The 72,089-nt window shown below is 38.8% G+C and overlaps 1 protein-coding gene across 3 annotated transcripts; it reads left to right on the forward strand.

Moving 5' to 3' along the window:
* The first annotated feature begins 30,727 nt into the window (after positions 1–30,727).
* On the forward strand, positions 30,728–60,248 carry FAM204A (family with sequence similarity 204 member A). 3 transcript variants are annotated; one of them, XM_057736341.1, is made up of 8 exons: positions 30,728–30,768; positions 36,666–36,904; positions 37,453–37,540; positions 37,673–37,703; positions 37,889–37,988; positions 45,835–45,924; positions 59,643–59,749; positions 60,053–60,248. In XM_057736341.1, exons 2-8 carry the CDS (start codon positions 36,671–36,673, stop codon positions 60,102–60,104), a joined length of 702 nt encoding a protein of 233 aa, XP_057592324.1. In that variant the 5' UTR covers positions 30,728–30,768; positions 36,666–36,670; the 3' UTR covers positions 60,105–60,248. The 3 variants fall into 3 exon arrangements, with proteins under 3 accessions (XP_057592324.1, XP_057592323.1, XP_057592325.1); XM_057736340.1 differs by lacking the exon at positions 30,728–30,768 and adding an exon at positions 30,775–31,301; XM_057736342.1 differs by lacking the exon at positions 30,728–30,768 and adding an exon at positions 30,775–31,301 and having other exon boundaries at positions 36,666–36,853.
* Positions 60,249–72,089: the final 11,841 nt, after the last annotated feature.

A 72,089-nucleotide genomic window follows, 5' to 3' on the forward strand; every position in this document is an offset into this window, starting at 1 on the left:
GGCCATGCTGCGTAGCAAGTGGGATCTTAGTTCTCCGACCAGGGATCAAACCCGCGCCCCCTGAGGTGGAAGCACCGAGTCTTAAGCACTGGACCGCCAGGGAAGTCCCTGAAGAGTACTTTTTAAGCCAAAATACACCCCCATTTGTGATAAGATGGACCTATCTCATATTCTGATTTTAATGCTTATTCAGAGGAAGGTCATTGGCAATAATACCTGGACAGTTTTTGTGTGTTGAGCATGAGTATAAATTTTAGTATACCTAAAACTGAACGAATTTGCTGGGAGCATCATTATAAGAGCAAAATGCTAAGGAAGCTATTAATAATTTGAAAATTGTGGTTCACATAGGAAATGTTAAATCTGCCTGCTAAAGAACTGTTTCAGACTACGTTTAACTCATTGATCCTAATATTAAAATGCAAAGCAGGGTGGATATGAGTTTTCATGCTACTAGTTTATCCTCTGAGTATCTTCCTGCAGGTGGCAGGCACAGAAAGGTATAAATAGACTTTGAAGGGATTTCTGGTCCTTGTATGAAGGCCAAGAATCATAGAACTAGTTCTTCTTAGCAGTCTAAGGTCCTGGCCTTCAAGAAGTCTCAGTTCAGTGGGATAAAGAGATACACAAATAAATAATGTTAACATGTTATAGTAAGGGCTGCAGAAGAGGTACGTTCAAAAAATCCTAGACATTCACAGAAGGGAGTGAAAATCTCTTTCTAGGGCAGGTGGAAAAGTGGCATCTGGGCTCCCAAATGAAAAGCGGAAGTTACCAAGTATGAAAGGAGGGCATTCAGGGCAGAGAAAAGAACAAATGAAAAGTCATGAAGGTATGAAAAGGTGTGCTCCAGGGAAGAGGGAGATGGACAGTGTGCCTGAGGCGTGGCGTATGTGGTCGATGTGTAGAGAACAATGTGGAAAGGGCAGCTGTACAAGATGGCAAGAGGGAGATGTCGAAAGTTCTGGGGAGCTTTCCAAGGATAAAATTAAAAAGCCCTCACAATGCAAAAACCTCCAGGAAAACAGTATTGGATTTGGCACTCTCCAACTTATTCCCAATTCTGAATCTTCTAGTAGATAGTTTATTCAAGAGAAAACCAAGCTAATGATAGAAATCAGCGAGGAAAGATTTGTTTTCTAAAAATAGGCTTTAATTACTTGCTGGAACACATTTATTTCGTGTTGAACTCATGGTTGTTATTTTAATATTTTAAAATATTCACCAAAAAAATTAGAAAGGATCTGTGCCTTGAATATTAAGAATTGCTAGATTCCTACAATTCTATTGGAAAATTAAAAGACTTCAAGAATATGAGTTTAATGAGACCACAATCCACATTTACAACTGAACACTGAGAAATGAGACCAAATTTTCACCTCCTGTGTTTCCTCTGGCTATAATCTTCCCAACTCTACTAAGAAGCTGCTGGGAAGTATGCCTATCATGAAAATTGCTCAATTTTCAAAATGATCTATGAATCATAATGGGACTCTTGGTAGTTAAGTGTCTACAATAACATAAAAATGCCTCCCAGCCCTTTAACAGGTGGTAGAAAGAAGTCAGAAATGATTCTCACAATGGTCTTTTTTACTCCATTTAAATCCCAGTATATCAGACAACATTAGAAGGAAAAAAAATACCTAGAGCATGGGTATAATAAGATATATAAGCTTATAGGATAGTAACATGATATGAGAGATCGGTCTGGTGCAGTGGAGCCAGACTGCCTGGGTTAAAATCCTGGATCCATCATTTACCAGCTGTACAATCTCAGGCAAGTTATCTAACCTTCTTTCTTGTGTGTCAGTTGCTGTAAAAATGCATGCGCCAATATCATCTATGAAATAGGGTTATTGTAAATGCTCTATCTTGCCTCTCGCCCATAGATTCTCCTCCAATCTTTCTCCATCCTGCTCTGTACCCTGGAAGCTGGCCCATAAAAGTGGCAACAATGAGCTCTTCACCCTCTGGCTTTCAGTCCTGTTTGGCTGATGGGAGGCACAGGCAAGAGAGCTGGAGACAGGAGGAAGAGTGATGTCGGGGTGTTTATTCTCCTTGTTCCTCCCTGCCAGGTTGCCATGGTTGTCTGCAACCCACCCTCTCTCTGGGTACATCTAACCACTCCCTCTCCACGTCCCTTCAGGCGCGCCTAGGGTGGTAAAGGCTCCCTGCTGCTGTCAGCCATGGGGTTGTGCAAATCCCACTCACACCTTTGTAAATATTCCTTTTATTCACTTCACTTCGATTTACCCAATTTGAGTGTGCCGTCTGTTTCCTGCCAGCATCCTGACTAATAGAATGAGTTCCGCTTTGTAAAGCACTTATAATAATAGCTGGCCCATGATAAGCACTATATAAGTATTCGATAGATAAATAAAATAAATGAGATTTAGAAACTTTTTTGTAGTTGATTTAAGCATCTCTTTCTGTATCCTGTCACACAAAGCAAAATCTTCAGAAACATTTTCCCAAATAAAAGTGTTTTCTTCAGCAGACTTTATGTATGTGAAATAACCATCATTCTATTTCTAATCACGTTTTTAGTGCTTTGGTTAAAAAAAATTCTAAGTAAAATATTATTAAAGTTGTTTTCAATTCAATAGGAGCCCATGGGGAATTTATGTAACTATATTCATTATAATTATTACGTGTAATTATTTCCCCCTTTTTAATACTTTGTTGTCTTTTCTCAATATGTCTTTTTTCACATATACAGTATTGTCTTTTTTGGTGCTTTAAAACAATTTGGAATACAAACATATATTTTTACTCAATTGGTCAAATATAACAGTATTTTACAGTTTCTAAAATTATAAACGTATTTCATAAAAGCAATAGGTTTGTTACCTCTTTGCATGAAAGACAAGAGATTTTGTATATTGGATTCCACCTTTCCCATCCTTCATTCTTAAGTCTAAGCTTCTAAGACCCTCGTCCTTCCCCATTTTATTCCAGAAAGTTTATCTACTTTATGTGCTACTATTTTTTTTTAAATAGCTTAAACCAGACAGTGGCAGCAGCCTTCTAGTTTGAGCTCTTATTTACTTATTTCTGTAATGACTGCTGGTTCCTCTTAGCATAACATCTCCATTCAGTATTTTTGTCGTTGTTGTTCTAATTCATTTCTTAAATGGCCTCGAGCAAGCTACCAAAAAAAAAAGAAAAAAAGTCTGAAACTTTGTAGATCTCAGAGTATTCTTTTTTTTTTTTTTGCTTCCTATATGAATGACAATTTGACTAGAGTATTCTAGGGTCTCAAAGTCTTTTTCTAAGTGGTGTACAGATTTTATTCCAGCATCTTGCAATAACTGCTCTAGTAGAGATATGTGAAGATTGTCTGGTTTTTATCACTTTGAAATTAAGCAAAGTTGCTGGCTAGGAGACCATCATATAAAAATCAATTGTGTTTTTCTACTCCAGCAGCCAAGGTTTAGAAAAATATAATTTTACTGTAAAAACATACTATTCACAAAACAACTAAATGTATAAATTATGAAACTTCATGGACATACATTAAAGAAGACCTGAATAAATGGACAGGTATACTGTACTCATGAATAGGAAGACTCAGTCTTATAAAGATGTCAATTCCCTTCCAAAATCTATACATTCAGTGCAACTGGGACAATTGGTTATTCATACGGGAAAATGGATTTCCATCTCACACTATACAAAATGAAGTCAGTGTGGATTCCAAATCTCAATGTGAAAGCAAAATATTAAAATTTTTAGAAGAAAAAAAATTCTCTATTATCTCTCCCGGTAGGGAAGCATTTCTTAAATAAGATACAAAACCCACAAACCACATAGAATCAATCTGACTATATTGAAATGAAAATCTTCTGCTTATCAAAAGATATCACTTAAAAGTGAAAAGAAAAGTCACAGACTGGGAGAGATATTTGCAAACCATTTTACTAACAAGGATAAGTACACAATTCAATGAGAAAAAAAGATGATCCGATAGAAAAATGGGCGAAAGACAGGCACAGATATGTTATAGAAAAGGAAATATGAATATCTAATAAATGAATAAAAAGCATCAACTTTATTAGATTCAAGGAAGACTAAAATAAATTCACAGGGGAGACCATTTTGTACCAGCTGGACTGGCCCAAAAGTCAAAAGTTCTGAAAACATCAAGTGTGGGTAAGGAGGTTAAACAGCAGAAACTTATTTATTGAGGGATGGGAGCATAAGGATACAAGCACTTTAGACACATTTGATGTTATCCAATTAAGGTGCATGTACCCTCCTATGATCCAGTTCTCGGGGGCAGTGGTTCTCAAAATTGTGCATCAGCATCTCCTGGAGAGCTCATTAAAACACAGAGTGCTGTCCCCATCCCCAGAGTTTCTGACCCAGTAATTCTGTGATGGGATCCAAATATTTGTCCTGCTAATGAGATCCCAGGTGACGTTGAGGCTGCTGCTACAGGACTACATTTTGAGAACCATTGTTCTGGAGAAACTCTTCAATATGTAAATATGGATTTATGTACAAGAGTGTTCACAGAAGCATTTTTTGGTAATAAAAAAAACCCTGTAACAACCCAAATATTCATGGAAGAGAGAATGAAAAAGTAAACTGCAATATGTTCATAAGATATTGTAGAGTAGTGAAAGTGAATGCACAGCAGCCATGTGCATCAACCCGGATGAATATCAGAAAACACAGCCTGGAGTAAAAAATAACGACTTGCAGAAAAAAACATGTAGGATAATATAATTTACTTAGAGTTCAAAATCATGCAAAATTAAACTATAATTGCTTAGCAATAAGTGCACTTACATAAAAAAAAAACCAAGGTAATGACAAAACTCAACATAGTCTATAGAGAAATACATTCAAAGATGGGCAAATAGTGGACTTTAACAGTACTGGGTAAGGCTTTATTTCTTAAACTGGATGGAGAGTACATAAATGTTTGTCTTATTATATTCAAATTTTTCTTGATATGTGCAATATTTCAAAATAAAGTAAAAATAGCAATTATGTTTTAAAAGGAAGCTAAACTTTACCTTTCTCTTTGAAAGTTGAAAACTCTCATGTCCTTAATTTAGGTGGGTGAGATGTTTCTTCTTTTATGACATTGTTTTTCAATTCTGAATAGTTTTATTTATGTGTGACTTTATATTTTGTGCCTTTACTGTTGTTTAAGTTCCGGAACATCTATTTTTTCATACAATTTGGATCTCTCTGTATCAGTCATCTTTTCTTGAATTTTTCATTTCTATCACATTCCAGATATATTTCTCAAGTTTATTTTCTATTTTCTTGTTGTACTTTCTAGCATCATCCTCTCATAAGAATTTTAACTCATTGGCAACTAGATTCCAGCTATTTAAAGTTAGTTTTTCCATGGGAAAAAAAAAATCTGTGGAAAACACGAAGTTTACTTTCAAGTCAGAGATTCTTAACTGAGATTGGTGAAATATCCGAAACCATATGCGACATTTTTGCTTGTCATTTTTTATCTGGGGAGGAAATTCATAGTTTTATCAGATGTCATAAGCTGGTCTGTTACTGGAAAATGTTTAGCTCTAAGAACAACTCTGTTTTTTTACGTTGGAGAAAAATTTGCTCCAAGTCATGTTTCTGTTAATTTATACTCCCTTAAATTTTCCTTACTGATAAGAATCTTGTTTTATTTTACAGTTATCCTAACAGGGCATCACAGATCAGTTTCTTAGTTAAGATTTTGATTAATATCCAGATATTTTTGTTCAGTTGAGCAAAAAAAATTAAAGGCTAAATTTTAAATTTCTGACCATAGTACTACTCATTCTATCAGCCTGGGGTTTCAGGTTCATGACAAGTTATCAAATGTTCTCTATATTCTTATCATACAACAGACATGAAAGTGAATACTGAAATATGTGTTTGAAAGGAAGAGGTTATTTCCAGTTGTCAGAAATTTGGAAAATGTGTTGGAGAAATTGACGTTTGCCCTGAGACTTTGGACGGGTGGGGATAGGAGGAAAAAGTGCCGTAAGGTTGAAAACAACAACAACAACAACCCCCCCCAAAACAAACAAACAAAAAAACATAGAAAAGACAAGGTATTGGGAAAGTGTGCAAGAGTATTGATCCTTTCAAGGAAACAGCTTTTGGCTTTGTTAACTTTCTATTTTTTGGTATGGTTTTTTACTTCACTATTCTCTGCTCTTTAGTTTTTCCTTTCTTCTATTTCATTTGGGTTTACTTTCTCTTATTTTTATAGACCAAATATAGGTCATTAATTTTATTTCATTCTTTTTTTTCTAATAAAAGCATTTTAAGCTATAAATCTTCTTGTAAGCACTGCTTTAGCTGCATCCCACAAATTTTGATATGTTATGATTTTACTATCATTCAATTTAGAATATTTTCAGTTCAAAATCTATGAGTTACATAGAGTATATAATTTAATTTTAAAACGTCAGATGGAGAGGACCTAGATGTATTTTTGCTACATTTTCTAATTTAATTTTTGCTGCATTTTCTAATTTAATTCCACTGTGGAGAGCACATACAATCATTTTATATTTATTTAGGTTTGTTGAATGACCCAAATATGATCTGCTTTGCTGAATGTTCTATGTGCATTTGAAAAAATGTGCACTCCCTGATATTGGGTATAGCATTCTACAACCATCCATTAGATCAAGATGATTGATAGTGTTATTTAAATCATCTATATCTTTTCTCCCCCAGATCTTTATTGGAGTATAATTGCTTTACACTGTTGTGCTAGTGTCTGCTGTACAACAAAGTGAATCAGCTGTATTTATACATATATCCCCATATCCCCTCCCTCTTGAGCCTCCCTCCTATACTCCCTATCCCACCCCTCTAGGTCATCACGCATCGTAGAGTTGATCTCCCTGTGTTATGCAGTTGCTTCCCACTAAGGATCTATTTTACATTTGGTAGTGTATATGTGTCAATGCTACTCTCTCACTCTACCCCAGCTTCTCCTTCTCCTCATCCCCGTGTCTTCAAGCATGTTCCCCACATCTACATCTTTATTCTTCTCCTGCCACTGAGTTCATCAGTATATTTTTTTTAGATTCCATATATATGCATTAGCATATGGCATTTTTTTTCTCTTTCTGATTTACTTCACTCTGTATGACAGACTCTAGGTCCATCCACCTCACTACAAATAACTCAGTTTCATTCCTTTTTATGGCTGAGTAATATTCCCTCTATATCTTTATTGATGTTTTAAGTCTGGGTTTTTCAAATCAATTGTTGAGGAAAGAGGGTTTCAACCTCCAACTGACTGTGGATTTGTCTACTTTCCCCACTTAATTGTCAATTTAAAAAGTGCATTTTGAAACTCTGTTGTCAGACACGTATGTTTACAATACTTGTCTTCCTGATGTAATATATGTGTAATCTATATTTTAATATATATTCATATATAATATATATAAAATCACACTTAAAAACATATGTGTCACCACCATGACATTTGTTATATATATTACACCTACATATACTAAATTTCCTCAAAGTTTTTTCTATCCCATTTTCTCTCCCCTCCCCTTCTAGATTCCAATTATATGCAGATTAGATATTTTGATATTGTTCCACAGGTTCTTGAGGCTCTACTCACTTTTTCCCCATTTTTTTTCCCTGTATGTTCTTCACATAGAATTATTTCTATTGATCTATCTTCAAATCCTCTGCCTATTCAGTCATCTCCATTTCTGTCAGGCCCATACAATGAAATGTATTTCTAATATTGTGTTTTTTGGTTTTATCATATCCATTTGGTTCTTTTTTACAGTTTCCAGTTCTCCATTGAGATCTCAGGAGAGATCTTTTTGTTAATAACACAAACATATTTTCCTTTACAGTCACGAGTGTGGTTATAATGGCTGATTTAAAACTCTTGTCTGCTAATTCCCGCCACTGAGTTCTCTCAGGGTCAGTCTCCACTGACTGTCTTTTGGGTCCCATTTTTTTTCTTCATATGCTTAGTATTTTGGGTGGCATCCAAGAAGTTATGAATGATATATATTGTAGAGCCCCTGGATTTTGTTGTGTTCCTCTGAAGAATAGTGATTTTTTTTTTAAGGCAGGCAGTTAACTAACCTCAAACTCCAAACTGTCTCCCTTGCAGTGAGCAGCCACAGAGATCTCTGTCCAGTTCCTTTAGCCTTAGCTGGGCTGCTTGCACAGACGGTCAGGGCTCAGCAATGATTTTGCAGAGTTTGTGCACAGAACACGTTGCCCACAGCATTCCCCACCCCCCCCCACCACTTACTTTGGCGCTCTTCTTCCCAAGATTCCCCTCTCGCTTTCCAGTTCAATCACCCTGGGCTCTATCTCGTGGCTCTTCATGCCAGTAAGACGTCAGGCTTTCTATCCAAGTTTTTAGTCACTCCTATTTGGCAAGGATTGGGTCCTGCTTTCTGGCAAAAAACAGTGATCATGGGAAACGCCTGTTGTCATTCCCTTCTTCCAAGTGCAGACTTCCCTCCAGCTCTTGTCTGCTCAGTTACTCTCTGGTGCCTTTGGACAGCTGCTTTTTATATTTTGTCCAGAATTTATTGCTGTTATATGCACGGGGATTACCAGAAGCCAGGAGCCCATTCTGTTTCTTTTTTGAGTTTGTTCGTATCTCATGTCTTTTTCTTTCCTTATTATTTATCACTTTTTTCCTCCCTGGGCCCCCGGGCAGTTCTTCTGATGCCCAGAGTCTCACAGCCTCTTCTGAAAGCAGCTCCAATGAGCCTCATCTTTCTAATCACAGAGGCTCAAATCAAGTCCAAGGGGACAGACAGGGGATGAGAATAAGCTATCAATGGCCTTGTCTTATAACCACACCTGAGCATTCTCTTCAAAGCGCATGGTCTCTAGACCTGTGGCCATTTACTCAACTCAGCAAGTATTTACTGAGTGTCTACCAAGTATGAGGCTCTGTTAAAGGCCTTTTGGATACATTAATAAACAAAACAGTCAAATATCCCTGCCCTTGGGGAGGTAACATTATGAAGAACAACACAGGCAATAAACAACAGACATGATAAATAAGCATTATAGTAAGTTAGAAGATGGTAGCTGGTCTCCTTCATTCTCATTCCCAAAGCAGTCTTGGCTCTCTGGAAGCACAATCATTCCAACATCTTCATTTCCCTCAACTTTACCAACTCTTGAGTTGTTTTCCCAGAGCTAAGAAACAGGCAGTGAGCCTTGAAGGGAAAGCACTTGGCTTCAGCTGCTGCAGTGACTCGTTTTCGCCACTGGGTGGGAAAAAAAACGAAAGGAGCTGAAGAGTATTTGCAAAGGGATAGACGGCGAAGGAAAAGCCATTATTCAATTATGGCTAAATTCCACCTAATCTCGACTCTCCATGTGACCTCTCTTCTACCTTTAGAGCAAAGACCACACAATCAGATAGAATAATTTCATCACAGAGTGGTTGTTTTGTACCTGAAACTGAGAAAGTATTTTTTGTCCAGCACAGGACTCTGTGTGTGTGTGTGTGTGTGTGTTATTCTATTTTCATTAATTGTTATTTTTTTCACTCTTCAATATATATTATATTCACTATAGGTATGTATGTGTGTATTCTATTTATACTGATACCTATATATATGTTTTTTTTCATATTTATTACATGTATTTATAAGTATGTGTGTCTACATTTTATATATAGGTATATATCACATTATATTATAGACCTTCAACAGGCCACTTTTAACCCTCTTTGCGGTGTGGTGTTTCTTGCTGCAGGGAGCATGTATGTATGGTAATTTTACATATATGCTCACCATCGTTGCTCACACATAACAAGCTTATCACAGTATGGGTACTGCGCTAGGTACGCGGAGGTTGTTAATGCTCACGGTAACCCCACGAAGTAGATATTGTCATTACTCCCATTTTACAGATAAGGAAACTGAGGAGTAAAGAGGTTACATTGTCCAAGTTGGAATTAGGATTTAAACTCAGCTTTGACTGACGAAGCCATTATTTTTAACTAGGGTCAGCACGCTTTTTCTATAAAGGGCCCGAGAGTAAATATTTTAGGCTTTGAGGGCCAAGTGGTGATGGTGCAATGACTCACCTCTGCTGGGTGTGACAGCAGCCAGAGATAATACGTAAATGAGCAGGTATGGCTTTCTTCCAACAAAACTTCATAAAAAGAGGTGGTGGGCAGGATACAGCCCCTGAGACGAGTTTACTAAGCCCTGCTCGTAACCACTAGGCTCCACCGCCTTCCTGACGCCAAAGATTCAGATCAAAACTGAAAACTCCTTCTCTCGCCCGCTCCATAACCGTGTTCATCAAAGACGTATCACTTGACTACTCTGGGCTTCAATTGCTTAGTTTCTGGTGGAAACAGAAAATCTTGGCTTACCTTGCAGTTCTGAAATCTAGAATTCTGGGTTTTCAAGAATTAAGCTTAGCCACAAGGAGCTGCTGACACTCATAGAAAAGGAAAGAGGATGTCAGTGTTCACATGAGTGGCTGAATCTGTCTAAAGGAGACATTCAGATGAAACTTTGGAAGAAACTTTTCTTTTACCTCCAAAACAGCACAGGGAATGGTGTACCATGTCAGAGCCAATGGGCAGGTAAGTCAGAAACTCCAACGTTTAGGGGAAAGAACACATTCGGTGAATATTAGTATCCATCTGGCGCAATGCCAGGCTCTTGACAAGCCTTGTTTCATTCACAGTATCCCTATGTGGGTAGATGTGGCATTTGGGGAGTGGAGGGGGAGAACTGATAAAATATCAATATTCAGAGCATGGCCGGCAAAAGCCTCTCGGGACAATACCTCATTTGGGAACCTGGCAGGCCCAGAAATGAAATATCATTGGTATGTCTGCTGACGATAAACTCAGCTACTGAATTAACAGACCAGAGTATCAATGTATTCATTTATCCAGGAGTATTCACCCTTATGGAGCGGGGGGGTTGGCTTAATAAGCATTTCTGAGACACCCAACACGTACTAAGGACTTGGGAACAAAGATAGGGAAGAGGACATGGCATTTGAGTGAAGGAACTTTCAGATTGGTTACTGCAGGCTTGTGAGGGATGGGAGGAGTGCTGGGTGGAGATGGACCAGGGACCACCTGAAAGTAGGCTGCACCCCAATACAGACCGACCTTTTGAGGAGCACTCCTCTAGAGCCCACATATGGGATAGGACGAAGGACACCAAACTGGCTCCCCAAGAGACCATTAGCCCTTGCTCTGCCCCATCTCCTTCTGAGACCCTGGACAGTAGTACTAATGCCTTACACATACTGAGCACTTACAGTGCATGGGTTCTGTGTGCTAAGTGCCTTACATGCAAGACCTCGCAAACTGAATCTAAATTCCCGAGTGTGACAGTGTAGGTTTCCCGTGATTTAGCCCCAACATAATGTTCTAGTTTTTTCTCTTCCACATGCACCCTAATCTGCAGCCACATTGCATCACTTTCCATCGCTTTTACTTCCAGCTGCAGCTGACACAATCTCTTCCTCCTGCATTGCCTTTTCCAACTCAGTCCATCATAACGCTGGCCATCCTTCTAGCCCCAGCTCACAGGCTAAACTTTTCCCTGAAGATTTTCCTTGGCAGACATCTCTCTTATGAACAGTAGAAAACTTCACACCTCATTCATTAACCCTTAGGTGCCTTAAAAAAAATCCGTCTTAATGCTCTCAGTTCTGATTACAAAAATAAATAAAACATTGTGCATTGTAAATAAGTCAAACAATAATGGCAACATTTTGGCAAACATGTCACACGTCTCTCATGATCTTAAGTTCCTTAGGGACAAGGGCTATATTGCATTCATCTTTATATTCCCCCAGAATCTGTCCACTTTAGTTCTGGGATGTCTACCCCAGGCTTGGTTCATAGTGAGAACTAAATAGGTCTTTATTTGAATGAAGGGATTATGGTTTGAACTTTTATAGCTAAACCTAGAGCTGAATTTCAATTTATTTTTATTTTTTAATTTTATTGGAGTGTAGTTGATTTATAATGTTGTGTTAGTTTCTGCTGTATGGCAAAATGAATCTGTTATACATATACATATATCCCCTCTTTTTTAGATTCTTTTCCTGTATATTGTAGATTATTGCAGTCTATCGAGTAGAGTTCCCTGTGGTATGCAGTAGGTTCTTATTAGTTATCTGTTTTATATCTAGTAGTGTGTATATGTCAATCCCAATCTTCCAATTTATCTCCCCCCCCCCCACCTTTCCCCCTGGGTTACCAGAAGTTTGTATTCTACATCTGTGACTCTATTTCTGTTTTGTAAATAAGTTCATTTGTACCATTTTTTTAAGATTCCACATATAAGCCATGTCATATTTGTCTTTCTCTGTCTGGCTTACTTCACTCAGTGTGACAATCTCTAGGTCCATCCATGCTGCTGCAAATAGCATAGGTTCATTCTTTTTTATGGCTGAATAACATTCCACTGTATACATGTACCATATCTTCTTTATCTGTTCCTCCGTTGATGGACATTTAGGTTGCTTCTATGTCCTGGCTATTGTAAATAGTGCTGCAATGAACACTGGGGGCATGTATCTTTTTGAATTATTATTTTCTCCAGATATATGCCCAGGAGTGGGATCATTGGATCATATGCTAGCTCTATTTTTAGTTTTTTAAGGAACTTCCATACTGTTTAAAGCTTATTTTTTAAATTTTATGTGAGATTTATGGTCAATGATGTTATTAACATGTCTTTCTTCCTAATATTATAATGCTTCTCTAAAAATTACTAATAAAATCATTTTGTTGCTAGAGTAAGGTAATGCCTGTGCTTTCTTGGAGTGCAGGCCAAATCCACCCCTGATCATCTGTTAGAAATCCTATTGCCTCTATCTGCAGACCACTTTGGAGATGAATTATTTAATTCATGCTGAGCACATTTCAGTATTTGAGGTTGCTCACCTTTCAAAGTTCCTCAGGTATCTGTAAGAATTTGTGGGTTAAAATATTCCTGGGTTATAGGTCTTCACTTCATTGGAAATTGACTGCACATTTTTATCATTAAATCATGAGCATCACAGATGACTTTCTCATTTCTGCTGAAGGCATGTTTCTTATTAGGCTAAAGCTTTTCAGTCTGTACAATTAATGTTTCATAGCACACTAGGGAACATTGATTAATTTTCGTTTTACTTGTTTTTTGAAGGTTATGGGGGTTAAGGGTTCTGAGTTAGAGTTACTGAAATTTTAAAAGGTGTAAATAGGTAAATATTATGGTTCCTGGAAAAGTGAGACATTTTTCCCTTTAAGCAAGTGATTAATATTACTAATAAAAATGTCATCAGTCTTCCCCGCCAGGTTATGCAGTGAGAGAGATATTTTGTATGTATGTGTGTGGTTTGCTTTCCATATTTAATAGGACAATTTGAGAGGATGCTGATATAAGAAAATTACTTTTAAAAAAAGATCCTTGATGCTTTGTTGATCAAATACAATAATTCTAAATGAAAAGTAGTAACTCCCTATGCATTTTTTTCCTATGCATTTATTAAAGATATTTCTTGACTATACTTGGAGGCTCATATCAGTGTTTGAGATGCAGGGAATTTTTTCTTCTCTTATCAGATCACCTAACATGAATATTATTCTTGCTGAAGGCTGGATTTCTGAAAGGTAGGTCTACTTCCCATACTTTTATGGATAGATCACTTACTTTATATTTCAATTGAGTTTCATTTACAAGCTAGTTTCCTAAGTAGTTATTTCCTTATGCTACTATTTATAGTACATGATGTTGGTTATATATAGTCAATATGTAATTTTGGCATATATCAAGCAGTACATTAATAGCTTTACTGAAATATAATTCACATACCACACAGTTTACCCATTTTTGTCACCCCCCCCCAAAAGAAACTCTGTGCCCGATAGCAGTCACTTGCCATCCTCTGCACCTCGCCAGCCCTAGGCAACCACTAATCTGATTTGTCTCCATAGATTAAGTAGCATTTTTTTAAAAAACAAATTTTAATTATCTAAAAACGTTGGTGATTTTATGACATAATTAAAGGCAATACAGTCAATACCATACTCAGGTAAGGGAATTTTTCTTTATCTTCTCACCATTGTTGTCTCCAAAATGAAGCATCTGGTTTGCAAAAATTTTTAAATCCTTGGTAAGTTACAGTAGTATTATGTTTGCCTGCACTGCCTTTCTATTTGGTTGGTACTAGAAAGTTCTATATCTATACCTATGCCAATGCAGAAATGGTACATTAGAAAAATGGTGAATACTTCAGTGGTTAGCATGAAGCACACTCAGAGCAGAACAACTCAAGCAACTCCATTGTTCCTCCGTTTCATTCTCCAGTTCCTGCTACCTTACCAACACATATCCACAGATATGTGCGTGCACATGTGTGTGTGTGCGTGGGTGCACACACCCACGCACAGAGTAGCCATGGTCACAAATGGTGGAAGATGCCAGTGAGCAAACTTTATGCAGTAACAACCAGAAGTAGCAATACGTGTTCAGTACTAGTACATTCCTATGCTTCCCATAAAAACAACACGTGTTGTGTACTGTGATTGCACATACATATAGTTTATTTCTATATCATCGTGGGAGTCACGGAACATTCTCTAGAGCTCAGAAATACTAAAGCAGAAATGTATAAAATAGTACTCTAGATCATGCGTGTTTCTACTGATTTTGCTCATGGCATTATCAGAAAAGCAGGAGGTCATTCCTCTCTTCCCTCATTCATGCAACATCTATTTCTTTGGCTAAAGACAATGTGAAGGGCACAGTGTGAGTCCCCAGGTAATAATGAACACCTAAAAGCCAGCTTTCTTGGGAACTGTAACCCAACCTCTGCACATAGAAGGATGGGCTGTCTTCTCAGAAGGAAAGAGCTCAATGAATCATGCATCTTTTTCTTTTTCTCGAAAAATTGCAGCCTATATTTTGCAGGAAAATTCAACATAATTGGTATATACCCATCTTTTTAGGTGAATTAGGTCTTAACTGACAGCTAGCCCATTTTGTTCTAAAATTCAACAAACTCTTGGAAAATCTTATTCCATACAATCTTTTGAATATGTCATTTGCCATTTATATTTGATGGCCTTAAGCAAAAAAAAAAAAGTTATAAAAGGTATTAATGCAAGTAGATAATAAAGCTGCATTCTATAAATCTATAGCAGCTTACAGTAATCATTAAAGCATGCAAAAGTCTTTCATCTATTCAAAAATATGCAGTGCACAGAATGTCTGCTAAGGTGCATGACAAGTCAGAGTTAAATATATATTAATAAATGAATTAGCTTCATAAATAATAGCCATAATGACATTTTAGGAGACAATAAGTCTGAGGATTGTCAGAAAACGGTTGATGTATGAGCTTCACGTCTCAGTGATTCTTCAAAATGAATAGGCTTTGCGAGATAGTTCAGACCCGCGACCAGCCTATTTCCTTGAATAATTTACTTGTTGTCAATTTGTACAGCCACATTACACATGCAAATTGTGCTGCCTGTGCAAACACCACTTGGAGATGATAAAAACAAATTTACGAAGGCTATAGAAGAAGGATTTATTTCACTTTCTCGCCCAGGTCAAGCAATACATGTATCTGACGATTGTGTGTACCCAATTTTGTTGTAATTATATCAGCAAATTATTCCTTATAATCTTATTATTTTTAGCAGTCTCCTTGTGCTTGGGATAATTAGCTTTCTTCACTCAGTGTAAAAACAATTCAACTTGCCAGCCAGGCAGGGCATAGCTCCATTATCTGTTTTGGGTTTAAATTTATTCCCTATATTCTTGGACACTTTGTGTAAATTAAAAATTTCATAGTCCCTAATACTGTACACGCTGTTCATTCAGTGATGAATTAAGGCCCCTAAACCTCTCCGTTTGCTATTAGATATCTCACCCACTTTATATGTTAATCTGTGCTAATGAATTCCACAACCCCTAGCCACAGCGAGATGACTAAAATTATTACCACTTACAGAGATATGCCTTTTTCATTTAAAGTTCAATTCAAATTGCTCCCATAAACAGTCTGCCACACAAAGATACCTCCTATAAAGGAGAGTTACTTACCTATAAGTAGAGTTCTCTGAAGGTAGTATTATCTTGGGATGCACATTCCTAGGTCACGTGCCCTCAGGTCTCTGGTGTGGGGGCGGGGTGGGGAGGGCAGAATTCATAGCTGATAGGTAAGACTTTCTTTCCTTGGGGCACTTCATTAGCTCTGTGGCCTGTATTCCTAAGCGGGTATTTGCGCCACACCCCTTCACGCAACCAATCCCTTCTTGGCAGAATGGGCCCCAAGTACAGTAGGAGGGCAGTGTAACTCCCAAATGAGGAGTGAAGGACTGGTTACCATAAACGATTGCGGATGATCAGGAAGCACATTTTCCATTTTATTTTTTTTAAATTTTTTTGTTATAAATTTATTTATTTTATTGGCTGTGTTGGGTCTTCGTTGCTGCACGTGGGGTTTCTCTAGTTGTGGCGAGCGGTGGCTACTCTTCCTTGTGGTGTGCAGGCTTCTCATTGCAGTGGCCTCTCTTGTTGCAGAGCACAGGCTCCAGGCGCGTGGGCTTCAGTAGTTGCAGCACATGGGCTCAATAGTTGCGGCTCATGGGCTTAGTTGCTCTGCGGCATGTGGGATCTTCCTGGGGCAGGGCTCGAACCCGTGTCCCCTGCATTGGCAGGCAGATTCTGACCCACTGCACCACCTAGGAAGTCCACATTTTCCATTTTAAAAGAAGTTGCCTATAAGGTAATACGCCTAATTACAAAAAAAAAAAAAGTTGGCATTTTTGCGTGTAATATGAAATTTAAATGTATATTTACTTTTTATATAAACAACATTTTATTGCAGAAAGGATACATTGTCATCATGGAAGAACTAGAAAATAGAGATAAACAAAAAGAATAAAAATCACACATATTTTCACAAAGAGCCCCACCACCCAGGGATAGCCACTGCTAGCGTCTGATGCCTATTTTTACAGACTAGTTTTCTATTTACATACACTTACAAGACGGCAGCAAAATCACTAGTCTTCTCATATCCCTCTTCACCACATTCTGACCAGATGTCCTAGGACAGTGCACCGCCTGCTCCATTTGCCCCTAAGTCTCCAACTTAACCCATTTCGAGACATTATTTGCTGTGTTTCTCTAAAGTTGAGTGATTCCCAGAGTTTCAAGGGATGAGCCCTTCGCTCCTTCCATCCCTCTTTCCTTAACAGAACATTCAAGCAAGTTCTCATCCTGCTTCAGCTCTAACATACTGTCAGTAATTGCTATCTTCCCGAATAAGCTTTCATAAACAGCACAGCAAGGCACAGGAGTGTCAGGCTCGGTCTGGAGGCTGGGTCCCTGCACCAGACTTCACTGGACCTTATACACAGGGTATCCTATTGGTTTGGGTACTGCTTCCTGTTCATTGCTGCCTCTGCCCTTGATCTTCACAACCACCATGAAAACAGGCAAGGCAGGTGTTTTTGTTCCTGCTGCACAGACGAAAACATCTAAGGTCCCGGAGTTTAAGCCACTGCCTGGGAGAAAAAAGTTAGTCCCCAGGTCTTTGTGACTTCTAGAACAAAGTGCTCTCCATTTTTAATTCTTGCCCTTAATTGTCTTGTATGACTTTGGAATTCAGGGTATTTGGTGTGTTTTCAGTATTTCTCTTTAAGGACAGATGATTTCCAAAGGTGAATCTTTGGAAAACCTTTTGGTTAGAAATTCAGATCTTCACATATTATTTTATTTTGAGTTTCCTTAATTATTTATTACCTTAAGAAGGCTATTTACATAAAGCAAATATTTTGCTTCAGGAGAGTTTGTAATAGTCTATCTTTTATAGTAGCCTCCGCTTAAAAGTCAAAACAACTTCTTGGGAGTGAGACGTTTTCAGTCCACAGTTAAGAAAATACTCACAGATTAACTTAGTTCAATACTGCGCCTGGATGTAGTATGATTGAGGCTCATGGAGCCCTTCCCCACTGTTTGTGCTTCTGTTTTGGCCGCAGGGTCACTCACGGTGGTAAACACCCGAGTAGTTAGCATGGCATGTCACACGTGACATACACGATGGGAGGAACATCAACCTAGAAGAACAAGTTAATCTATCATTTTCAAGTTTGGAACTGTCATGTGGATGATAGATTGGGCAGCCTGCAATTAACCTGAGTTAATATTTGGCAGAGCCAGATGTACAGCTCTTAACATCTAATCTCACAGAAAGTGCTGTATGTTCTTTAGTTAATAAAAATCAAATGTACTTCTGTTCAGCATCTTCTCTGGAACACAGTACGTTCACCTCATTATCTCGTCTCCACCTGTGAATCTCAGATGCAGGTTTGGTTCTACAGTGACCAAGCCCAGGAAAGCGTGAAGTGGGCAAGGATGGGATTCTGTGCCTCAGCCATCCCCAGAAGTGTCTCCTCCCTTCCTCCTTCCAGCCTGGCCCTGCCCTTCTCCCCGTGTGCCCTGTGGCCTCCTAGCCCTCCTTTTCCCTTGGTAAATCCTCCTGTCCTGAGACCAGCTGGTCATTTAGTCACAATGCCGTGCCGTTGACTAATAGAGCTTCCTGTGTTTTCACTCCCAGGATCATCTTCATTTTGATTGGGACGAATTCTGGAGAAAAAATATTTAGGCACCAGGTAAATGTTCACAGTGATCATTAAATGATGTGACTTTGATCCAGGTTCTTGGGGATTAGGGATATTTTAGTTGCAGAATTGTTGAATGCCACGTGGAAGATCCAGGTTCCTTTTCTGATCTGTGACAACTTATTCTCTCTTTTTTGGAATAGTTTACTCATATACAAAATGAGGATACAAAAGAAATCTCTCTTCTATGATTGCTGTAATGATTTAATTAGTTAATAGGTGTAAAAGCAATTAAAATCGTTCTGGCACTTAGAAAGTACTACTTAGTGCATTTTGTAGATATTCTTCCCCTTCTTCTTCCTCCTCCTCTTCTTCCTGGGGTAGGCAACATGGCATAGAAGAAAGTGCATGGCATTGGGAATCAGGTGATCCTGATCTAGATTCTGCCACTTGCTAGCTGTGTGATTGTGCGTACATAGCCTTCCTGAGCTTTAATTTCCTTTGCTATAAAATAAGGATGATAACGGTGCTTTACCTCATTGTCATGAAAATTAAGTGAGATAGTGCATATGCTATGCTTAGCAAGGTGTTTTGCACCCGGCAGGTGCACATTAATGAACTGTTATTTTTGGTGCTAATAAAGGCAAAAGATATACATGTATTTGAGGTCAACAGCACAGTTTTCTAAAAATTAAATTGCCTCTTACAGTCACTTAACTAAATATGAATGTCAGCTTGTTTACATTTAAATAGCGAAAGTTTCCAGGTTTATGAATCATAAATACCATTTCCTTTATGTAAATATTTTTCCACTATCCAAAACAAATAAACAATAACAAGAAACCACAATAGTATTATTTGAAAAACATTCTAATGAAGTGCCAAGGAGGTGCTAGCAAGTGGGTTGTTACTAAAAAAAAATTAGTGTATGTGAAAGTAAGAATGCTAATTATGGTAAGTAATTATGTTAATAAGACTTTAATGAACAAAAAAGTAGAAAAAAGAAAATACAGAAATTCTATTCTTAAGCAAAACTGTGGAGAAAGTTCCTTGAGTTTCTTTTTAATTAAAAAAATTAGAAAACTTTGAAAATTATTCTTTCTCTCAATATCTTTAAAGTTCCATTACCATTTAAAAATAGTTTACAATTATATTAACATATGCATCTGATAATTGCCTTTATATCAGCAAAAAGGAGCCCTACGTATATACCATACTAACTGTAATCTACAATCTGGTTCTACTAGTTTCCATTAAATCTATTGCCAAATAATCTATTGCCAAATCGTTTATATTTGTACCCTCATTTTCATTGTTTTCCAAAGTCTATGTTGAAATAGCAAACAAAGTCTTTGGTTTTCAGGTTCAGTCTACTTGCAAGTACTTTTCCCCTAGATTATTGCTATAGCTTCCTAACAGCCTTCCCCAACACCCGCCTCTATCAACCTGTCTTTTAGCCTCTCCACAATTTGATCTCTATTTGACTTTCCCATTTTTTTTCCTGGTGATGAAACAGGTTCAGGGAAGTTTAAGGAGTTGAACAGAGTCACACATATCTTTGTGACTTCAAAGTGCAAGGTCTTATCACTAAACCATGCTACTCTTCCCTAAACATGACCTATAATGTTCCAAATTTACTAAAATGAGTTTCCCTATCAGGTACAGGATGTAAGTTCTTTACATCCTCCTAAGGCCAGTATATATCCTACCTTTACCAAGAAACTGTCCTGAAATTCCAGTCTGATTTCATTGCTTCCTACTTATTGCAATCAAAACTCTTTGTTTTCTTCTTGGAATAGCACCAATCACTGTCTGCTTTATATTAGGGTTATTTATATCAGTCTATCTCCCCAACAAGGTTTTGGATTCTTGGGTGGCAGGGACCATGTCTTATCTGTCTCATTTAATCATCCTTCCCTTTCATCCTAAAATAGTCAGTTTCCCACAGTGCCTTGCATCTGGTAGATAGTAAATCAATATTGAGTAAATTGCATTAAAGCTTCATTTTAAATTGTAAGAAAGTAGGTTCCTGTGTTTTTGAAGGAAATATAAGGGATTTTGTTTCTGATAGTAATTTTTATGAAAAATAGCTGTTATTAATTAGGTGTTCTTGGATAGAACAATTTTTCTCAACAAGAATGTATCTGTATAGGTAAGGAAAAGTTTATGCTACATTGACTCATTATTCATTATGTAATTATTGACTGAGTGACTAACATATAGGACAACAGAGCATGCAGATGTTGGGTGGTGCTGAATATGAAAAGTATGTCTTGATCTTAAAAACCGTAACCTAAAATGAATAAACTCTAACAACAACAAACAACAATAAGATTCCATGAAAAACATGAGGATGTTTAAGAAGATACGCACCTATCTGAATTAGAAATGCTTGTGTTTCCAGTCATGGCCAGGTAAGCTCCTGTCTGACCAACCTTCCTACTGAGGACAACTCTAGACTCTGGAAGAGGCAAAATAATTTCTTGAAGGCATCGCAGAGTGAACAAAAGCAGTCAGATACTGGAGAGTTCAGATACTAGAAAGAAGCAGACTGCAAGGGATGAATTTACCATTGTTTTCCACTCTTATCCTGAGGGAGGTTTACAGCCAGCATTATATAGGAAAGCTAGAAACTGAATGGAAATGCATCTCAATGGGGAAAGAGTGTGGGTCAATCACAACTGCTAAAAAATGAAGAGGTGTCTTAAAAAGAGGAGAGAGAGAGAGGGTGAGCCTAAATTCTACTTATAAACTATGCCCTAATCTTTGGATGACCCTTGAACTATGCAAGTGAAGGACAGACTGCCAGCAGCCCAGCTAACACTAAAATAACTGAACTTAGATTTGAACTGCCACCTGTCACAGGGAGACAGAACTTGTACTTTGGGCTTAGCCAAGTAACCACCGGTTTCTTGAAAAAAAATGTTCTTTGGGGGAATAGAAGAGGATCTAGAGTTTCTACAACATGTCATTCACAATTCCCAGGAATATCAATAAGGAAACAGAAAACCTGAATAACACTGTCCAACAACTGGATCTAATTGACATTCATGAAACAATCCACACAACAGGAAAATCCACATTCTTTTCAGGTGCATGATCAAAATTTTAAAATTGTGTTTCTATTTAATAACAATGAACAGTTGGAAATTGAAATTAAAAACAGTACCATGTACAATATACCACAATGAAATACTTAGGCAAAATCTGTAATATGTGCATGACCTCTACGCTTAAACCCACAAAATATCCATGAGGGAAATTAAATAAAATCCAAAGAAATCAGGAGATAAACTGTTCATTAATTAGAAGACTCAATAATATTAAGACATCAGTCTTAATATTATTTTCCAAATATTATTCTCCAATTCTTTCCAAATTGATCTATAGATTCAAGGCACATCAAAATATTGTCAGTATTTTTTAGTAGAAATTGACAAACTAATTCTAAAATTTGTGTGAAAAGCAGGCAAACTAGGATGGTCAAAACAATTTTGTAGAAAAAAAGAATGTGGCTTGGAAGACTCAAACTATCTGATTTCAAAACTCACTGTAAAACCACTGTAATTAAGACAGTGTGTTATTAGAGAAAGGACATACACATAGACAAGTGGAACAGACTTTCGGGTCTACAATATAGATCTACATATATACGATCAATTTGATTTTGAACAAAGGTGCAAAGGCAACTCAATGGATGATGGAGTTTCAATAAATTGCCAAAAAATAAACCTTGACTTATACTTTGTACCGTATACATCATTAACTCAAACTGGATTACAGCACTAAAATCTAAAACTGTGAAAATATCTAGAATAAATCAGAGGAAAATATCTTTGTGACCCTGGGTAAGACAAAGATTTCTTAGACATAACACAAAAATCACAAACCATAAAAGAAAATATCAATAAATTGAACTTTATTAAAATCAAAAATTTCTGTGCTTTGAAAGACACTTAAGAAAATCAAAAGACATGTCACGGACCTCAGTAGTCATTAGGGAAATTAAAATTAATGCCACAAGGGGGGGGGCGTCAAGGAAGGGAGGGAATATGGGGATATGTGTATAAAAACAGTTGATTGAACCTGGTGTACCCCCCAAAAAAATAAAATAAAATAATAATAAAAAAAAAAAAAAATTAATGCCACAGTGAGATATCACTAGACACTTACTTGAGTGGCTAAATTTCTTTTTAATGTCTCTGCCAAGAATTTGGAGCAACTGGAACTTTCACACATGGCTGATGGGAGTGAAGAGTGGTACAACTACTTTGGAAAACAGTTGGCAGTTACTTACCTAGTTAAACACAAATTTACCATATAACCCAGCAATCCTACTCCTAGGTATTGACTCAAGAGAAATGAAAACCTTTGTTCACACAAAAACCTACTGGTGAGTGTTTTTAGCTGTCTTTGTTCATAATTCATAATTGGTAAAGATGAAAAACATTCCAAATATCCTTTAACTTGTGAATGGATAAACAAACTATGTTACAGCTACATAAGTGAATAGTACCCAGCAATCAAAAGGAACAAACTGCTGATAATTCAGCGTGCATGATCCTTAAATCCATTACGTCACATGAAATAGGCCGGACTCAAAAGACTACACACGGTTGGATTTCACTTATGTGACTTCATTCCAGACAAAGCAAAACCATGGGGACAGAAAACAACTCAGTGGCTTCCAGGAGCTGAGCGTGGGAGAAGTGGTGTACTTCAAAGGGACATAAGGGAACTTCAGCCGTTGGCAAAGTTCAGTGTATTGATGGTGCTGGTGGTTACATGACTAAATGCATTTGTCAAATCTCATAGAACTTACACTATAAGGGGTAAATTTTATTGTACTTAAATTCTACCTCAATTAACCTGAGTGTAGAAAAAGGATGAAGGTGAAGTAAAAATGTTTTCAGATAAAACTAAGAAAATTCATTGCCAGCAAATCTACTCTGACAAGGCATGCTAGAGGAAATTCTTTAGAATGAAGGTAAAGGAAAGCAGATATAAACTCAGATCCACAGGATGGAATGAAGTGCATCAAAAATACTAAATATGCAGGTAGATGTAAGAAACGAATTCCACCTCTCTGTTCCTTTAAAATACATACGTGGTTTAAAGGAAACAAATACTGCATCTTGGGACTCACAATGTATGTGGCTATAGTGTATGTGACAATATCAAGGTTGTATCCACAACAGTAAATGAACCTGTATAGTTCCATGGTTTCTACATTTTTCATGAACTGTTAAAATACTAACTTTGTTGTCTGTGAAAAGTTAAGGATGAATACTGTACTCTCTGGAGTGACCACTAAAATATGACAAAGAGATAAAAAGCCAATATATAAATTAAAATTAAATTCCAGAAAGGACCTAAGAAGTGCGCTTGGGAAGAGGGAAGACATTGCTCTAGGGATGGGCAAGGCTCAGAGCTGGGAGGGAGGATGTCAGGGTCTGTGTGGCTGAGTTGCTGATTTGGTTGGATGGGGTGAGAACATAATTGTAGAGTAAAATGTTCTTTTCTTACATTTTTTATTGGAGTATAGTTGATTTACAATGTTGTGTTAGTCTCATGTGTACAGCACAGTGATTCAGTTGTACATATATATACACACATATATATGTATATTCTTTTTCAGGTTATTTTTCCCTTGTAAATTATTACAGAATACTGAGTATAGTTACAATAGATCCTTGTTGAAAATGTGCTTTTCTTAACTGGAATTAAATAAGTAAATTTACCCAAAGTTTATAGATAGAAAGAAATTCAAAAAAAATCCCAAGACAGAACTTAGCAAGGCTAAGATGGTACGAGGCAGGGCATTCAGAATGGCCTCAATTTAGCAAACACATGGTTTCAAGTGTTTATTTCCCAATAGTTACAAGAAGTTCAGAATAGTCATTTTGTTAGAGACAGACAATATCCTAAATGCCAATTAGATTCCCAGGTCATAGAAAATAAAGCCACATGGCAATAAAAATAAAACAAAATAAATAATAATACCAAATAAGAAATGATTCTCCCTTACTTTGAATGGTGGAAACTTTGGAAAACATCCTGAAGGGTTCTTTTGGACACATTCAAGGTGAGATGCTAGTTCTTTAATTAGTTCCTTCACTTTAAACTTCCAGCTTTCTTTTTCTTCTCCAGCACATCATCACCTTGTGCTTGACAGTTAGGATGAATGTGGTGGGTAGCGGTGTTTTATGCGTCACACACACACAAAAGACAATGGAGAATAAGACACCAGAATTACTGGGCTAAAACTGGAAAAGAGGTTTCCAGATGGGGTACTTGTATCTATGAGGAAGAGATTAGCTGACATGGAATTTCCATCCTGTGAACTGTAAGAATCAAAGGGGAGGCAGAGCACACTTTCTTTGTTCTCTGTACCAGAGGAAAATGTGTTGGGTCAGCCTTCAAGCAGACCACCAGGAGGCCACTTACATGACCACCGCTCACCTGGAACAGTTTTGCTATTTTTTAGAATAAATTGAGGATGTGGTGCCGAAGGTGGAAAGGAGGTGAGAGGTGGCATACAACAGGTTGTTTGAGGGGGTTATTTGAAAGTCAGATTTGATTAAGGGAGTTCCTAGTGAAGGGTATCCTTGAAGGCTGGGTTGAATTTACAAAACCGAATGCATACGCCCGAAATTAACTCAACATTGTAAATCAATTATACCCCAATAAAAATTTTTTAAAAAGAGGCTAGTAAAATACAACCTCCCCAAAACCAAAACAACAAACAAACAAATGAAACTGAATGCACAGTATGAATGGGTGGAAAGGAGGGAGCAAAAGCATGAAAGCAAGAATGAAAGGGAATGAATGAATGAAATGGGGAAAACAGTAGACTTGATGATCAGATTTGTTCCTTATCCTCCATTACCACCGCTTTTATCCAGATACTAATCATTTATCCCATAATGGCCTTCTAGCTAGGTGTCTTTCATGTTGGCTCAACTACTTCGAAATCCATCTTTCATATTCACAAGACTATAATATTAATCTCCCTGGAGCACCTGCTTCCTTTAATTACTCCCTTGATTAGAATCCTTTCATTCCCTCCACTCTATCAAGGTAGACATTGTGTGATTGCCTTAGCAAAGTCCCCTAGAGTCTGACCCAAACTGGCTTCTTCTTTTTTTTTAAAAAGAAATTTATTAATTTTTTTTATTTTGGGCTGCATTGGGTCTTCGTTGCTGCATTCAGGCTTTCTCTAGTTGCAGAGAGCAGGGCTATTCTTTGTTGTGGTGTGCGGGCTTCTCACTGCAGTGGTTTCTCTTGGTGTGGAGCACAGACTCTAGGTGCATGGGCTTCAGTAGTTGCAGCACGAGGGCTCAGTAGTTGTGGCCCATGGACTTAGTTGCTCTGGGGCATGTGGGATCTTCCCGGCCCAGGGATCGAATCCCTGTCTCCTGCATTGCCAGATGGATTCTTAACCACTATGCCACCAGCAAAGTCCCAAGCTGGCTTCTTATGTCTTACCTACACTGCAACATTCCTGCCACTCTGCATTTGTTCATGTGATGCTCCTAAACCACCTTCCCCATTTCTCTTCATCTCATGCCTTATCTCCACTTCCATCACCCATTCATCTTCTCCACAAACATTTCCTGAGTATCTGCTCCAGGACAAGGACTGTGCTTTCAAAGGAGCTCACAATCCATTGGGGGTAGACTGACCTATGACAACTAATTGTATTTAAGTGTGATAAAGCCCTAATTGTGCTGTGTATCAACTAGAATGATGGCACAGAGAAGAAAGGCATAAACTGTATGAGTCAGGAAAGCTTTAACTTAGAAGGTGATATTTGATCCAGCTTTTGAAGAATGAAAAGAATTCCACAGCTATAAAAGGGAAAGGCATTCCAAGCAAAAGAGATAGCACATCCTAAATTCCATTCTGGGACTTCTGTAGTTTCTACTTACATTATGGACCTGATAATTTTAGTAGTTATCACTCAAAATGTATCATTTACTACCACATTACATGTCTCAGACTACAGACTTCTTGACAGGCAGTTTATATACTTCATTTGTATTCTCCGCAAACCTTAGTGAAGTGTTAAGCATTGGGCCCATAGTAAAGACCATGAAGATGTTGATGGATTAATCTGATAATCTTTCAACATTTATGTACTCAATCTTTTTGTGTCTGTGTTCCCATAGAACTTTATTTATGGACACTAAAATTTGGATTTCATGTAATTTTCACAAGTAATGAAGTATCATTCATATGATTTTTTAAAAATATTTTTTAGAGCAGTTTTAAGTTCACAGTAAAATTGAAGGCAAAGCACAGAGATTCTTCCCTATAGGAATTGCCCCTCCCCCATGACCAAAAGACCCCACCAGGGTGGTACATTTGTTACAACTGATGAATCTACATTGACACATCATAATCACCCAAAGTCCATAGTTTACATTACAGTTTGCTCTTGGTGCTGTACCCTCTATGAGTTTGGACAAATGTTTAGTGTCATGTACCTATTATCATGGTATCATACAGATTATTTTCATGACCCTGAAAATCCTCTGTGCTCTGCCTGTTCAATTCCCCTCCTCCCAACACATTCGCACACACACACACACACACGCCTCAGTTTCTGTGTGTAAGTGAAGGAAACTAATATTTATTGGCCATTGACCACATGCCAGGATGAGTGTTAAAAGCTTTATATGTGCTCCTTCATTTAGAGAGATAAACCAGACAAGGGCTATTTTGGAAGATGAAGGTATTAGGAAAAGGGAGAGTAACGTAGACTTCAATGCAGCGATCCAGGAATGATTGAAGAGAATGCCTCTGATGGGATTTGATCACTCACTAGGTAGCGAGAGGGATGGAGCAGGAAGACACATTTTGCTCCTGAAGCCTCTCTTTCCATGAGCTTCCACCCAGCACACAGCCCACTGGGTAGTAATGATGTTTACACTTTATTAACTGCACTATGCTGAGATTTATCAGAACTTCACCATAAGAGGGGCAGTGTGTGACAGCAGGAAGAGCAGGAGCTTCAGGGTCCAGTGAAATGTCCCCACCTTAGTTTTGCATGTTACTACCTGTATGACATTAGGCAAGTTTCTTAAACTCTTGAAGCCTTAATTTCCTTGTTTGTCAATTGGATACAATAATAACTACCTCATAGGTTTATATGACATTAGTTGCAAAATACCTAGCATCCAGAAATGCTTTGTCTCCTATCTTCCTACATACAACCTATTGGATCTGAAGAATTTGAAAGTACAAGACACGATGAATAAAGAAAAAGTACTTTTCTTTGGCAACATCCTATATTACAGAAATTCTGTTTCCTCAAATGTCAGCTGTTGCCAATGTTACAGTGTTAGTTGTTCAACATACTCTTAGAAGATTGACATTGTTTAGTGATGATTTAATTTGCAAATTAAAAAAATTCAGATAGAGAAATTGTCACACAATTCCTAAAGTTGAGAACTCTCTTGCTTCTATTCTTTTGCATAAGTCACTAGACTACTTTTTCTTCAATGCAGAAAATGAGGCCTTTTGTACAGATGGAAATAACTATTCTCTTTCTCAGTTTCAGCAAGAAGTATATTTATCATTTGTTCAACAAAGTTGTATTCACTTTTTCCAACTGAGAAATATTTAAGGGATTTCATTATATTTGGGGAAATTTTCATCAATCAGAGATTTAGCAGTTACCAAAAAAGACCTCCACAATTAATCTTTTATAACATGAGTGTGACTTGTAATCTCTACACTAAGGATAAAAATTACTAAATATAAGGAAAAATGATTCATAAACTATAATATTTCTTGGCAAAGAAAAACTGCTTTATGATTTTTAAGATGGTTGAAAATTTAAATGAAACTTACATGTTTGAAATTAGTGCCAGATGCAATGCAATTCACTAGCTGCATCACATTCTCTATGATTTAGTAAAAGATATTCAATAATTCTATGTTTCATAGAAATATCACAAATACAAGTATTTCATTCACAAAATGCATGGTTTGGCAGGGTTCCAGGGCAGGAATTTGCTGGAGGGAAGGTAAATTTATTGATTAAAATAAATCAAATGACTGACATTTCCTCCAGAAAACTGGCAAAATAATAATATTCAGAGACCGAAAGTCTTACAACTAAAACCAGAAGTAAAGTCTGAGCTATTTACATTTATTATAGGAGTCCAATAATGTCATAAGAGTAAATAATCAGAGATTTGAGAATTCTCAAATTAACACAGAACATTTTAAACTACATGTTTTTTTGGAGTAGGACTTTCCAAAAACCTTTGATGTGAAATCTGGTGGTTGTAAGTCTTTGGAGTACTTATAATTGTATCCCCCCTCTATCCTTTGCACATTTATATGCACTAAACAATGAGTATTCTCTGATGGAACATATGTAGAAACAATCCAGATAGTTCTTAAACAGGCCAACAATATTTCCTTCCTACCCCATGTCTCAGTTCTTCCCCCTTGGTACTCTCTTTCTCCATTTTGGTTACACCATCAGCATTTGTCATGGACCGAAAGTTCGTGTACCCCTAAAATTTATATATTGAAATCCTAACCCCAGGGTGGCTGTATTTGGAGGTGGGGTCTTTAAAGAATTCATTAAGGTTAAATGAGGTCATAAGGGTAGGGCCCTGATCCAATAGGATTAGTGTCCTAAGAAGAAACACCAGAGAGCCCTCTCTCCCTCTTCCTGTCCTTACATACACAAGTGCACAAAGAAGAAATTTTATGAGCACACAGCAAGATGGCTGCTGCCTACAAGCCAAGAGAAGAGGTCTCAGAATGAAACCTACTTTGCTAACACCTTCATCTTAGATGTCCTGACCTCCAGAACTGTGAGATATGAATTTTTGCTGTGTAAGCTACTTAGGCTGAGGTATTTTGTTGTGGCTGCTCCTGCAGACTAAGACTGCAAGTAAAAGGTTTAATGTAACAGCCACAGCAGCATTTTTGTACACGTCCTCTCTGTAACTGCTTAACTTTTCATGGATTTGGATTCAGGGAAACCACTATTGAGAGGCTGGACACACTTGGCCAGGAGAGTTTCATACAGATCCTGAAATCACTCAGCCCTGCTTCTATCTGGGAAGCAGAGAATGTGAGCGTGAGAAGGGACCTTAGTGACCCCAGCTTGTCAATTCAGGTTTTGCAGTGCTTCTGGGTTCACAGAAAACTCCTCCATACATCTGGCACATCTTCTGGAAAACAATGGGGGTGAGGGAGTGGATAGTTAAGTACTAAACTTAAACATCTGTGTATACTAAATCGTGATATGTTATTGAGTGCAATACAAAAATTTTACACATTTTTAGAATGCTTCAAAGAAAAGCATTATAGGTAAGCTTAGTGACAATGACAAAAAAATAGCTGAAAGACTGAAAATTACTGTGGGCCAGGTAATGCCTTAAGGGGTTTATGTGTTATTTTGTTACATAATCCTTACAACACTGGAAAATAGAAATGTATTGTTATTATTATTACAGACCGCTATTTCAGAAAATGGAAGCATTTCTAAAATAGCCCCATTCCCATCCCGTATCATGGTGTTTTATTTTCCTTACAGGCTACCCCCCCACCCCCACCCCCGCTTCCTTATTTTCTACGCTGCCTTAAGCCGCTGCTCAGAGCCTAAGCCAGTGGCTGCCACGGAAGAGGAGCTCCATGAGCTTTTGGCCAAGGCCACACAGCTGGTCAGTGAAGCAGCTGCCACGATCACATGATGGTAAGCGCCACGAGAGCAGGAGTAGGGACTATTTTGCTCTAAACATAGGCTGGCAGGGTGCCTGCTCAATAAATATGTACAGAAAGAAAAAAAAGTAAGGAAGGAAGCTACGGGGAAAGGATGAATGAATGGAAACGTTTCCAGAAAGGTCCAGAGAGCTTCTCAAGCATTCTCCGTCCTTGGGGCACCAGAGGACGGCAGGGGATGGAGAAAGAACAAAGTCTTAAAAAAATATTCAGAAGAAAGGAAAAAAACGGCGAGGGAAACTCGGGAGAAAAGAAGTAGATAGAAACGAATCGACACCTTCTCTCCTATTTTAAAACAGAGCCGAGCGCGGCCGGTTGCCATGGCGACCCCAGGCCAGAACGGCTTCAGTCCATTGGCTGAGATGCCGGAGCCAATGAGAAGGCGCTATGTTGGCAGGTCTTAAGATGGCTGCTGGGCGGCCGGCTCCGGACCGGTGAGTACGGCTGGTTGCGGGGCTGGTTCTCGGCCGGCCTGGGTTCCGGTGTGACGAATCTGGGAAGGCCGGGTGCGGGGAGCGAGGGAGCCAACGTGGGCGTCCTCACAGCCTCTCGGCGGAGCCCACAAAGCCTTTGGCCCTCGGTAGCGTCGGCGGAGCTGGCCTCCGCTTTGCTCGCTTTGCGTGGACCGGGCGTCGCAGCGCCTTCCCCAGCCTGTTGGTGGGAGAGGGGTTCTCCGTCCCACTCCAGCCAGAGTGAGAGTGGGTGAGGAGGCTTTCCATCCGGGATACAGGCTCTTGTTGACAATTGCTGTACCCGGAAAAGGGCTGCAGTTAATGCGAGTGTCAGCAACCTAAACATCCTACATCGGAATCTGCGGCGCTGAGTTCTGTGCCAGGAGGGGATTCTTCCCGTTTGGGGATCGGAGTGTGGCCCTGCTGCCGGAGAGTCTGCAGAGTTCCGGGTTGTGCAGCCAAGCAGGAGAAGGTGTACCTTTTTAGAGCCACCCTAAGTTGCAGTCCTGAACCCTGTAAGTATTCTCACAGCGGCATCCGATTTAAAATGAGCCTCGAAGTGTTATTGGTTACCTGTAAATCTTTCCATGTAGGGTCTTGAGTCTGGGGAAGTGTTTTCTAGCCTTGAGCTAAACAAAACACTCACTTTGATGAACACATACGCATGCATGCAAAATCCTGCTAAATAGTTTATCTGGGTAATCAGATTGGTAACTTAAATCCGAAGTCAGGCCTGTGATTCAGTTGTACTTTCTCTCCCTTTTTGAGGAGAGGGAGCACATTTATTTCATCAACGTGAAAAGGACATGTACGTTAGTGTTGGTGATAACATGCTATAAATATTTCAGTTAAGTAACTAATTCCCAGTCATAGAAACTGATTACTGTGTGAAGTATTTAACACGATCTTCAGATTGGTTGGTGGTGGTTTATGATTGTCCAACGAGTAAGATTAAATTCAGATGAGACAAGATTCAGATTTCTGTGATTATTTCTAATTGAATACAAAAGCTGGGAAATAAGACAGCTTCATTTAGTAAAAATGGAATTGAAATTCTGAAATATTAGAGGCAGGAGACGTTTACCCAGTAAACTGCTCAGATTGGGTTTTGGTTATAAACAGTTGCCCGGGCGTCCAGAAAATGTAACATTACCCAGATTTCTGAATATGACTTTGATGTATGCAGTTTAGTATAGCATTTTACATAGCTTTCTGCCCTTAAAAAGTGAGAAAAAATTCTTCTTAATTAAATTTTAACAGAATTACAGGCTGGAGACATTCTTCGGACCCACTCTCAAATCTTTGTCACCAAGAACATATTACTATTTAAACTCTGCTCTCTATAGAGCTTTGACGCCATGGAGTTCTATTTTTCTAAGATAAGTGGATCACAGTGCATTAAATGAGTCAGTTACCTTATCTGTAAAGGGGGTTTCGATAATAATTCCTAACGGAAGGGTCATTGTCAGGATTAAGGATAAAACAGCGCCTCTCACGTTGTTTGTGTGCTGTGCATAGCAGTGACCTGCTTTGTTTTTCTTTTTGTTTCTGTTTCTTCTGTCATAATTGGGATTTCTTTCCCTTTCTCCAGAGCATCTTTTAGGTGTTCTCTCTGAAGTGCGGAGTCTTACTGAAAACTAGCAGGCTTGGCTATGGTGACTGGGTTAGGAGAGAAACCTTATCTTGTGGGATGTTGGGGCTTGGTTAGTATTGTGCTGGCTGAGAGAGAATAGAGTGCTACAGCAGAGAATGAGGTGATTCTGGGCATTTGGGCACATATGCTATTGAGATACATAAAGAAACATTTAGAGCCTCAAGACACCTCAGAGATCTGATCAAACCCGTAATGTTACAGCTTAAGAATGAAGACCCAGACAGTGCGGTGGCTTTCCCACAATTGTGTTGTTCAGGACTAGAAACCCATCTTCTGACTTTCAAAACAGTGCTTTTTCCCCCTGCTCTAACACTGGTTCCCAATTCTTTCACAACCTAGAACCCCTTTTATTATAATTTGATATCTCCATGGATGCTGTATTTTGAAAGATTGTGTCTACTGAACTATATTCATTAATTTTTTAAAATAAAAATCAGGTCTGTAGCTACCAGTCAGAGCCTCTGATGAATGAATACATGGTGAAGAATAATGTTTCATTTGAATTTGTCTCCTGACCTAAAGGTGGATGATATTGTTTGAAGGATAATAAAACATGTTGGGCTTTTTGAATATTGAAATTTAGTTAGAGACCTCTGTTACTATCTTCATTGAACTTTGGGAAAACCCTACCTGAGGAACTGCTGAGCTGTGTCATGTTCTTCTAGATGCATTGCCATCTGCCTGGGTGTGCTAAGTAGTGACTGTGCTTGGTTTCCAAGGGCAAAAGAAAGTCCAGCCATTCAGACTATGTGATACGTAAATATTTTTTGTTCATCATAAATCGTGTCAGCCCTGGACTAAAGATATGTTTGTTCTGCATAGCATACACAGAATTTTTTTTTGTCGAATAATTGTGGAATGGGAAAAATCTTCACTCCAGAGGTAGCGTATATGAAATGAAGAAGCTGATATTGAAAACCATAGAGAAAAAAGGGATTCAGAATGGTTTACACCTTCTTTGGGGCAAAATGATTAAATTAAAATATTTGACTTACAGGCTAAAAACATGAAAGTTTATGTATTAATATAATACATGGACTGTTATATAGACCTTGCTATTATCTACACTAAGAAACTTGTTTCTTGTTCTCTGATATGCCACGTCTCTTGCGAATGGCTGAGTAATTTTCACATTTGAAGGGTTATTTGGAGTGATCTGCTTTAAAGTGAGAGAATGCACTCTGAAAGCTGTGAGGTGAGAGACATGTCTAAGAACTAGAGAATCATAATCCAGAGCAACCCAACAGAAGTAACAGGAGGCCTGATGACACCAACTGGCACCATAGTACACTCGGAAATGTATAAATAACATGTATATGCTTCGAGTAGAAAGACAATGTTTTGGAACGTAAGCCTAAAGCAAGTCTCAAAGAAGCCACTCCATTTGGCTGATTTGCAGCCAAGCTGCTGTCCAGGTGGTCAGCTTTACTTTGCAGGCTCCTCAGTGAATTATTTGTGTTTGTTAGTGGCCACCAAGTTGCCCTGGGATTTGTGTGTGGTGTGTGTGTGTGTGTGTGTGTGTGGCCACAGGAGAATGGCACATCACTTTAAGGATATTTAGCAATTAAGTTCAGAAACACACCTTATTTGAGCTTTGCCTTGTTTTATGGATTTGGACACAGAGTCCACTTTTTTAAAGTTATTTTAATTTTTTCCCCACTGTGGGCACACGCAAGAAATTATCATGCCAGCCAGTGGCTTCCTGAGGACAGTTCTTAATGCCACATCAGCAAGCACTTATTAAAAATAGGTGATTTTGAGAAAGTCCAAAATTGATCAGAAGTGATTGAGGGCTGATGAGGAAGGGCATGCCTTCTCCCCAGCAACTAGCACTGCTTCCCAAGGTGAAACCCGTTCGGGTGCCCAGAGCATAGACTCACCCTGTGGAGATACTGAAGCAGTGGCCCAGTGGAAGAACGGTGCCCATCTGAGCCGTCCCAACTGAAGGCTGGGCTGAGTGGTGCTTGGCTGCTGATGGACAGAAGCTTGCCATTTGTGTGGAATGTTGGTTCCGTGAGGTTAGACATTCTTGCCTGTTTTGTATACTGCTGTTCCTATGTCTTGAAGAGTGCCTGGCACACAGTGGGCATGCAAAAGATGCTGTGGACAGGGAAAAGAAGCAGTGGCTTCAAGGATAGAGCCCCAGTTAGTGCTAAGAAAGCTAACTCTGAAACTTGTTACTGTCCTTAAGTCCTGAAATGGATAGTGAGTCTGAAGGTATATTATATGCCAGTGGCAAAGTCATGATGGAGCTTGCTATTACTCCCTTCTCCCTGCTTCTCAGAACAGTAGAACTATTTTTATTAATAGCACAACACCTGTTTTTCAATATTGGCATGTTTTACACTATGTCCTTTATGCTAACAGACTATCTCAAGATTGCCTCCATTCCAACTTTTAAAATCCTTAGGCCAGATTTAGGGATGGATCCAGGTTTTATAGGGCTTGGAGCTTATGTAATTTGAGGTCTCCTTTTTAAAAAAGAAAAAGGAATACGAGATTCAAAATAGAAAATTAGGTATAGTGCTTTGAAAGGACCTGTGAAAAAGAAGAGCCTTGAAGCTTAAGTTCCATTATCTTCCTGGTAACTTGCTTCTGGTTTTATTGTTCCATTCAGAAAACCAGATACCAGCATTTTTAATTGAAACTTCATGTCAGAATGTGGAAATCAGGGAAATAAATGACTTGAATCAGTTGCTAAGTGAATGCACCTCGAACATTAGAAACTTCAGAGCTACCTTATGGATGCTGTCACCCATAACAGAAATGATAAAAATGCAGTACATGGCCACAGAAATAATAATGGCGAAAAGAACTTCGTGTTGATAGAGTCCCCAGAGCCTCCTAAACACTATGTTGAGTGTTTCAGTAGCTTATCTCATTTCATCCTCAGAGTAACCCTGTGTGCAGTATGATTATCCCTGTATTACAGATGAAAAAACTGAGGATCAGAGGTGTTAAAAATGATTTCCTCATACTGCTAGTTTATGGTGGAGTCAGGATTACAGTTGAAGTAGTTAGATGTTAGAACCCTTCCTCTTAAAAATCCAAGAGAATGCTTTGGTGAGGATGTTTCAGAGAGCCAGCAACTGTTGAGGTTGGACCCAAACTGTGAAAAGTGAGAGCTGTGATTCTTTGGACTTGGGAGGTAGTCCTTAAAAGTTATCAGGAATCCATTATTCAGAGTAACGCAAAATCCCGTGAGATTTTGCAGGTGGTTTTCTTACTAGGTTAACACAATAGAGGGGCAGAAAGCTCAGCAAAAAAGATTTCCATCCTTCCATTTTATTCCTTTAAGTTGATAGTAAATCATGAGCAGTATAACCAACTTTTTTATTCTAGGCATCTTTTGAATGAACTGGTTTTGGCTCATTACGTATGCTAAAATAGACTGTGCCATGGAGATGAATAGTGAAAATGTACTAAATTATCATAATTTTAGCAAATGATTACAACCTCAATTTTTAAAAATCAATTTTATTAGGCTTAACAATAGTTAATGGTTCTCTCTTCCAGTGGGCTGTAATGATAGAAATTACCCTTAACTTTAACTTGTTTTCCCAATACAGTATTATTTTAAAAAGTTATATGGTTTTGTTAAATTGTTAGGATTATACTCCATTTAGCATTACTTTAGCAAGCAGTATAAAATGTAAAACTAGGACATCCTTTTTACGACCATACTTTTCTCAAACTACTTGCACAGCTTAAAAATTTTCCTTTGAGTAATAGTTTCCTACTCTGTAGTTAATAAGTCCCCTGAAGTTTTATACATTCAAATACAGGTGAAACATCCAATTTTATTTTCTTCTCTAATTGTTACAGCTTGAAATATAGTATTATAATTCTTAGATTACCTGCAGTGTATATTGTTAGGCTCTTAACATTCTTAAGCAGTGAGTGCTTTTACTGAATTTCCTTTGTTTTGGACAGGATTATCCATATATTAGAGAATCGAGATTCTGTTGTCATTAAGTCATTCATCTGTAGGTGTGTCTTGTAACAAACTTGCTTAAACTACTTTATACTTTTTAAAAATTTATACAAGCAAAATATTTATTTTAATATGGAGGGTACATCCCACTTTGTACCAATTAAAAAAAAAGTTTGGATGGACTGTTCCCAAACCATTGGTATAATTAAGAGCTTCCTGGGGTATCTTTTAATGGTTTTAAAATTCTTTGCATGTCTGTTTTATATGTCTTAATTTTTTTCCCTTTAACAGAAAAGATGTGGAGTGGGCTGTTACCTCCTGGCCTAAATGAAAGTGATGTTGAGTTGAATTCTGATGATGAAGCCACAGTAGAGAGGTCTGAACTTAACTTACAGGAAGATAAAGAAGATGGGACCATTACAAAAACAGACATCTCAGATATCCTTACAGATGGACCAAAAACTGAAGCAGAGGCAAATGTAAATGCGTATGAAGAGTGTCCCTCTGGAGTTCCCTTAAATATGTGGAACGTAGGTTTTCTCTGCCGTGTTCTTATTAAAGCCTGTGTCTGTGTGTTTGTGCATGGTCCTGTGTGTGTCTCTCCCATGGTCAGAATGTATATATTCTTGGGAGGTAAATAGATAGGAAGATTGACTCAGGATACTTTTATTACTCTGTGGGTCTGTGGCCAACTCATTGGCCACTCAGATACTTGTGTTCATTTTTGTTTTGTTTTTCATAAAAAGAGGAAGGAAAAAAAAAACATTTAATAAGATTAGCTACTTTGCCTAATGTAATACACAAGGAATTTTGGTCTTAATCTCTTTGTTGTCTACGAGCCATTGACTTTTACCCTTAGATTATCAGATTGACTTATTTGGAAATAAATGAAGATAAAAACTCAAGTTCTGAAAGTCTCAGACAATAGAGTATCTCAAGAAGAACTAAATTACTTTCATTAAATTTGTATTTTTATAAATGTTAGATTATAGTTTTTTATTACTTAACATGTTATTTTTCAAATGTATGCTTTTTTTCAAAATGTATATGCTACTTTTTTGTTTTTACTTTTATGTAGAAATTTCAAGAACTGCATAAAAAACATTCTGAACAGAAAACCTCAACTTCAAAATCCAGAAAGAAAAAAAGAAAACGCTCCAGAAAAGGTGTTTTAATTCAGGTTAATTGTCAATAGTGCTAGTGTTAAATTGAGACCAGTTGAGCTCAACAGTTTTTAATAAGCATAATTTTGAAATAACCAAATACTTAGGTATTGACACTTTGTGAATTCTTTTCAGGTAAATTGAAGAATGAAGAAGAATCTCGTAGGTAGGTGGAGTTTAAAATATCTGTCTATCCTCGGCAGTATTGTAGAACTTGTACAAATAGTTGAACTACTTACCTCTGAAACGTAAGAACTAGTTGATGTAATATAATTGTAGTAACCAATTAAAAATGGTAAATGTAAAAATGAGTACATTTTATGTAAAACATAAGTTATTGTCTTCTTACAGTGAACAGTCCTCAAGTGAAACCCGGTTAAAGGAGCTTAGTCAGTATTTTGGAGTCAATGATAGGTTTGACCCCCCTGTTAAAAGGAAAAAAATTGAAAAGGTAAGATCTTTTTTATTTCATTTTATATCAGCCAGTGGGAAATGTTTGTAATGAGCCTTGCCTAAGATATTTCTCCTCATTAATTTGTTCAGAGACATTAATGTGTGCAAAATGCTAGATAATCGAGTAAGTATATTGTTACAAATCTTAAAAAAAAAACTGTTAAGAAAGAAACAAACAGGGTATTGTGAAGAAATTGAGATGGAGGCCCCACTTTAGCTGAGTGGTCAGGGAAGGCCTTTCTTAGAAGGCGCCGTCTTGCCAAGACCAAAGGATGGGAAGGAACCATTTATATAAGGAATGCTAGCATAGAAGTGATAACCTGGGTAGAGATCCTAGGGGAGGAAGAGCTGCCATGGGACATTTGAGTAGCTGTAAGAAGGGCAGCCTGGCTGGATGGAGGCAGCGAGGAAGAGGAGGGTGGGTGGCCTTAGATAAGCTTAGAGAGTCAGGCAGGCAGGCACCAGACTGTGTAGGACCTTAAAGGACACAGTAAGGAATTGGGTTTTAGCTGCAGTGCAGTTGAGAGCCATTCAAGGGTTTTAAGTTAAGGGAATGACATGATCTAAGTTATGTCCGAAAAGACTGCATCTTATGTGGAGGATGGACCTTGGGGCAGCAAAAGTAGATGACAGGAGGACAGTTAAGAGACTTTTCTAGGCATGAGATGATGGCAGCTTGAACAAGAATGGTGCTGCTGAAGACAGAAAAGTGGATGGATGTGAGGTACACTGGAGAAGTAGAATTGACAGTATTTGCCTCCGGATTACTTATGAGGCGGTGGGGAGATTTGGGATTATGTGGATGGGGAGAGAACCATGCAAGGTTTTACTTAAGCAATGGTGTGAATAGTCACATTAGTTGCAAAGATGCGACAGCTTTGGAGGGGAGAAGATTTAGAGTGGGGCCTATCCAGAGTTAATTCTGGGGCCCAGGTAATACCAGCATGCAGAAATAGAGTAGACTGTTGGTGAAATGAAGCAGGAGCTTGGAGGAGAGTCTGAACTCAAGATGCACGCTTGGGACTTGATGGCGTTAATACTTAGTAGAGGCTTGCATGAATGAGTAACTTACACATTCACATAGGGAAATGCTGGCAGACTCCAGGGGCATGAAAATTGAGCTCGGGGCCATAGGGGTATGGGTGTAGAGGCCTGCTGATTGAGCCCAAGGATGTTGTGTCCTGCATGTATGGACAGGGTCATTGCTGTATACTACTGTGTGTAGAGATCATTACCATTTTCTGGTTAATCAGTCTTCCTTATGAAAAATCTGATTTTTAAACCCATTATTGGGTGGAATTGCCTCATCGAGGGCACATACATTAAGGAACTGACACAGAGTTTTACATGTGAACCTTTTGATTCCAACTTTGCCAAGAATTCCTGTCACCTAGTCCCTAGAACACTGGGGAATAGGAACCAGGATCACCTTCTGCTGCAAATAACTAGAGCTATTGAGCAACCTCCTTCTTCCAAATGTTCAAGTAGGTACAGAAATGCTAAATTTCTTACAAAGAAAGATCACTGGTAGAGGTGAAACCAAAACCCAGGCTTTATTCCACCATTCGCAGTTCTCCAGCTTCACTGCCCTGGGGCTGATAAGCATTGTAGAGGGTGATTGCCGTACTCTTGACCCCTGTGATTCTGGTGGGCTGGGAGGAGGGGTCATGTGAGGAGGATGCCCTCGACTGTACCAAACCTATTCCACAGCATGAGGGAGGAGGCTTAGTTGGTGGCAGTGGTCCACAGGCCATCTCTGGCCCACCTGCCTTAGAGTTCTTTTGAGGGAAGAAATGGTTAATTGTTGGTTCTCATAGGAAATATTTTGTAAAGTTTCACTTGTAAATAAGGTGGTCTTTGATCTTCAGCTGTTTACAGTATTTGTTGTGTTTTCTCATAACTGTATTGATTTTAGAATATCTAAATTGTTTCTTAGTGAAGTTAAAGCTGTGAAATTCAGTTTTTAGCCTTTTTAAATGGTAGAAATTTTGATGTCTTTTTTTTTTTTTTTACAGTCTATGTGTATTAGAATATTATTATTTCCCTACATACATGAAATTATACCTTCTTGATACTGGCAAGATATGGCTAACTTATTCATTGTCTAAAGTTTGGAATTTGTCAAGAGTAACTTTAATAAAGATACTGTGATTCCATGTGCAAAATCTTTATTTTATTTTATTTTATCTCTTTTTAAAGCTCTTTATTGGAATATAATTGCCTGCGAAATCTTTTAAACAACTGTTTTAGAACTGGTGTTCTGTTTCACATTGTACATTAGGTGTATTCTAGAAAAAATTATAAGTCAAACACCATTTTAAAAGGAAATTTCTGTTTAAGGCAAGACCACTCTAAATCCTTGTATAATCACCCATTGATCTGTTTTATAAGTTTGGCTTTTCTTCATGGTAGGCATTCCTCTGTATGAATGACATCTGACTAAGAAAGTCATGGCATCTCCTAAACAAGGAAACTGATGCTGGCCAGGCTTGTATCTGCCAGCATCAGTTGTTGTATGTTGCCAGCACTTAATATTCTATAAATAAGTGCTAGCATAAGAGGAAAGGAGGGATTTAGTAAAGCCAAATTATTTCATATTCTCTTGGTAGTTCAGCTTAATTGCATGCCAGCAGGTTCACACTCATTCTTTGGTTTGGGATCACTGTTTTACATGCACCCCTTTTGCTGTCATGCTAAAGTGTCTACTGTGAATCCAACAGAGTAAATAGACATTAAAGAATGTCCACATTGGAGGCACCAAGATAAAAGCTAAGAATAAATGTAAGTTCAGTAGTTAATAGCTCCTGCCCAAGAAGTCCAGAGAGGATCATGGAAATCCGTGAGCAGTATGGACAAAACCAGCATGGATTTCTAGTCCATTATTTTATTTCTCTGGAGCAGAAGCTGATCTGTTACCATATCTCAGAGACCCTTTTTAGTCTCCTTTCACTCAGTCACTCAACTCTCAAGAATGAAAAAGCAGAACAAACCTCTTGTGTCTATTGTATAGTCCTTTTTCTTTTCCTTCTTTTATTTTTTTTTGAACACTGCCAAGCTAAAACTATTGCTTAACCAAGGATGTGTATTTACAACACTGCTGTCAGCTACTTCCCTGACAATGCAGAGAGGCTTATATTTTTAAAAAGTAATCTTCCTAATATCCAAAGCTGTTTTAAAGTGTTCTTTGTATTAAATACAACTATAATTGTGTTTCTGGCAGCAGTTCTGGGACTTACCAATAGTTCTGTAATCATAACAATTATTTTGAATCTATGTGGGAATTTCTTTAGAATAAATTTTACTCATTAATTTCATTATAAATGTCTCAAGTCTTCTTTAGTTGAATCAGTTTGATTAGTTAGCAGTCATTTTTGGAATTAGTTTTATGTATTCTTAATGGATACTTTTTGGCAAGGAAAACCAGAGGTACTTTTAGTAATTTTTAGAGTCACTGCACAATGTCTTTGATAATTTTTTTTAGTTGTTTATGACAGGAAGCTGCTATTGTATAGTTTGGCTTTTTTCAAACTTATTTTTTTAGCAGAATACTTTTTTATTACTAGAATCTTACATGGAGCTCCAATATACAGATCACAGGCTGGCTGCTTTGAGTGGGCAGGAGTAGCGTGGGTAGGGTGGGTAGTGGTGGGTGAGGTGTAGAAGTACCATGATGTTCCCCTGGCATCAGGTACAAAGCATTCTCTCTGGATCCATACGTGATCCCCGTTGGGTGGGTAGTAGGACCCGTATTATTCTTACAATACAGATGAAGAAACTGAAGCCCAGCATGATTTGTCTAAGAAAACAGTAGGTGAAAAGTTAAATGGTCCCAAATTGAGATTTTTCTGAAGTAATAGTCCAACTTAGTTTTTACTTACCTAATTCAAATAAGTTAAGTAGGTGTGATGTGTATAAAAGTAACGACACCTAATTCTTAGTTCTTTTTTTTCTTCCTCCTTTATGGGGAGATTACCAAATTTTTTTTCCATAGATATTTAAATCTAATTGTAGAACAGCAAACTTGAGTGGACAGTTCATTTGTATTAAGGTTTAAGAATTGAATATATTGTTTGAATAAATATTTAGTAGCAAAATTTCTGTAGAAATATATTGTGTTAGTTTGACTTAAAGTTTTAATCGGTATATTAAAAGAGATTTTACTACACACATAGGGCTGGTTAGTCTTTAATATTAAACCTAGTACCCATAAATTTCTTAGATATTTATAGTACTGCCCTGACATCTGCAACGAAACTTAATTAGCGCTTACTTATTGCCTCATGGGAACCTGTCAGATACTGGCCTTAGATGATTGTCCACCTGTGACCAAATTGCCATCCCTGAATTTGTCTGTGTTGAGATATATCTTAAGTTAAATTCTGATTCTTGCCATAAGGCATCTTAGGAGCATACTGAGGCCCTGCAGAGTATCAGCAGTGCTTCTGTGCCTCCTGCCACTCCTGTGGTGTAAGAGATGCTCTAGATAATTCCAATAAAGGTTACTCTAGGGTCCAACTTAAGACTTTTAGAAGGCCTTAATGCTCAGATCTTTACTTCATGAGACTACTTACTGTCTCAAAGTCTTATGCTTGGATCTGAGCCCTTGACAAACTGTAATGAGATCCGTAGTTATACAGAGCTGAACCTTGTCTTTGTTTTAATGGTATCCTGGTGGACATAATGTGAATAACTTATTTATTGAGTGACTACTATGTTCTAAAAACTTTGCTAGGTATTTTACTTTTTTTTTTCCTGTACCTTTACCATAACTTTCAAAGAGTGTGGTATTATTCTCATTTTATAGGTGAGATAACTGCAACCTGTAGAGGCTTAGGAACAAAACCCAGGGTTTCTTGGCCATAAGTAGGGGAGCTGGAATTTGAACCTAGGTGTGACCTCAACAACCATGTTCTTTGTAAACTGTTATTAACTTTTGGTCTTACGGTCATGGAAATGTTTTACCTCAGTGGGTTTTTTGTTTGTTTGTTTTTCACGTAAGCATTTGGAAAATATTTGGAATGTTAATATCTTCTTACAGAAGCAGAGAGTTTGGGTGTGTATATGGAACCAGAAATTTTTCAGAGTCAAAAGGAACTATTTTATTTAAATAAATTGCAAAAAAAAAATGGAAGAAAAGAAACAGTCATATCTAGTGAAACTTTGTTGAAATTAAAAATAAAACTTTTGAAAGAGCTAAAAACGAAGTTGAACATGTAAGTAAAATTCTAGGGTTTTATTTCTAGGAGAGAATTCTGATCATCCAAGCAGATTCTCTCATTTTCTTTAAGGAAACCGAGGCTTATGAGTTAAGTATTTCCTTTACCCGGCATTGTGACCGTGATCTCTGACTTCTGGTGCAGTGCTCTTTCCGCTATATTAGAGGCTGCTTGGAATGGCTGGAGGAATGGGAGTTAGCTGATGGTGAGGAGATAGATTTGTAATTTTAGCTGATTTGTTTTTAAGTGAAAATTATACCTATCAGCTCAGCAGTTCATATAAGTTTCCAGAAGAGGGGAATGCTCTTGTTTTCCATTTTTGGGACATTCGTTCTAAGCTGTGGCTTCATGGTAGTGAAAGGGAGGTAAGTTAGCCGGTTGATAAAGCAAAATGCCTTATTAAGCAGACCACTGGTTTATTCCTTGGCATTGGTGGTAAAAAGAGATCTCTGTTATCCTAGGTCCTGGAGTACAGGAGTACAGCACCCAGGTCTTAATTAATCCCAGGAAGCCTAGATAATTAGAGGGAAACAAACAGAGCTATTATGTGGAATAAGCAGGACAGGCTCGAGAATGGATGCTGTTAGGTTGCTGAGCTGAAAGTGCTGGAGAGAGATGTGGCATACGGACTCGGTACTGAGTGGGCAGCAGTTAAGTGCTGAGCATCAGGGAGGGTGCGGTGGGGTCAGTGGGTGTAGAGGAATAAGGGAACCTGCAGAGATAGTGAAGGTAACATTCAACGTGAGACTTACAAGGATGGTTAAGATTTTTCAAAGGGAAACACATCCAGAGGCACAGGGAGTATGAAGAGACTGGTAAATGTGGCCAGAGAATTGGGAAATACAGCCTCGCCCAAGATGAGGCTGAGAAAGCATTTGGGGACCCTGTTGTGAAGGGATTTGGGTGCTATTCAAAATGAGTAAAGAAGTGATCAGGTGTCAAGTGGTAATGACATGATGTTTCCCTTAGAAAAACAGAAGACTAGTTTGATGAGGGTTATAATCTTACAAACGAGACAGTGAGGCCCTGAAGAAGCGCAGAAGGGAGCCATGAGAAGCACTACAAAAACAGTGAAAATAAGGAAAGGAGTGGCAGCATTGAAGATAACTGAGGATTCTATCCGGGGTGACTAAGGGGGTGGTCACCTCTGAAGGAGAGTCAGAGCAGGAGGTGATGAGCTTGTTTTTCCACATGATAAAAATTGAAGACCCTACTTCTGCAGGGCCTTCAGCATGAAGAGGATACCCTTGGTTATCCTCTTCCCTCCCTCCCACCGCCTTGGTCTCTCATGAAGTAGAGGTGGAGTTATAATCTGCTGAAAAGGAAGGAGGTAGGGTTGAGGGTATTTGAAAAAATGAAAAAGACATGCAACAACCTCTTAAAGGAGTGTGGGAACTTTCAAGGGCAGAATTGGGAGCCCAACAGCTGAGTTGGAAAATCAGCGTTTCATAAAGCCAGTCATTTGATTTTCTCTGACGTTGCTGGGACACCTAGATCTTAAAGTAGTAGAAATGAGTGGTTGGGAATAACTAAAATAAGATGTGACATTGGAGCAGTTGAAGGTATTGCTTAGGTCAGTGGTTCTCACACTTTAGCCTGGAGAGAATCAGTGGATCGCTGGGCTCCACCCCCAGAGTTCCTGATTCGGAGAATTTGCATTTTTAACGAGTTCTCGGGTAGTGCTGGTCCAGACTCAAACTTTGAGAACTTTTGGCTTAGAATCTAGTTTGAAAAGGTTAATCATGGGTTGCAGGCCAGAGAGGGAGGATAGGAGACTCCAGGAAGGAGCTGAAGGACTGTGAGAATAAACCTGGTGTCAGGCTGTGGGGGTCCAAATGAAGACAAGGCAGGGTCATGGGCTCTGAGGACTTGGGTTAAGTGAAGGACAGAATATTGTGTTTACAGAGAATTCTCAATTGTAAAGCTCTTACATGTTCTAGGGCAAGCCTGTTCAGAGTATTGGTCTTCTAGGAGATAAAGCACTTGTGCCTGAGTGTAACTCAGTGTACTGCTTCCTTCTTTGAAAAAGTCTTGTCCTCATCCCATACCCTTCCTCCCCTAAAAAAAGTCAGCTAGACAAACCTGTGCATAGTCATGTAATTGATTTACATACTGGCACAAGCTCAGTTCCTAGCCTGGCATCATTCACAGCCCTGAACTGGTACATAGACCACACTTGGAGAGTCCCTGGCCTAGAGTATAGATTCTGGCGTGGGGGGTTATTTAGTAGTCCCTGAAGGAGAAGGATGTTGGAAGAGTGAGTCCAGGATGTTGTTTGGAGTATCAGGAGAAAAATTCTGCAGAAATACAAAAAAGAGAAATTTCTAGAGGCTGGTGGATGATCACAGGACCAGAATGGGATAAGGACAGTAGAGCAGCGTGGCCTGGGCTCAGAGACTCTGAGAGGCTATTGAATGACGGTCTCAGCTCCAGTTGGGAGCAAGGAAAAGAAGCCTAATCATCTTCATCAGTAAATGGGAGTGGTACCAACTTACCATATGTGCTTATTGTGAGAATTAAATAGTCAAAGTATGTAATGTGTTTGGTGTAGTCCTCTGACATAGTCTTTGCTAGCAAATGTTTGCCTTTCTTTCCTGCCTCTAAGTTTTAGGTTTCTTTTCTTTTTAGTCAGGTCTTGAGAAGAGCATAGACCAGGCTGTGGAAGAGTGGAACATTGAGAAGGCGGAGGAACTCAGCAACCAGCTAGCTACTCGAGAGGTGAGTTAGCCCAACTGATGACACTCTTCTGTGCTTCCAGATCTTCTTAAATGAGCGTACGTTCTTTTTGTGATCATGAGTAAGTTCAGTATTCAAATATTTGATCTAAGATTTTCCATTCGGTCCATTTTCTTCCTTCTTAATCCACCATTATTTCGAAATGTTGGGTTTTATTTTTGTCTTTAATGTTATTAAATTATTCTGATCTAAATCTTATGCTGGAAATAATCCATGATTGATATTCAACCCTAGATTTCATCTAATTCTGAGAGCATTTGCCAGTTATGATTAAAAGGCTAGCTTTCTTTTTCCATTTGCATCTTTAACTGAGTTTAACTCTCCCTGAGGGCAGCCATGTGCTCTCCTGTCACATCTCTCAATGTGTTCCTGACCCTTGCTCCCCAGAATGCTTTCTTACTACATATTCTAAACAGCTCCCTCGGCCCTAAATAATTTTCAGTCTTTTTTTTAAGCCTATACTCTCTAGTATCAAACTAACAGGTATATTGAATATTCTTTTTCCAAGTACCAAGACATCCTCACTTGCACCCTCTGGGAGGAATATTCCTCCAGTTGGGAATCACTGGCAGGTATCACTAGGCAAAGTCACACATAAAGAGCTCATAATTGGCATATGTTTTTTTGTCATTATATTGTAAGTCTTTTTTGTTGTACGTAGTTTTTAGGAAGAAAGCTTTATCAAAGCTTTCATTTTTAATGTGTCCCTACCTTCTTCACCTCATTCTTAAACTGTAACTACTCCATGATGTTTAATTACATAGAGAACATCGTCAGTCGTCTGTGTAAACTGTTGGCATGTGCACTGAACAGTGTTTTCTAAACCGAGACTAGTGGTGATGTTACTATTTCTGTAAATTCTGTGGAAACACCGTTCCACCCTTACACCCTCCGGTGTCAAAAAATCTACCATTGGTGGCTGTTTGCTGGCTTGTTTATTTTCTCTCTGGCTGCTGGCCTCAAGTATCTTGTGGGATTTATACTTTTATGTAGGGGAGAAAACCAGTTCAGAAGTGAGGCTTAGGGATTCACAAATTGTCTTTTCCCCCCCGCCTTAAACCTTTAAATCAGTTGTCACATTAGATATTGATACTTTGGTTTATAATGTGAATGTATATGCATGTACACTTATTAATGGCTAATCTAAAGGAATTAGGAAGCTGTGAGCTTGAATTTGGGACCTAGGCAAGAAGCAGCATAAATGGCAGTTATGTGGCATTTCAAAAAGTGAGATTTTTAAAAAGTTTTTGATGTTTGCTTTTTTTTTTCTTTTTGGTAAGATTCATTCATCCCTTCCTAGCCTATGATACTCTTGTGCTTTCAGTTTGAAAATTGCTCTGTTTCATCTTTAAAGTAGCCATATTTTGCTTTCATTGATTATAGCATTCATTGAGTATAATAGCATTTTCTAATTCTCTTTCCAAATAGAAGGATTCAGGTATTACATTTTTTTAAAGTGTTTATTTAATTTATTTATTTTTGGCTGCGTTGGGTCTTTGTTGTGGCACGCAGGGTCTTTCGTTGTGGTGCATGGGTTGTTGTTGTTGCGCCACATGGTCTTCTCTCTAGTTGTGGCACATGGATGTCTCTCTAGTTGTGGTGCGCGTGCTCAGTAGTTGCAGTGCGTGGGCTCTCTAGTTGTGGCCCGTGGGCTCAGTAGTTGCTGTGTGCGGGCTTAGTTACCCACCCAGGGATCGAACCCACGTCCCCTGCATTGGAAGGTGGATTCTTAACCACTGGACCGCCAGGGAAGTCCCTCAGGTATTACATTTTAATGCAGTGAATTTGATGGTGTGTTGAATGGTACCACAAACTCAGTAGGATTTCAATGTTAGTTGTTGGTTATTGTAGCAGCTTCTTCAGTCACTAAGTTTCCTTAGATCTTTGCCTTGCTAAAGCAAGAAAGAGTAATGCAAGCCCTTGTCTACAACATTAAAATGTGGGCTCCCTGTGATCCATCCATGGCTGGATGTTTTTCTTTTTGTCCTTTTTCTATTTGTTAGCTCCCATACCAGAGACCAGAGGAATTCAGAGAGAAGTATTTATTTTACTGCAGGCTCTGTGTTCCTTTTAGGCAAAGTTAGTAATGCTAAAATTTTAAGAGTTGAACAATTTGATTTTTTTTAAAAAATCTTTTATTTTGAAATAATTTCAAACTTTCAGAAAGTTACAAAATTTGTAAAATGATTTTCTGTTTACCCTTCACCCAGATATCTGAAATGTTAACAGTTAAGATTTGTTTTACCATTCTTTCTAGTTTATGTACCTTATTTAGATTTGCCAAATATATCACTGATTTCCTTTCTAGCAGAAGAATATTTTCTTTTTTCTGGTCTAGGACATTGAGTTTTGTTGTCACATCTTTTTAGTCTTCTTTAAGTCTGTCTTTGTTTCTCAGGACCTTAGTATTTTTGAAGAGTAGAGGCCAGTTATTTTGTAGGATATCCCTCAATTTTGGCTTGTCTGGTGCTTTTAGATTCAGGTTATACATTTTTTGGCAGGAAAATCACGGAAATGATACTGTGTTCTTCTCAGTGCAGGACACCAGGAAGCATGTGGTGTCCATCTGTCCAATTTATTGATGACGTTCCTTTGATTATTTGGTTAAGGTGGTGTCTCCAGGTTTCTCCTCTATAACATTACTGTTCTTCCCAGTGTAATTAATAAGTATCTCATGGAGAGGCGGGAGATGATTTGAGACTCTGTAAATATTCTTTTTCTCACTGTTCTTTAGCTACTAGTTTTAGTATTCACTGCTGGTTGTTTTCCTGCTTGAGACAATTTTTATTATAATAAAGATCTTGGAAACATTATTTGATTGTACTTTTCATCTTTACCTGGCAAGTCAGATCTAAAATTTGCCTTCAGTGAAGTACTGGATTCTAAAATCTTTCATGTGTCTGTGTTAAATCTCTCAGTAACCTGGACAATTGGGAGTTGGATATAGTTTCCCTAAGTGATGCGCTGGGAAGGCTGGGGTGGCAGTGGCCTTATGTCCACCAGGGTTACACGTTCGCTCTCTTCTGTCTGCCTCATCAGTGGTCACGCATGAGCTGTCCTTTCTCTGCTGCAGGAAGCTGCTTGTCGGAGTGAACAGAAGTAGTGCCTCCGAGGCCTCAGAGATGTGTGTTTCTTTTGAGGATATTAAGTTTCTGTTTCTGTGTTTTGTTTTAGTCATACTGCTATTTTAGAAGTGGGAATTGCATAATAGTGACTAGGTATTTTCCATTTTAAGAGTTATTATTTCCTGTCACACTTCATGACAAATGAGATTGCTTTAGAAATGTATACTATTTTCAGCACTTGTAAGGATAGTAAACATTTTCCCCAAGTGTTCTTTTTACTTCCATACAAGTATAATGCTTTGTTCTAGTAAAAGAACTTTATTTAGTGTGGGGTTAAAGAATTCTGATTAAAAGGAAAAACAATGATTTGGGACCTGTTCTTTGCCTTGTGTAAGTGGAAAAACATCTGGAAAGTTTTTGCTGGTCAGACACAGACGTTGGAGAGATACTGATGCCATGTTAATTAAGCACCCGTGAAGAATAAATGAAGTAATCAAGATGGAATTCTTGAATAGATAGTTTAGTTTGGGGTTTAAGTTTTCATATTTACCTCCTTGGTGCCAGTCACTGTGGATATGAAAGATGGGATTTTGAGATGTAAGTAATTGTGAGTTTGGGGCAGAAACCCTTTATGAATTAAATGTATATGTGCATGGCAGGTGTCCTTTTGGAAATCAGGTATATGGGTTTTTAATCAGTATCATTTTCTTTTTTCAAGAAGCAGTGACTGGGACCTGCTGATAAAGCCTTTGCTCAGAGGCACAGATCCCAGAGTTCTTAAAGCCTTTTCCAACCATAATAAGTGAAACTAATTTTTGATGTCTAACATTTATAAGCCTGTGAAATAGGGCAGCATCAGTATTGAGAAAAATGAAGCCAAAAGTAGAACCATGTCTGAAAATGGGCTTTGAAAACAGTTCCTCAAAACAGAACAAAACAAAACAAAACAAACTGGTATGCCAGAATAAAGCTGTCAGTGCACTAGCATCATGACAGAGCAAGCACATATTTTTCCAGAATCGTATTGTCTTAATGATGACATTAAAGACGTATTTAATTTGGTTTGGGGGATGGCTCAAGTTCACATGTTGGAAACCTAGATTGCTCTGTTGCGTTTGGTTTTGCCGTGTAGTAATGTGGTTGCTTTGGGACTGTCCCTCCTGTTGATGAAATCCTTCTTTGTTGTTAACAGTTTTGGAGGAGAGATAAAGTGGAAAAATACACTTGGGTTTGTGTCATACTGACGAAACTGTTCTAATTTGAAAAAAGAAGAGTTTTTTTTTTTAATACTATTTATGTATATACGTTATACATATACATGTACACACGCACATGCACACGTGTTTGAGCACATTTGTAGCTTGTTAACCTCAGACCTGAATTAGAAGAACATTCCATTCATTGATAGTGATCCTCGAAAATGCCATCCTTTGGAACTTGTCTTTTCTGACACACTATCTTTGTTACAATCCAGATCATACCAATTTGTAGAAACCAGCATAAACAAATATTTCAAAATTAAGTGCTACTGCCTAGATTTAATAAAGTAATTAAGCAGCACTTCAGTTGAATCTCACATTTTAGAAACAGAATTTTTCTCTAGGCATCTTCATGTTAGCCCACTGTAGATAAAAACCAACTTGGTTTGGTAGCAGACAGTGAGTTTCTACCATCAAATGAGTCACACCTACATTAGCTAGATATATTGCTTTCAGTTACAGCTGTACAATGTCAGGGCAGAAATGAGTCAGAAAGGGAGGTTGCCTGTGAATTTTGTTTGAGCTTTGTGTATCTCATGCCCTTAAAGCTTACCTTTTCTATAAGCAAATCAAATATGATAGTCTTTGGCAGCACCAACTAAACTTAATTCCTTGAAAACATCAGTACATACTTCATGTTGTAATGTTATGACCATTTTGTATAACTTAGAATAGTCATTTAAAAACGTTTGCAAGGTTTTAATATTCACATCTGAGATATTTTGGTTATAATCTGCTACCATCTTTGCTAAGGCCAAAACCCTTCAATTTGGAATAATGATATAAAATGTTTCACATTTTAAAGCTCTTTTGCTCCAGCTTCTGAATGGAGGCCTAAGGCAGTGACTTCAGCCTTTTGTGCTGTTAAGCATAGTATTTATTAAGAACCAAACCAAGGTATCACAAATATAAATGATAAAAAAATAGTATCTCACTTTGGTAGTATTCTTTTTATAGATATAGATAAATATTACATTGGCAGTATGAATTAAACTGAGAATTTAATTTTAACTTTATTAAATTTATTAAATAGACTAAGATTTTTGGATTCCAAAACATAGGTAAAGTTAATAATGTTGAAATAGTAATAGTTTGTTAATATTTAAATAACAAAGGTAGGAATGGCCTTTTTAAAAAACTAATGTTTGAATTGATTGAATTGTATTCTTTCCTAGCTTAATACATTAAATACTCTCTAAATTTGGGCAGATTATCAGTTTGTTGCCTAAGGTCTATTTTTAGAGCCATTTCCTAGAAAATCTGAAGGTATTCTCATTGCAGAGGGATATATATGTACATTTGAGGAGATAGCTTCTGTATTTGATGTTAACATGTAAGAAGTGGTCCTTTCGCAGAAATATTTCAGATGCTGTAACGCTTGGCTGTGGCATTTAGAACTTTTCCAATACAATTTGTTGTTAGGCTTTAGTTTCCCTGAGAGGATTCTGGCTACAGTTCCCCTTTTTCTTTTGGTTATTAATTCTGTGTCTATGTACATGCTGTGTTGTCTAGATGGAATAAGAGCTTGAATTCATCACCCCCCTCCACCCCTCAAAAAAAAAAAAACCTGCCCCAAATAGTACAATTTTGACAGATTTATCCATCAGAGTACCTGGAACGTTCTCATATCTAGAGTTCAGGATTGAAACATTTGTTTAAATTTTTGAGATAGAGATGCTGCCAAACTTGATCAGTTTGAAGTTACTTCTCATCAGTGCTATTTTCAGAGCTTTGATATTTTAGGAAAGGTGTTTGCATCACATACAAAAAAATAGTGGAATTGAAAGACATTATAGTGAAGCAAGTCATGTGGATCTAAACTCTTTATAATCCAGAGGGCAAAATTATTTTCTTCCTGTTTTTGTTACTACTTTTAGAACTCTCTTAACAACCATGATTCCAAAGGTGAAACAATTTGTTTGGATATGAAGCTGAACATATATTCCAGTTAGCTGTTGTAAGAATTTATCATTAGAACCTGGGACTCTAAGAAGGCTGGCAGGTGTTTTCTAGTTTTTTAATTATTGTGATTTCTAGCCATGGAAGGGAAGGTAAAGTAAAAGTGCATTAAATAGTACTCATTTGTACATATTAAGAATTTAAAATTAAGTATCTCAACATTTTATTTTTACAGAAAGGAGATTTCCTTTTTTGCTAGTACCAAGGGTGTATTTAAATAATACATTATTTGATACAAAGTCATCTAATGCCTGCAAACTCTCTGGCAAAATTTATTTTATGCCCCTATTTGAAATTTTACTACCCTGCCTTCCATCCCTTACTTTTTTTCTTCCTTCCTTCCTTCCTTCCTTGCTTGCTTGCTTGCTTGCTTGCTTGCTTGCTTTCTTTCTTTCTTTCTTCCTTCCTTCCTTGCTTGCTTCCTTCCTTCCTTCCTTCCTTCCTTCCCTCTTTCCGGTTAGCAGACTGTAGGGCCACTTTCTTTGTGGTATATTTCACTGGTTAGCATTGGGAGAGACGCTGGGACACTGGGGAGAGAAAGCCCTCACTGAATAGGCTCTTGCTAGTCGGCGTGATCAGCCACCTGGGGACGCTGGGTGCGCACTGCCTTCCGTGGAGGAAGGGGTGTGTGCCTCCGTTAAGGATCATCTAGAACTGACTCACTTGCATTAACTTTGGTCATTTCTCAGTGGTTTTTTAATTTAAATATTCCTCTGTGTGTCATCTTGTAGTCTGTGCATAGTCCGGGGGGCTTTTAAATGATGATTTTGATTCTTTGAAGCCTTATTCTCTTTAGTTCTTAAAAGTAATTCAGTTATTTCATATAGGTGAACAGTTGGCACAATGTATGGAAGATAAGCGATGCCTATCCAGGTGAGGGAAGGCCTGGTTGAATTCCTTTACATGGAACTTAAAGATACGTTCTTTCCTGTAAAGAATGGTGTACAGCCTTGCAGTTGGAGCATTTTAAGATGAGAAAAATGAAATGGTACTGAGTGATGGGTTTTCCTCTCAGGCTTTTAGGTGTGCTTTTTAGATCTCATTGCACTGAGGACATTTTCTTTTGACCTCTGGGGTGTGATTGGGTGATCACCTAGAATGGTGTTCCTTATGCTCTCTTTTAATCATGTTTATCTGTGCTTTTAACAAACCTTAAAAAAAGATTTCAGATGTTACAAGTCTAATTAAAGAGACAGACAAAGCACAGTTTATACTGTAGATTTTTTCTGCAGTTCAATTAATCAGCATGTTTTCTCTTTTAATTAAAACCATTTTAGTAAATTAAAGCCCACAGCAAAACACATATATAATTTGTTTGTAATTAGCTCTTAATTGGTGGTAGTTGAAGCTTAGCACCCTTGGTTTCTTTCTTCATGATTGCCATTTTATTAGCAGCCAGTCATTAATTAATCTTTTTCTAATTAGCTTATAAAACTGTTGATGGCACATTATTGTAAATGTGATTTTAAGTTCAAAGCTTGTTAATAAGCTTTCTTACTTAGAAGAACAGAGATAAAGAAATTGCTGAAAACAGTACTACAGTTCTTTAAAAAAAAAACTGTCTTTCTGATGGGGACTGTGTAAAGCATCTAACAGCTCATGGTTAATTTTTTAATGCTTTTTTTCCCTCATGAATGAAATAAGTTGCTTGAATATAAATGTCTCTATCCAGGAGTAATTTCAACAGTATAACGTCTTTTCTCCCCGCTTTGGAATACTGTAATCTACATATAATTTGAAGCCTTAATAGTCATCATTAAACCAGGTGTTATATAAACTATTTCACTATGAAATCAGAGTTGAGGGTATCAATCAAAGTCTATCTTCTCACACCTTATGGACCAAGTGCAGAATTTTTTTATAAATTGTAAGGTGAATCATATATATATAATATATATATACACACACACGTATATAAAATAATACACACACACATATATAGTGTCTGTACGAACATATATTTTAAAAACGGTTTGTTGGGTTATGCTGTGAAATAAAAGCCATTTGGCTTTAACTGATATGAAGTTGTAGGTATAAAAATAAATAATAGGTGTTTGTACAGTTGTGCACACAACACAGATATATGTAGTACACAAATATGCAAACCTGTGCGTGCACATTTTTTAAGATGACAGTGAAATTGGGCTGTTTTCTCTAACAGAGAGAAAAAGACTCGATTTAAGTCAGTGTTCAAATGACTGGAAATGGCATAGCTTATTTGCTGTCCTCAGAGCTTCGGCATCTCAGGTATGACTGTGGAGAGAAAGGTACCAATCCGAGTGGAGCCATCCTGAATTCACTACAGCACCTGCCTGTTAAAGTGCAGTTTGAGTGAAGCACAGTAGCCACATCATATTCTTTATTGAAACATACTACCGATTTCATAAAACTCCCTATGTTCTGAGCTGTTTATCAATATTCTTGCAAAGTTTTGAAAGTTATTAAAAAAAAAAAAAGTAAAGCATCATCAGTCCTTGGAAGTGCTTTTTCTTCTTTGCTTCTTGAACTTTGCATGTTATTTCGACTTTGGCTCTTTCTCTGCTTGTTTTTAAGAAGGCATTTTATGATGCCATGCGAGAGACACTAGAAAGGGATAGCTGACAAGGAAAAAATTAAAAATTGGATAAAAAGTAAATGAATAATGTCATATTACCAAAAAGATGAGAGGCTAATTTGTGCCGACTTCTTGCTAATTTTGTTCAAGCCTCAGAATGAGGAGCTGCCGCCCGTTCTGTGTGGCACTGATGACAGCGCCAATGATCCATGAAATAAGCTGCCGCCGGCTTTGTTCTGATAAGAATGAACAAATCTGCACAGTGTTCGGCTCCCAGAATCTCATTTTCATACTTGCATGCAGGCGAAAAGAAATAAGCTGTTTGCAGGCTTGATTAATCAGACATTGGAGGGGTTTTTGTCTCTTTGATCTCTTTCGTCTCCTAGGTAACTTGCTTGACATTAATGTTGAGCTTGAGTAAAGACAATCAGGAATTGTCGACCAAACTGATATAAAAATTAAAGACCTTAACACTTTAAGTACTCCAGTAATGGTTCCGCTTTACTTCAGAAAACATCTGTTTTCATTTAATTAAAGAACAAAAGAGAATGGCATAAATATTTTTCATAGAGACCTATTATTCCATAAAAAGTTAAAGTATGATAATTGGTATTTTTAAAGAAGTGCCTTGGAAGTGTTCAGAAGGGAGGAAAACTTCATAAATCTGTTACAAGCTAGTAATTTGAAGAGGAGTAAAATATTTTAGGAAATGGATAAGGAGTTTACAGTGATGCTAGATTAAGCTGTTTGAATCAGATACTTCAAATGATTATCGGCAAACTTTAGTCGGGGAAGGTTTACTGAGAAAAACTAACTTTATTTTGCAAGTTTGTCTTTTAAAAATCTCTCCTATGTTACAAGATGTGCCATTATGTCTATTTTACAACCCAATATGATTTACACATGCTAAACCTGTAAAATTGAAAGGAATTAAAAAAATGTCGCCGTGCATTTGCTTGAGGTTATGCAGACGCTTTTACAAATCTTCCAAGTGGCTGTAAAGATGAATGCCTCAAGGGTCCAGCCAGGGCCCTGCTTTTCCAACCAGCTAAAGCCCTTATCTTAAATCCAAGCAAAGTACCATTAATCTTTTTGAAAGACCTTTTATGGCTTTTAATATATCCCAAATTAGAACATTTTACACCCTTGGTTCCTGAAATATGGTGATAAAAAGCCTTTAGAGCTTAATTTTCCTTACTGCTTGCTCTGACCAATTTGCAGTTCTTTGTGATAATGTTTAGACACCTTAATTAAAATGCAGCAAAATATTGGATGTTCTATATGGAAAATGCTGATACTTTAGCTACACATACAAGAAATTCTGTATATATTTTTATTCGTTTAAAAAAATTTCTTCCCACATTGTGTTGCTATAGTTATCTGATGACCCGAAACAGTTTTTTAATATAAAAACCATTGACCAAGCTTTTGTGATGTTTACATTGGGCACGAAGATGCATTTTTGTTTTTAGAGAAGTGAAAGGGGGATTCTTGTGGGCCTATATTGTTTGTTTGTAATACTGAAACATAGCACGGTATTCTTTTATCTTCTGGAACTTGGGTTAGTCATCTTGTGTGGGAAAACACGTTTCTTCTCAACTGCCTCTTCTATAGAAGATCTTATGATCCTTTCATATTTCCAAATATTTCCATTCTTTTTACTTTCTCCACAGGAATAAGTGAAACACATTCATTTTTAACATGTGAAGGACACAACATTGATATGACTTTTCATCATCATTATAAGCTAAAAGATTCTAATGAAGTAAAATGGATAGACCAGGCTTGTTTACTGTTTATCAATTAAAGAACATTCCATTGAACCTAACCCCAGACAAAATACAGTTAGAAAATAGACCTTTCCTACAGACAGGTCTATTTGAACGTATCGTCTGTGTACCTAATTGTTTACTATACTTACTAGTCTACAAAATGATGGAGCCCTCTTCTGTAAATACATGTTTCTTACATTGTAATGTATCGTTTTTAACAAGTTTATACTATGTCTCATGTGGCATATGTGCTCTCAGTCTTTGCTGTGATGCTGATTGTGCTGGGTTTGTCCCCTGTGTTGCTAGAAAACTAAAAGCTTTCACACTGTAAGAGTATAGGACCTTGTTGAGGAGTCGCATTTAAATCAATTGACCACTGTCAATGTCCTGACACACTGAGATGCTCTTTGGTTTCTCTATCCCAAATCCAGAAAACCCATACTGGGAAATTTCAGTAAGCTAAAAATGTAAGCTACATTTTAATTTACAACAGTTTTAGGAAGTAATTTTGTCACGGGGTTAATGGTACATGGCAGATATAGTTCAGGTCATTTTAGTTTCAGACTCAAAGTATCGGCTCAATTTAAATATAAGATGAGCTAGCTGAGTGGGACTTTTGTTAGGGGGTGATCTTGGCAAAAACTATATCATAGATCAAATTTGCATATGATATCTAATACATAGGAGTGTGATTAGACAGCCAAATACTGAGTTCTGTGTTTTACCTTTTGGAGGCAGAGGACAGAGAAGAGACTAAATATCCTACACGAATGTGGAGAGACCCAGCGTACATCTTAAACCCAGGTGGCAAGCTGCATGTTATGACAGTAGACAGTTCATTAGGTGCACTTACTGCTCCGCTAGTGTCCCCCAGAGTCCCTGTGGCCAGCCCCTCCCAGTGAGGTGGACTTGTGAGTAGTTCTGACCAGACACCTGTGAGCAGAAATGCTGCATGTCGCTTCTGGACTAAAGCATTGAAGAGCCAGTGTGGGGCCCTCTGGCCGTCTCTTCCTCTGCCACAGCGATTTGAAAGCCACGTGTTGAGTTGCTGGCATCACAAGATGGAGAGCCCTGCCAGTCCACAGCTGACATTAAATGAAACAAGAAATAAAAGTTCAGCCAATGAGATTTGGGGGTTTGTTTGATACTGCAGTTTTGACTGGCCTAACCAGACAGACACTAATTTGATTTTTTTACATTTATGACACGTGGATGGTGTTTCAGTCAATAGGAAATCCATCTTTGTGATAAATGATGTCCCAGCATTCTTCCAGAGCTTCGTTTTCTCCTTAGGTGATGATGCTACAGCCCTTTGATTCTTAGCTTTTTTTCAGTTGACTTAGATGAGCTTTTCTTTGATAAAGAACTAGAAATGAAAAGAGAGCCCAGAGAACGCGGCCGGGTTCGAAGCAGTCAGATGTAACTGGCAACCCCTTCCCCTCACACCCCCAAGCCCTCTTTTTCAAAGCTGTATTTGCAGCGCCTACAACAGTGCCTGGCAAAATATATGCCTGGCATTTTTGCCCCCATGATACTGGTTGAATGAATGTCGTCCTTGTGAAAAAAGACGATGATGCCAGCAGTGCTGCCGGGGTTGGCTGGAGTGCAGGGAAGACCCCGGGTTGGTCTGCTTCCCCAGGTGGGCTCATGGCCACAGCCGCCCCTCCTTCCTTCAGTGGCTTTCCTTTTCGTGTCGACCACCTCTGCACCCTGGCTGGATTGTCACGTGGCTTCCATTTACTTACCTTCATGTGTGTATTCTTTCCTGGACTGAAAAATCAGATCTGTTCTTGTTCTCATTTTTAAACCCCAGTCAGTACTTGAGGACTGCTTGTTTGTTTCATTGTAAAGGAAACTGTTCTCCAAGATGAGCGGAAAGGAATGTCAGGCACGTCAAACCTCACTTTCCTGGGTTGGCTTCTCTCCTTACACACAAGCCCCATGCCTCACTGTTGGCAAGCAGGTCCCTAAACCTTGGGCTGTAATACTTTGACTTGAGAGTGGGTTCTGGGTCCTTTCCTCTCATTCATAAGTCTGCTGGCTACTGAAGTGCAGTGGGCTGTGTACAGAGAGAGAAAAGGAAAGAAACACCAGGGAGAGATTATTAGCCTTTGTTGTTTAACCTGGGTTCTTAACAGATACTTCTGAGCCATCCATGTAGATGGGCATTTTTAAAATCAGAGCCCACCAGAACTAGGGGATTACCATGCCTGTCCTGGAGACACTCGCCGAGGAACAGCTCTGCGGGCCAGAGAGCTGTGTAGAGCGCAGTGGGAACCATAGGTTATGGCATAGAAGCTGAAGGGCTGGAGAAATACAGAAATGAGAACTGTGTTGGGTTGAGTTAGAGAAGTCTTCTGGGGGCAGGGCTGAGAGGAGCCTTTGTTCTGCATGGACCTTCTCGGACTGGGATAGATGGGTGTAAGGAGGAGCAGGAACGGGGAGTTCTGGTAGAGGAAACACTTCGGTATTGTGGTCCTGGGGCCCTGCCTTTTTGCCTGTTGGCACCCCTTGTATTCTTTTTTCTATCAGTGAGTGCAAAGCGATTGCCCATCACACAGAATGTGTTTATGAAGTCGTAATTAGCTTTCCCCGTGTTTCATTAATCACATCTATGACTGCCAATCCGAACTTCTGATTAGCATGAGATAACGGGTGCTCCCATACCGAGTTGCTGTAATTCTAGCCCAGAGCAAAGAAACTGGATGTCTCTGTCAGCCTGTGCAGGCTTATCGGGGTAAATTCCTGTCTGGCCCACTGAAATGCTGAAAGCGCTTCAAGATCGTCATCCACAGCCCTCATGGACCCTCGAGGGGCCTTCCTCTGAGAAGGAGCTCCATCTGGGAGACTGGGAGGCTGGTACAGGTCTGGGGTAAAGGTCCGTGGGAGGTAGGAGAATAGGGGCTACATCTTTGCATCCATTGTCCTTTGGTTGTTTCTAGGTCCGAGCATAAGAATTTCTCTTCTTAGCATGTCTAAAGCAACACAGACGTGGCTTTCTTACCCACAAATTCTCGAGTATTTGTATCATTTTAATTCTTGTGTCAGTTAAAATAATTGATTTTCACTTTTCCTCCTTTGTAATTCTTAGCTTGGTGTAAAAATTGCCAAAGCGATTGCCTGCCACAACTTTGTAAAAGCCAAAAAGGATGCTGAAAATTCACAGGTTGCTCGAAAAAAGAAGAAGCTTGCCTGGGGGTGAGTTTAAGATTTTTTAAATTAGTAATTCTACTAAATTCATAGGAATTAGAGAAATCCTGTGATATATTTGGTGAATCCAGTTTGTGTGTAATTGTTATTCATTTTATTCTTTGTTATCTTTGCTGAATGTTTATCAGGTTATAAACATGGAGGCGTTTCTTCATCCTGTTTGATGTTTATTTTGTAATTGATGGAGTATATGAAAACTTTTTAAGATTATTTTACTTTGGCGCTTAGTAAACATGTTACTTCAGGAAGATGTTTGGAAGTAAATTGGGATTTTCATATTCTTCATTTTAGGTTTGAAGCAAAGAAGAGGTGGGAAACCAAAAGCAACATGGGGTATATGTGACTTGCCAGAGTTCTTCAAGACCTTTGAGACTTCACTTGCATCTTCAGTTGCTCAATTTACTGAAAAGATTTTCCTGCTTATGTTAACTATGTTGGGAAATTGATGGAAATAGAAAAAATAAGCATAAAATTTGGGAGTTGATTAGCAAATCTTTTCTCAGTCTTTTTCTAAAGAATTCATCCTATTGAAGTGAATGAAATGGAACAATCTATTATTTGTACAAGAAATCTAAGCATACATACAGGAAAAAAAAAGATAGGATTTTATTTATTTATTTATATAGCCCTTCAGTATAAAATCAATTTTACTTTTCATCCATTTGGTGTAGCATAGCCAATGAGCTCCTTATACTTTCTTATCTGTACTCAGTGTAACTGCGTTTATTCTGGAGTTGTGTTTTTAAGATTGGCATTTGTTTTTAATGGATTAGACATAAGCGCAAGAAAGATACTGTCTTTACAAATGACTTTATCTTAATGTTATAAAAGTAATTATCAGTTCTTTGTTGGAGACAGTAGAGTTGATATTTCAGTTACATAATAAAAGCAATTGATTAATTTTTGTGTATCTTCAGATTAAGTATCACAGTTTTAAAAAAGGACAGAATGTAGTATTTGGAGGATGATTTAAATTCAAGTTCTCTGCCTGGAAATGTCTTCCTAAATCTCTCTCTCAGCTGTCATTCTTTAAATTATGAGATGGTTCTTAGAAAAGAAGTTGGTATAATGGTATTAGACAGTTAGAACTCAAGACAATGTAACCCTGAACTTTCTCAGAACAAACATGGTTTGCTTGTTTTTACTCCCCTTCCCTGTTGTTCCTGGAAAGATTGAGTGAATGAATGAGGATAGAGGGGATTGGTGGCCTGGGAAGTGGTTTTTCCTGAAAGTGTGTTTCATAGTCCTAATTAGAAGGGGCTTTTAGAAATTGTCACAAGCTGACGGACAAGACCACAGCTGGATGTTGTGATTTTTTTGGCTGGCCTGGGTATTTTGGCACCTCCTCTTGGTGCTCAGTTGAGGTAAAGAACTGCTTATTGTGGTTTTCACCAGTTCTCTTTCCTTCCTCAGCCTTCATCAGAGGCTTTCTAGCCGTCTGATACAGACTGTGTGTAGGCTGATACTGTAAATTCAGGAACATAGAGAATGAGTCATGGTGATATTGTTAGTAATTTTATTTTGTTATTTTTAGACTTACAAATAGCAACCAAATTGTACTAGTTTACAGTGGCATGTTAAATGTGTTTTTCTGTGTTCTGGAATAAGTGAGCAACTGGTTGCTATTTAAGAGAACAGTAATCATATCTTGCTTCCACTTAGGTGACAAAAGCCAGTATAATAGAGAAAGCAAGATTTTACGAGATTGTGTACCTACTGATAGAATTCATCATGAAAGGATACTCAGACCAATATTGGAAAATCTTACATTTTATGATTTAATAGTCCCTGTTGGGTTTTGTAGATATAATCATACACCACTTACCTACAACATCTTATTTCCAACTCGTAATAGTTGAATACAAACTTACAGTGTAGGAAAGTTTCCTCTAAAAAATCCATCATGGGGGAATATCCACTACAGGCGGGTGGTTGTAAGTATTCTTATGCACAGGCTCCAAGACAGGCGTCTCCCCACAGTCTCTGCCTCATTTTACCCCCTGTATCCACTTCCTTAGAGCATTTAGTGACCCCTGCAGGCACCTTTCCCCACTCTGCTCGTGCTGAGGCTTTACCAGAGTGGCCTCTGATTTGGGAGCCCCTGAGCCAAAGTCCAGCTGTCAGAGCTCTTCTTCTGCCTGCTCTGGGACCAGAGGTTGCCCACTCCCCCGCCAGCTCAGGGGTCCCGCATGGATGGGAGCATGTTCCCTGAGTGGACAGCTTTATGGTGGAATCAGGTAGCAGGGGACTCATTTGATAAGAGGAGCCATGTCGCCTGAGTCCCCCCTCTTCGGGCCCTGGGCTGTGAGAGGCTCCGAAACAGTCCAGCAGAAGAGGGGGTGGGAGGGGAAAAGGATTGAGGGAGAGAAAGGGACTGGTTTCCTTGGGTTAGGCCTGCTGGCGTGTCATTTGGGACCACTTTATTTTTAATCTGCTTTAATTTGAATTAGACGTTTTACTCATTAAAGTGTTAAAATGGGGACATTATTCTTAGAAAACCCAGGTTGCCCCAAAAGTGTAGTCATTTGTCCTCTCCATCTGGTCACAGTGAAATATTCTTTTTGGATCAGTAATAACTTCAGTTCCCGAAGCTTTAACATGTGCATTTACTACCACCAGAGTGCCTGAATTAGATTAGTAATGTAAATGTCAGTTGTTGTTAACTGAGATTAATATGTTTCAGGCCATGGGTATGGCATTAATGTGACTATGATTTACTGTTTGAGTACTTCAGGCTAAAACACCTTACTAAAGAACAGTAATTTTGAGCTTTGCAGCACAGGTTCTGAGAAGTAAAGTTGATAGTGCATTCTTCTTTGGGAGCCCTCAGGATGTTTCTAATTTTCAGCAGAACATTCTATTTCTTTCACCAAAAGGAGAGTTTGAATATATAATCTCAGGTTTGCTATAATTAGTTCTGATGACAGACTTAAATACCTTGGCCAAAATTGTAAATCAGTGGTTAAACAGGTTTCTGCAACTGATCATAAATCTCAAACTCCAGATTTTAAACACACTTATTTTTTTCAGAGAGACAGCTAAAGGAGGAGCAGGCCAAGGACAGGAGGAAAATGTTACCTGAACTTGACTAACAGCTTAAAACCTCACCTTTAAAATCTGTGGATTTCCCTGATACCTTTTGTCTAAAATGTTATCTAAATATTTTAATAACTTAGCTCTTTCTTTGGTAAGACAGGTTTGAACTTAATTTTTAAACTATGAAGTTTCAAATTTTCATTTGTTAGGTAAAGATATCACCTTTTTAGAAAGGTATGTCCTGCTAAACTATAAAAAACATGAGGTTGATATTTAAATAAGATGCCAACTGTGAGTTGTGTTTTTTTTTTTTTTCTCTTTTTTTTTTTTGAGTTGTTTTTTTAAGAGGTAGAGTTTGAGGAAACAAGGTAACATAACATTAACGTCAGGCCCCATTTTGGAAAAATAACTTTGTGAAACCTGGTAGTCAAATTCAGAACCAACTGAAATAATTCAAGTTTTTCCACGCTGGCAGAAGTTGCTTTTATTTTTAGTATCTGGCAGAGCAACAAATGCTTTGCATGTCAATTTCATGTTTTTTGAAGCCAACTGTTTATTCATTGGCTTAAAATTTACACTCTACTAAAGTCTTAGCCTTGACTTTCATGAAACAAATAGTAATATTTGGACAAAATATGTACACGCACATCTTTTTCCAAGACCAAATGTCGATTGGTATTTGTGGCATCAGTGCCTTCTAACGTGGTAATGGATCTGAAAATACTTCGGAAAGTCTAAGTTAGACTTAGACTATGCAGGGCATGCATTTTAAGGAATTAATTTTTATTGTGAAATAGAGCATCTTTCTAGGTTTTCAGATTTAAATTAGAGACTTTCTGCTAGAAAGTAGAATCTATATAGAGTAAATTTCAATGAACTATCAAAAGATTATTTATCAATATATATATTTATTCTTGACCTTAGTAGCATACTGAGACTGTAAGACCCATTTTTCCATTTTTGAAGTTGGGGGTGCTCTGTAGATTTGTTTAAATGAATAGAGCTGCATTCTTTAGTCTTTATTATTTTATCCTCCCTCTACACAACTCACCGTAAAAGACACACACACACACACACACACACACACACACTCAGTGTTGTAGCTGTACTCAGCATGAAGAGATTGCGGAAGGGATTCTCACCCCCAGTCGAGAACGTGGCAGCATGTAGCAGATCAAGATGCCATGGAGAAACTTAGAGAGGAGTCAAACCATTGTGCTTTCGTGTTAAAATAAAGGGTGTACTTTCTTCAACAGCATCTCCTCCTACTTACTTGTGAGTATTCGGGAGGTAGGTGTTCATTTTGCTAGAATTTCTTCAAGTGCAGCAGTGGTGCCATGCCAGCTCTTGTGGCCTTGACCCCTGGAACGCAACTACAGGCCTTTGATGGGACTAGCCATTAAGTGCCACGCAGTACACTGGGGTTTTAGATGTGCTTGTAAAATCAAGAATTGGCTGAGGGATAACTATATTTTTGTTAGTATTAGTAACTCCTTTCTAGATTCAAGTAAAAAAGCATAGGAATTTTCCAAGTAGGATGGAATTTAGAAAAAAAATTGACTAGGTACATGCCTTTTATATCCAGACCAGGTTTCTTAAGGGAACACAGAGTAAGAGGGACTGAAAGGGGAAGGGAGGGTAATGTCCAAGAGAAGCCTCGGCTCCTGGGTGCTTCTGCCTGGGGTTTGTCCTGTGTCCTCACTGGCGTCATTCTAGAAAGCCCAGCCCACGCCTCCTCCAGGGTCCATGGGCTGCCTCTTGCTGAATTGCTGCAGGGGGCCGGCTGTGTTACAGGTATGGGGTGAGGTAATCTTTTCCCACCTCTAATTTCTGAAAGGTGTGTCTGTCCAGTTATTACTTGTTCATTGAACTGAAAGGTTTAGAAACCAACAACTATGGTACAAGCTGTAATTATTGATGTCTGTTTCATATTCATTTGTGAGTTCTGGCACTTGATCAAGAAGTTAATATATCACTTCATCTGCAGGCTGAATGTACCTCAGCTATAAACGTTTTCTTTCTTGACGAATAGGGTACAATTACGACTGCCCAAAATAAAAAGTGTTTTCATTTGTAATGTGAGCAATACTAGAAGTAATTCTGAGTGTCACGAGGAACAGTGAAACAATAAAGCCTTGCATTTCTTTAATTCCTCCCTACTTAACATCCGAGAGACATTCACTGACCACCTACCCTATGTTAGACACTAACTTGCGCTGATGCGAAAATGAATAATCACAGTCTGATGGGAAACGTATACAAAGCATGTTTTGGACAACTTGATTTTTAGTAGGCTGTTAATACAAAGAAATAATCTACTTGTACTAAATTAAATAACCTAGATGTAAAGCTTCTAGTTCTGTGGGTGTATGTTCTCCCCAGGCTGTGACGTGTCCTCGACGGGCAGCTGGCTGTAGTCACTCACTAGCTTAGTGCCCACCTCGCAGTGAGTGGGATTGCCACCCTGACTTTCACTTTTGTTCTTAGGCTCACGCAGAGGTGAGGGTCACTGATGGGGTGAGACTAGGGAACGAAAGCAACTGTTTTGCACAATACTCCATAATTTTAAGCTTAAAGTGTTTCTTAGACTGTATCAACTTGTGCTTTATACTACAATGGCTGTCACAGTGCCTGCCCATGTTAGGGAAATGTTAACTTCCACAAGAAACATGCCCCCAAACTACAGTGACTCAAACACAGTAGAAGTTTATTTCCTGCTCATGGGACAAAGGAGGATGTGCCTGTCACCAGGGCGGTCTGCTCCATGCAGTCATTCAGAGATCCAGGCTGACTTTCTCTTCCTAGTAATCCCTGGGGTCACCACCCCAGTCAACCGAAAGGGAAGTGACTGTAGAAGAGCACTCATCGGGGGTTATGGGCCTGGCCTGGAAGGGGAATATGTTACTTCTGCTCACTTTGTACCAGCTAGAACGTCATTACGTCACCTAACTGCAACCGAGGCTGGAAAATGTAGACTGGCTGTTTTCCCGGAAGGAGAGGAAATGTGTTTAGTAAACAACTAGCAGTGTCTGCCACATGTGACCATCACATGTAACTTGACTTGTAGTAACCAGGTGTTACTGAGGCATGATATGGAATACCATCCACTGCTATTTGTGATTTGATGTAAGCATTTTACTTGGATGTTTTGACAGCTGGTCAAAATAGCCACTCATATTGCCAGGTACCGTGCATGGTAGAGGTCCCAAGCATCTCCCACGATGTATGATAAGTGCTGACATAGAATCACATTTCCACGGGGCTCAAATGAGAAGGTAGTTGCCACCCATGGAATGTCAGTCAAGGTTATGGCGGGCGATGCTTAGTTTAAGTCATAAAGGGTAAAATTGGGACATCATCCAGGAGACTAGTTGAAGCAAGATCATCCCAGGCAGAAGGAGAAGGGCGACACATTGGAGGCACAGCAAGGAGTTTAGCAATGGGGTGGTGTGGGAGGATGGAGGCTGAGCTGGAGGACAGTGGTGCTGGAAAGCATGGCTGGAGCCCACTTGCACACAGACACGGACGTGCGGGGGAGTTTGGACTTGGATCTCTAGGGAGTGAGGACACATCAACATGTATTAAGCAAGCAAGAAATGTGCATGTTCACATATGAGAAATGGGTTGGGAGGCAAACCTGAAGGAAGGTCAGTTGGGTATTTCAATAGCCTGGGGAAGAACTGATGAGAACCTACACCAAGGCTGCGGGAATTGAGGGGAGAGCATGGATGCAGGAGTGTTCAGGGGGAGACTGGGCGAGCTACTAATGGTATCTATGTGATAGGACTGTGAGGATGAAAGGAATTGATGAATATGAAAGTGCTCAGATCCTGATACATAGCAAATAATATTCTCGTGGGGAGACAGTTCTCTGGGGTCTCTTACATTACTCACATCTTGCAAGCAAGGTGCTAACTACCCTTTTGTTGCAAACTGTCTTTGCGAGGACGTTTGTATGGAAACAGCCTTGATAGATGGAGACAATGTCTCCCTCTGGGGCAAAGAGCAGCCATGCATACTGTCCAGTATGATAAAAAATGTCTTGCTTTGGAGCTAAGGCAGCCATGCTTACTCGCATTATAAAGATCCAGTTCCCTAAGGAAAGTTCCTCTCCTTTAATGAAATCATGCAGGGAGCAGGTGTCACCTGGCCCTCTTAGTATCTTACTATTGGAATCAGTGCAAAAAGTGCTGAGCCAGTGCCTACTGTTTGTAATACGTTGTCCTTGGTCCCAGGAGTCTAATATCCTTGACCCGCATGCATGAAACAGCCGCAGGCGGACTTGTTGACTTTAAGTAGGGTGAAATCTCAGCCCCTTCACAGCTCTTTTTTTTGAAATAAATTTATTTATTTATTTACTGGCTGCATTGGGTCTTTGTTGCTGCTCACAGGCTTTCTCTAGTGGCGAGCGGGGGCTACTCTTCATTGCACAGGCTCCTCACTTTGGTGGCTTCTCTTGTTGGGGAGCATGGGCTCTAGGCGCTCGGGCTTCAGTAGTTGCAGCACGAGGGCTCAATAGTTGTGGCACGGGACACGTGGGATCTTCCCTGAGCAGGGATCAAGCCTGTGTCCCCTGCATTGGCAGGCGGGTTCTTAACCACTGCACCACCAGGGAAGTCCCTCATTCACAGCTCTTGATGATTCTTGTGTGAATGTCTGTGTAAGTGTGTGTTAGTATTACTATTATTACCCCCCCACCATGTGCCAAATTGCTGGAAGAAACAAAAATATAACTGGTGACTCCAGCCTTCAAAGAGTTTCCTAATGACCCAAAGAGGTTAAATATCTGTATGAAGATGATATGGAAGACAGTACAATGGGTTGAATCTAGGCTCTGGACTCTCACTTGCTATGGGAACTCTCTAAGTCTCAATGTCTTATTTGTCAAGTGGCGTTAGTAGTAATGCGTACCTTGTGGACTTGTTGTGGATGTTAAGGTAATGCACATGGAAAGTTTAACCTAAGGCCTGGTGCGCAGTAAACATTCAGTTACCATAAGCTCGCATTACGGTATTAATTTTGTGTGTAAAATATGGTCAGAGCATTGTCTTTCCTCTCCTTGGATCTTTAGGGAAGTCAGACTCCAATACCGTACCATATTCCAAGAAGGAGCTGCTTTTTGACTACCCAAACCCCAACTCAGTATATTCCTGGATTCTGCCCCCCAAAATTCTCCAAATTAAGCTCCTGTAGGTGGGGTAGGTAAAGGACTGACTTTAGAGTCAGAAAGCTCTCAGTTCATATATAATTTGAGGTTTAATATGATAGTATAATAATTTGAAGTTTGTATGGTTGTTTGTAAAGATTTTATTACTGTACATAGAACTCTAGCACATAATGTATATTCAATCAATGTTATTCAGTCCCCTTGGCTGCAACGGCATGGTTTAATGGACCATTCCCTTTTCACGACTGCATCCCTAGGACTTTTCACAATGACTGGCACATAGTAGGGGTTCAGTAAAAAATTCTGACTGAATGAACCCAACTACCTACTAATTAATTAATAAATTCTTATTTTCCCTTCCCTTGGTGACATTTCTGCTCTAAAATGTGTTCAGTCTATTTTTCTGAAACCAAAAGATTCTTGGCAAAGTCCTCAGCTTCCTCTCTGCCACTGGTTTTTAAACTTCTGGAGGTCACAGACAGACCCTCTCTCTGAAAAGACACATGTGAACTCTTACACTGTATTCTGATATGACTCCAGTGATTCTTGGATCTCCTAAACCCTTCCTATTGAGAGGACCCTACTTAAAAACTCTTGTTCTGGGACTTCCCTGTTGGTGCCAGTGGTCATGAATCCGCCTGCCAATGCAGGGGACACGGGTTCGATCCCTGGTCCGGGAAGATCCCACATGCCACGGAGCAACTAAACCTGTGTGCCACAACTACTGAGCCTGCACTCTAGAGCCTGCAAGCCACAGCTACTGAAGCCTAGAGCCCATGCTCCACAACAAAAGAAGCCACCTCAATGAGAAGCCCACACACCACTACGAAGAGTATCTCCTGCTCTCCACAACTAGAGAAAGCCCGCACACAGCAATGAAGACCCAACACAATCAATCAATCAATCAATCAATCAATAAACTTACTTTATAATAATAATAAAAAAAAGCTCCTGTTCTAGAATACCCAGCCCACTAAGATAAGAAGGCCAAGAAATCCCATCCCCTCTGTCTGTCCCAAATCAGCAAGCTAGTATGGACAACATATGACACATTGGCCATTTCATCCCTTTAGTCAAGGCCACATAAGACCTTCCAATCTACTTGTGATTTAGAGGAGCAAAGCTTAAAGCAGTTCAGATATTTTGGGTTCCTTAAAATAGACTTGGGGTTTTGAATAAGCTCATGGAAATGTTATCTGTAAAAATAGCTTCATTCAGTCTTACTAATGATGCTTATCATCCTGAAAAGTCTTAACATACTTTCTATAACTATATTGCCCCTCTCCTTCCATTCTCTAGTTGTGAGTATACCCAATGGTCAAAGAATTACCAACCTTCTCTGGGCCCTAGAAAACTGAGCGGTCAAGACCCTTCTGGAAGCAGAATGAAGGATTGGACAGGAGAAGATTTTCTAAAACGAAATCATGTCAAATGCCTTGTTTGACCTCACAAAAATGCTTCACCAGGGTTGGTAATTGATTGATAGGGAAACTCAAAGGGAGAAATGGGGAAAGAATGAAATACTTAAGTAAAACTGCCCAAAGGAAGAACCAGAAACGTTCAGGCATAGATTTGCTGAGAAGATGAAAGTCTAGGCTTTAGTGTATTCAAGAATGAGGCAGCGAGTTTTCTCCTTTTGGAAGCTAAAAAAAAAAAAAAAAAAAGAATGATCTGCTGCCCAAGACAAAGAGGAAAATGATTTGGGCCCAGAGGGATCTGTCACTCACACGTGCACTGTCCAGGGGGCTGGAGGAGGATTAGAGCCGCCATTTTGGCTTCTCTGGAGTGAAGCAACAAAACAATGTCTAGTAGTTGCTAGGCAACCATTAGCTCATGCTGCCCTTTTCCATTAAACATTATCTGCCTTCTTAGATTGCTTTCATTTATTTTTTTAAACAGGAAAGGTAATGCAACAGAGAATTATCAGTGTGACCTAACAATAAAAATGCATTTGAGGTAAAGGTTTTTGCAAAGGTCAGATTGCTCTTGAGTGGGATGTTGAAAATAGTGACCATTGACCGAAGCCTCTTCCCTGGAACATTTCATCACTTGACCTCATGTTTCCCGATGCCAAAAATAACACTGGAGACATAATGATAATCTCCGAACGTTGTAAAACTTAAGGTCAGAGATTTTTACATTGATCCAGTTTGAATAATCCTCTCAATGCTCTGCTGTGACCTACCCCAAGCTAGAGCTTGTCCTTTGGCAAGTTTCTCTATCAGCAAAGAGTGGTTGTTAGAGGTGGTGAAATGTAGCTCTGGCTCTGATCAGCTTTGCTGACAGCTGGAAGCATATTCACAATATCTGAGCAGAGACACAGGGAAATACCACCTGTTTATATAAGAAAGAATTTCTGGAACATAAACATGAAAAGTACCTGAAAGGAGACAACATGAGTCTTTGTTCAGAAACCCATGTGCATTCAAGTTTTAGAGATAGATTTGTGACTTTTATGACAAGAGGGTGAGGAGGGACCCAGCAAAAAGGTATAAAATCGGAATCAGGAGAGTTGCTGGTAGCCTGCCATGCGCTACACACATAGGGTCTTTTTTTAAATGCCAACAGGTTCACTGTCTGGCTCAGGAGACCTGTCTGGGAAGGGATTCAGGGAAAGAAGATGGGCCGATTCTATGGACTGGGACTCAACACTTAAAGTCACACTTAAAAAGTTAGCTCTCTCACTTCCATATACACCCAAGATGAGATGAGAATGGGTGTAGGGTCTGGGAGAGTGAAACTTGCAAATAACTAAGTCCCAAGCCTGGTTCTCTCGCTCACGAGTTGTGTGACCTTGGGCAACTTTCCTGGGTTCTTTATCTGTAAGTGAGGGTAATAATACCTACTTCATCAGGGCTGTTATGAGAATCAAACAATATAATGGATGGTTAATGGCAGTCAACATTATTATTATTATTATTACTTTATTGTTGCTAATAACACCACCTCCACTACCAATACCATTCCTCTACAGTAGAGAAACACGCTCTTTTCGGATGTCTGTTGCCCTTTTCAGATGTCTGTTATTCCTCCAGGCTGCATTTAGTGTTCTAAATGCAACTTCATCCGGACTGGAAGAGTGTACACACTATAGGATTCCAACTATATGACATTCTGGAAAAGGCCAAACTTTGGAGACAGTAAAAAAGACCGGGGGTTACCGGGGCCGGGGCTGGGAGAATGAGAAGAGATGAAAAGCTGGAGCACAGAGGATCTGGGGGGCCGTGAACACACTCTGTGTGATGTTATAATGACAGATACATGCATTATACATTTGAGTGTACAACACCGAGAGTGAACCCTAAGGTAAACAAGTGGACTTTGGGTGATTATGATGTGACAATATAGGTCCATCCTTGGTAACAGATGTCCCACTCTGGTGAGTGATGTTGATAAGAGAGGAGGCTGGGCATGGGTGGGGGCAGGGTATATGGGGCAGTTCCGTAACTTCTTCTCAATTTTGTTGTAAACCTAAAACTGCTCTAAAAAGTTTGTCTTTACGTTAAAAAAAAAAGAAAAGAAAAGAATGTAGCCTTCCCTCTTGCAGTCACTTTCCTCTGATAGCTTATAGTCCAGTGCAGGAGAAAAATGTCCTTAAGAGTCACCCAAATAGATAAAAGTAAACTGAGATAAATGGTGTAAAGGAGTTTGCTATTTCAGAGAGGCCATAATAAGTGGATGTGACTGGGTCAAGACCCAGGAGGGCCAGGGAGACTTCCCTGAGGACGGGAGAGTGGAGCTCATCTCTGAAAAGGCAAAAGCATGGAAGAGCGCTCTGCCCAGGGGAACAGACCATGCGAGGCCCTCTGGTGAAGGGGAGGTGGCACTTAGGGGCTCAAGAGGATTGGGGGTAGATAAGAGAAATCCAGGAGTGGGGAGGTCAAGGGCGAAGCTGCAGGTCAGGACTAGGATGAGCCTGGACCAACCACACAGCGTGTTGAAGACCCAAGCGTTCCCGTGATCACTAACATTAGTCAAGCCCACTTGCTATGGAGGCTCAGAGACCACAGGGGCTGCCAGCTGCAGGGGCCACATCTGGACCCAGCCTACTCCTGCTCCCCCGGCAGCCTCCTCCACCATGATCTCGGTCTCCGGGAGCATTGCTGGTGGCCCTCTGCCTTTCTG

The sequence above is a fragment of the Hippopotamus amphibius genome, chromosome 5 (genome assembly GCF_030028045.1).
Source record: "Hippopotamus amphibius kiboko isolate mHipAmp2 chromosome 5, mHipAmp2.hap2, whole genome shotgun sequence".
NCBI classification, from domain to species: Eukaryota; Metazoa; Chordata; class Mammalia; order Artiodactyla; family Hippopotamidae; genus Hippopotamus; species Hippopotamus amphibius.

Coding starts and splice junctions, on each gene's coding strand:
- FAM204A (XM_057736341.1), top strand. CDS start 36,671: ATGTGGAGTGGGCTGTTACCTCCTGGCCTAAATGAAAGTGATGTTGAG. Junction 37,989..45,834: donor AAAGGAAAAAAATTGAAAAG/GTAAGATCTTTT, acceptor TTTTCTTTTTAG/TCAGGTCTTGAGAAGAGCAT. Junction 45,925..59,642: donor ACCAGCTAGCTACTCGAGAG/GTGAGTTAGCCC, acceptor TGTAATTCTTAG/CTTGGTGTAAAAATTGCCAA.